The sequence below is a fragment of the Drosophila willistoni genome, assembly GCF_018902025.1.
Source record: "Drosophila willistoni isolate 14030-0811.24 chromosome 2L unlocalized genomic scaffold, UCI_dwil_1.1 Seg168, whole genome shotgun sequence".
NCBI lineage: Eukaryota > Metazoa > Arthropoda > Insecta > Diptera > Drosophilidae > Drosophila > Drosophila willistoni.
The window spans coordinates 10,106,096-10,177,035 of record NW_025814047.1 but is presented as its reverse complement, the minus strand read 5'-3'; the positions used below and the strand labels follow the sequence as shown (position 1 = coordinate 10,177,035).

The following is a 70,940-nucleotide window of genomic DNA, read 5'->3' as shown; positions in this document are numbered from 1 at the left end:
CTAGTGCTAAGCTAATGTAATATGTAGTGCTAAGAATGCTAGTTTATCGTTTATTATTATTTTAATTTGTTTAGTTTTACTAATGAAATTTACTTTCAAAATAGGATGGTCGATGTCGGAGGACAGAGATCGGAGAGAAGGAAGTGGATTCACTGTTTTGAGAATGTGACCTCAATTATATTTTTGGTAGCGCTATCTGAATATGATCAAATCCTATTTGAATCTGATAATGAGGTTAGTAGAAAAAAAACTACACAACGCTTATTTTAAAGATCACTTTATGTATTTTATTCTCCTATTTCAGAACCGAATGGAAGAGTCAAAAGCTTTATTTAGAACTATTATTACTTATCCTTGGTTCCAAAACTCATCGGTTATTCTTTTCCTAAACAAGAAGGATTTGCTGGAGGAGAAGATTATGTATTCGCATTTGGTTGACTATTTTCCTGAATATGATGGTAAGTGGCCATTCCTAAGCTTATGAAAGTTAAATGGCAGTGATTCTAGTATTATTAATACTGATTCTTTTTGGTGATCCTTGCTTAGGACCCAAGCAAGATCATGCAGCTGCCAAGCAATTTGTTTTAAAAAAATATTTGGCCTGCAATCCTGATCCTGAGAGGCAATGTTACTCACATTTTACCACGGCCACAGGTTGATTTTATTTTTTTGATGTAATTTTTATTCATTTTCATATTCATTGGCCAAATGCAACATCAAATGCTATATTATATACTATTTTATTTTATAGAGTATATTTGCTAAATTGCTAACAAAACGAACACAAAACACATATTCTCCCCTCAATAACAGGTCCTCAGCGAGATGCAATAGCAGCCCGTGAATTCATATTGCGAATGTTTGTAGACTTAAATCCTGATTCCGAAAAAATTATCTATTCTCATTTCACCTGTGCTACAGGTAAGTAATTTGTTTGTTGGTGTGTAAGGGAAGTCCTTTCAAATTTTACAGCCCAAATTCTTAAAACATTTGTTTCGCAACCCTGTTATTTACGATGAAGGTACAGTCACTCTGATTACAGTCTTTGCTTCTATCATTCAAATGCTTTCCATGTGTTGCTAGTCAATTCAAGATATTTAAGTTTACAAATTTTAATAATCGATGCATTGTTCAATTATGCTGCCAATCTTATGGAAAACTAGATACCGAAAATATTAAACTTGTGTTCTGCGCAGTCAAAGACACAATTATGCAAAATGCACTTAAAGAATTTAATTTGGGTTAAGAATGTGTCCACGATGGAATGTGTCAACATTATGAAGTATATTGCAGAACTAACATAAAATGAATTTTATCCGATTAGTTTTGTTTTGGCATACGTAATACATATATTGAATTGACCAATCGGAAATAAAATAAAAATGTAACGAGATTCTAAAAAATAAAATGAAGCCCGTTTTAATACTTTTCATAGATAAAATGTTAATTTATTTTTATTATAATTCGAATATAATGAAAGTGTACTAATAGGGCAAACATATCTCTTAATTTCTCCCTATTCTAGATACTGAAAACATAAGGTTTGTGTTTGCTGCTGTAAAGGACACAATTCTGCAATCAAACCTTAAGGAATACAATTTGGTCTAAACTGGATTTAGATCGGATAACTATTTTTGTGATTTTTACTATATATATATATTTAACTACGTATATATATATATTATATAATATATATATATATATATATATATATATATTATATTTATATATGTATATATACATGTACATATATATATATATGTGTGTGTATATGTGCACACAAAATGTATATGTATACATTCGTAATTCCTTTTTTGCATTATAATGAAAACAACAACTATGTGGCATAAATATTGACTCACAAAAGATTCTTAACCAAAAAAAAAAAAAAAATGATCAGGAATCAGAAATTGTAGATTATATAACAACTAAAACTGAACAACTTAAAAAACAATGACATTTTCAAATGAGTCACGAAAAAAATGGGTAATTACATATTAAAAAAAATTCAATCCAACAAATAACAAAACGCAACATAAAGGAAAATGAGAAAGTACTAATTATACATATATATACGTATATAATTAAATTTCATTACCATAGAAATTTTGTAATAAAAACGAAAGAAATTAAAAAAAAAAATTAATTGTAATCAAAAAAAACATATATATATATATATATATACATATATATATAAATAAATAAAAGAAACTGTTAAGAGACGAAGAGATAAAGCTTAAAACGGAAATGGAAATAATTTTGCCGTACTGAAGTCGTAGAAAATAATTTGATCGATATGACTACAACAAACACATTACAAGCTTTTTATGACAACAACATCAGCAACAACAAATTAAATCTACTGTTAAGGAAAACTGTAAAACTGTCGACAAAAAGTCGAGAAAAAGAACCAGAAAGAAGCGGATTATTGTATTTTTTTAAGTTAAAAGTAACCACAAATAAATATTGGAATCCCAAACTATTGTTTACACAAATTGTTTATAAACAGCAGCGCAGAACAACAAAATGGACGATCTTTATACGCCCGCACCCGTAAAAAATTTACATAAATTCCAACAACAAAGTACTCACTGTAAATTAGAATACCACATTAGGGCAGAAAATATTACTAAAAGAATAGGAACGTTAAATTGTAATAAATAAAAAAATTAGAAAAAGGATCAGAACCGCACCTTATCTGAATTCTGTTAGCTCCCTTTAATGTATTTGGCCAATCAAATATAATTTATCAATACACCACCAAGAAGTCAAAGTATTTACATTCTAACCCATCAAACAAATCATTAAGTTATCCAGGTTATCCAGCCTGGACTATCCCGTTCAGACTTTTTGTGAATTAGGTCGGTACGCATTTTGATTATTAAAACTCAACTGATATTAGGACAAAGAAGAAGAAACTTGTGTGAAAATGACGTTGAGCCAGGTAGGTAAAAAGGGCTCTGGTCGGTATAACGAATTAATAAATTAATACATTTTAAAGAGTATTAGAACACCAAATTAGGAATGGAATTTGAAAAAAAAGTTATTAAAATTGTTCTATTCTATTAAATTAAAGGATAAATTGTCTTTTCCTACGTGGTATAATGATTTTTTATTAATAAATGGCTTTCGGAATATACAATTTTTGTTTTAAGTTAAGACGAATCAAAAAATGTTCAATGCGTAAACTTATTGAATGATTTATTTTTTGTTCTTATTATCCAAATCCGGCTCGATTTCAATAATAAAAGACCATTGTTTTGGCCATCTCTTCGTTTTATGTAAATTTACATCAACTAAAACGTACTATTGATTGGAGTTTTTCTAATAAAAATACAAAGTTTTACTCCTTTATACATATGAACGCAGGGTGTACAGTGTACATACAGTGTGTCCAACAATTCTATGTGAAAATTAAAAAGTTTTCATTTGTTTTTTACATAATAATATTAATTTTAATAATACACCAAAAAATTATCGAAAAAATCAAAATTTAGTCCGAAAAAAAAATGCTGTCTTGGATTTTGCAACCAAGTCTTTGAAACTACGACTAATTAAAAAACGTCGTTATATTTAATCAAAAATATTTGGCATTGCTCTTTTAATTTCTCCTTTACTCCGGATAGCCTAAAGCGATTTTTTTTTTAATTGTGTTTAACTTGTTTATTGGTTACACATGTGCAAAAATTTCTACTACTCAAGGCAAATAATAAAACCCAACTATGTGGTTCGATTATGTGTAGTAATAAGAATTGTTTGCATTTTTAAAAGGATTTTCTGTTTGGCACAGGATTGATAAACATATTGTATGTATGCATGTGTATGTAAAAGAAATAAAAAAGAATATTTTCACTTTATGTCGTTTGAGCAAAAAAAATTGACTTCGAGCCGGATAAATATCAGCGCATGTTGAAACTGCAAAAAATGGTTCAAAACTTTTCACTTAAATTTTAAAACGTCTACCTTCAACGTTCATTCATTCTATAATCCAGCCCTTCCTCCCCATTTTATTTTTAGCGTAAGGACGGAAGAATCAACAGTGTGTTGTATAAAGCTTTAATTCACGGAATAAAAGGAAACAACAAAAGAATAAAACCCTAATGAGAAAATAAGAAATATTTTGTATTATTAAGACTAACTTATTGATTAGCATTAGCTTTTAAAGCTTTATCAAGTCAATGTATGAGTTGGCGTATTTTAATTATAATGATGATAAAACCATAAAATCAACAAATAAATACATACATACATATGCATACATATATGAACCGACAGGAGGTAAAATATAGGGCGATAAATAATTTGGTTGCGGTTTTAATTTTTCATTTTTGTTCCTTTTTAATAGCGCCATTTCGGGATACATGCATAAACAAATTATATATTTTCCGTCCAGTGTAGGCAGAGAAGAACAACATGGACAAATGGAATGGGTTGTCCAACTTTTGCTTTTGGTTCTGTTAAAATTGCAATAATTATGGCCAAAGATCAAATAAACAGTTTTTCTTATTTTATACAGTCTACTTTAAAAAATTTAACATCGTAAAAAAAACACTTGCATTCCAAGTATACATTTTTGGATTATATTTGTTGCGAACCTGTTGAAGAATCAAGTTGTAGGATGATTCATGTGACTTGCTTGTTTGTTTTCAATTCCTTTTTATATACTATGTAAATATTCAATACTCAATAAACAGTACTCTAATGGGTAAAATTACATAATTAATCTATGTATTTTGTATTTTTATATACAAATTTTGGTTAAATGTAAAATTTTTACCAAAATCAAAAAGCGACTAGTTATGTATTTCCAAATAAAAAATAACATCAAATAATGTAGCATAACATTTACAAACCTAAAAATCGAATGCTATAGGAATTTCAAAATACTAGGAGATAATTTTACAAATCTGAAACGAACACTGCAGAACTGCAAGCAAAAAGAAGTTATTTATGTTCTTGTCTAACCAGAAGAAAAAAATATGAAAACAAACGCAAGCAAGAACAAGAATATTAATTTGTACACCTTTTTCTTAACTCTGAAAGTAGTAATTGACGAAATTCTGCTTGACAGCACAAATGCTTAAAAAGGAAAGAACTTAATGTAAAACTTTTCCATTACTTTAAACAATTGAAATAATACTTCAAACAAGGATACAAATAATGAATATGATGATACTAATAAACCCTTAAATATAATTAAATAAGTTAAGGTTATATTCGACATAAACTACAACATCATCAAAGCAAACCACAAACGAAAAAAATTTCCTCATATATAATCATGAATACATATATACTTAGGCAGTTCATAATCGGTCCTTGAGTCTAACCAGATTGCAACTTATTGCATTTGAATTGAATGATTGACTAAAAATAACGATTTTTGTGAAAATTTACACAACTCATGACAAACAATTTATGGGTTAAACTCCTGGATACTTGTGTGAGCTTAAGCTTGTGGGATGTCAGTGTGACTATACATAAATATCTATGTATATACATTTGTCATATAATTTGTAAGAAAGGTGACAATTGTAACTAAATAAAATTTTTTAGATAATTAAAAAAAAGTATCTATGTACACATACACACTCTAATAAAAATGAAAAGAAAACAATATGATACGAATAAAATATATTAAAATAAATAGTTAGTATATCGACTTTTCTTGCATACAAACATTTTTATTCTTATAAATTTTAATTTGAGACACATTTACAATGCTTATTTTGCTTACCATTAGTTTTACACAAATTTTTTATTTTAATAATTATTTGCAGTTTAGACACATATTATTCGGTTTTAAATTATTCTCTTAACTACAGCTTGTCCCAGAAGAATCAAATATTGCAAAAATTAACCAAATCACTGTAAAAACAGACCAAATATTTTTCAATTAAAATTACAAAAACCAACCCATGACACCTTATATTTAAATAACTATAAAATCACTTAAATTGCCTTCAGGTTGAACCATACTAGAAGGCATAAATCGAACTAACTTATTAAAAAGGCAAGCTCGTTTCGATTTTGAATCAGAGTGCGAATGGCATTCAGTGTGTAGCTGTTTCACTGACGATGTGGTCTCAGACCTAAAAAGTTTGTCCGATATACCCATTGTGCTAATACTTTCATTAGATTCCAGAGAAACGTTTTCAATTGGGGTAATATTGCTTGATTCACCAACTAGAAAGAAAAATTAATAAAAACATAACAGAGCGACAAAATCTTAAATCGTACTTTTTTTCTGTTGAAAAACTAATATATACATAATATAAAATGATTTTGGAAATTTCGCAAGCTAACAGGCCAGTCCGATATATAACAAAATTATGAAATGAGTTCCATTTTTTGACTTGATCTAAGCATGATAAAACTAAAAGTGTATCTAATAAATTTATTCATCGAGTTTCATTTACCACCTCAGGCAGAGGTGGCCTGATCGACTCGACTATTGATTTCGAACATTAGTTTATTATGGCCGTTGCCAACATTTAAAATGCGGTTATAATAAAGCGACCCGGGTATAAAGCAACAAAAAAAAAAATATTTTTAAACCTTGAACTTCTTGGGTCGAATTAGCACCATCCATGATTAAATGAAGGTCACTATCTTGACTTTCACCACCAGAATCAATATCACGACTAGTTTGGAAGAGTAACGATGCCAGTTTGTGAAACTAAAAGCAAATAAAAGAACGAAAATAAAAGTGACAAATTTTAATGATTTACTTACTTTTTTTAGTTGCTCAGGATCACTATGATCAACAACGGCTGCTATATTCTGCCTTAAATACAGCATGGCTTTCAGAGGGTACTGCCGGGCCATTTCTTCGTATTTTAATTTGCGTAGCATATAGCGACAATGTGTTAGGATCGCTTCGCGTTTAGGCCTAGATAGATAAATAAATGGATATAGGGAAAATAAATCCCAGCACTGAGTTACATATATTTGCTATGGGCATTTACTTTTCCAAAAAAAGCAGCCACAGGTCATCCAACCGAAGCTGTTGATGCTGATTAATGCCTGGATTACCACCGAACAGATAATGCATCTTTTCGACATCATCGTAGACCAGCTGATGAGCGTATCGTGGGCATGGCTCGTGTTCTGCTAGTTCACCACAAACGCCAGGGCCCTTGTAGTTACCGCCTAAAATATTTGGTCCGTAGTAGCGACAATAATAAATTCTTGACCATTTGTGAGAGACTAGAGAATAGACCCAAAATGAATTAGAGGCATCTACGTGTAGAAAGTCTCGACGATCTTTCACTTTGCTAAGACTCTGTTAGTAATTTGATTAATTAAGATGGCAGTCTTGATTTCAACAATTCTATTAACTTGCCGAAAATACATATATTTCATCCCGATCGCAGTCAATGGTAGCGCGTAAGGTGTATCCCGATGAGGGCTCCATTTTAGCATCATTAGAATTTGCTGACATGCCCTGATGTGTGTGTTCTTTGCCCAGCACTGATATAGCCTGCGTATCAACATCGTAGCAAAGAAACTCATCCAGATCCTCTTTGCCTCGTTGTCCTCCATAAATGTAGAGTTTTCTGTGTTTCTACAATTTAAATATATTTATTTGGTGATGATTAAATATTTTAACGGAACTTACATTATGAAACACCATACAATGAGTTATTCTTGATTTGATGGACATAACATCTGCTTGCGACGCGCTGTGATGATGACAATCAACCAGAATTTGTGTCCATGTATTTGTGGCTATATGATAAGAATATAGACCAGAATATTCTGGTTCTATAGAGGCTGTAGCATTAACATTACGAGAAGTTAAAATTTTGCCACCAAAAACGTAAATAAAGCGCTTGTCGGCATCAATGCACATTTGATGGTCATATACTAGCTGTGGTCCACCGACTTGACTGGTGTCATCGCAGATTTGCATCCAGGTACGTGCTCTTGTGTCGTATAAATAGAAATCGCTCTTGATGTACTCTGAAGTCCGGATGGAGTTATCGAGATAACGACCTAACATGAATATATTTTCACTGATAGGATCAAAGATCATTTTATGGCACGATCGCGGTGTGGGTCCATTTAACAATTCGGATCTCTCACATAGTAGAGTCCATTCATCTAAATCATATAACCACAAGTCGCTAAGATCTTGATAGCCATCCCAGCCACCGTACAGGTATATGAATCGATTTTTTGAGTCCACCAGCAATTGATGGCCACCACGATTGCCTAAAATATGTATTGTATATCATGAAATATTCTCCTCCATTTATTAAGGCTAACCTGGTTTAGTTGCACTATCGTTTCGGTTTAGGTGCCAAGTGTGTTTGTAGTCCTGTTTAGTCAAATATTCATCCATGAGGCCTCCTTCAATACAATCTTCAATAAAGCATTCAGCCTTTTCGAAATCACCCCCAACAACCTAAAACAAGAAAATAGCACATACATAAGTTATAGCTCAGTTAAAAAATAAAAAAGAACTTGTGTAAAAAAAGGTTCTGATGAACTACCAGATGTTTGTGCAATTGACTGATCAGCGGATGCTCAAGTCGCACGTTTGTCTGATTTTGCAAGGCTCCGAAAGCACTCATATAGCCTTCTTGACGAAAATGCTTTAGACACAATTTTATTATCTCAATCTCTCGCAGCGTATTGTAATTCTTCATACGAGCGCATGTGTAAATAGGATCATCTTGACCATGAAGTTCGATGTACCAGATGCTGAAATTAAACGAAGGCCCCCATGACAATATGGGCACGATTTTGATATAAAGTATGGGAAAATGTTCTGCCCGGTCTTCGTTCAAGCAACGTATACTGAATGTTTCAGCTATGTTATCGTTCTTTAGACCGCTGAAAATAGATACACGAAATTAACAATAAGCTTATAAACGCAATAAATTAACACACACTTACCCTTCTAACAACAAGACCATGTGCTCTTCATCTAAGCCACCAAATACTTTAAATTTTTTTATGTTGCATACATGCGATTTTTCAAACTTGCCAAATTTTATATTTTTCACAATGGCGGGACGTCTTAGCTTTAGGGTTAGAAATTGTGGAGGAGTATTTGTGTAAGCCGACCAACGAGATGTTTGATCATTTGGGCAGTCTACTAAAACATTTCTATAGAGAAATCGATGGAATAAAAAATATAACGGTAAATCGACCAATTTTGATAATTTTAAAAAAGGCATATGTACATATGTATGTACATATGTGTGTATGCAATATTTTCTGTAGCTACATATAGAAAAAAAAATTAAGATAAAATTTTGAATTTTGGATCATTTTATCATTTTAGTTACTATATTATTTTCGATATTGAGTACGATATTTTATACCTCCGAAATATAATCATTAAAATTATAATACAATTAAGGCACAGACAGTTTATCAATCATTCGCGAACCTCTCCGTTTTCAATATGAGCATATGTAATTACATATTAAAACTATGTCGGGGGCCTTGCAAACAAATATGTAAACATATAAGGAGACAAGGCACTTCGTCATTGTCCAACTTTGTCAACCTTCTTGACTTTATCACTTTACTGTACTCAGGCGTAAGTCTTTCTAACATTACTGTACTTACTCAGGCGTGTAGTTTTGTGCATAACTGGAGTAACGGTAAATCTCAAAGTTAAGTCGCTCCGAAACTATAATATTTTGTTGGCTTCTTTTATTTTGATTTATGGGCACGAGTGAAATCGAGACATTCGCATTATTGTCCGTTATGGTTGGGCTTGAAGACATGGAGAAAGACATCTTTTTTAAAACTGTGCCAGTCGTTTTAAACGAGTACAAAGTGTTAATGGGCATCAACAAACCGACACTCCCATGCACACCCTACTTACAGCAATAACTGTGTAATAACAGCTGTTGATATAGTACATATATCGATTAAATCGATAGTTCCTAATTTGAGTGTATAGCGGCAATAAAAAAAGTGTTTTCCATCACTATTTAAGTGTGAAATAACCAAGTTAATTTAAATATCGTGTTCAATAAACAATTAATGGTAATTATTTATGTACAGTAAAACTTCAATATAATAACCTTCGTTTTAGTGAAAAACTCAACCTAACGAATTAGTAACGAACGAATTATAACGCTAAGTCCCAGAAAAAACCTCGCTTTTATGAAGTTTTTAATACAAAAATGATTTTTAGCTATAACGAAGAATTTCTAAGTCTGAAAGCCTCAATTTAGTAATATTTCGAACACCAATATACAATGAAATTAAAATAATAATTTAAAATCTCAATTGGCAAAATTTGAGAAAATGTTTGCGAAATAACAACGCTGCGAAAAATGACTAAAAGACCGGGAAGTTGTAGAAGAAACAGACGTTCTGATAGCTGGATTGATTGATTGGCAACCGAATAGGGAGTAATTATTCTCTATCGATATCCACGAGACTGTGATAATATAATGTTTTATATTGAAAAAACTCATGAAACCGGAAAAAATATTAATTATAGTAACCAAAAATATTTAATTGAGATGAAAACGATGAATACCGCAATTATTTTTGCGTTTTTCGCGCCCCAAAACAAGTCATGTGTCCAGAAATTTTTACGAATGCTCTTGATTATATGGGCAGATTTCACGTTTATGTTTGGGGGCACCTTGATTCAACGGGTTTATGCCCACGGAAAGCAATTTGGAAATTTAAAGAGCTCATAAAAAGCCATTATTTAAGAATCGGCCAAATTGGACAACCAAATGCTCCAAAACTTGATTAGTTTAATGGCATCTCGTATATTGAAATCGGTAATAAACAGAGGAAATCTATTCAATATACTCTTATAGTTTAACTACTTTCAGTTGGTTTTTGTTATACCCTTGTATTTTTATACCATACACCCATAGGGTGAAATAGTATATTAAAGTCGCCAAAATGTATGTAACAGGCAGAAGGAAGCATCTCCGACCCCACAAAGTATATATATTCTTGATCAGGATCAACAACCGAGTCGATCTAGCCATGTCCGTCCGTCCGTCTGTATGAACACGCAGATCTCGGAGATTATAAGAGCTAGAGCCACCAAATTTGGTATGTAGACTCGTGTGGTATGTAAATATATAGAGTTAATTGGAATTTTGACCACGCCCCCTTACGCCCGCAGAGTTTACATAAAACTGTTTTTCTTAAAAAGTATAGCAGATAGAGACATCAAATTTGGTTTATATACTCGTTTAGTTGGCGCGCAGAAAAAAATTGTTCCAACTTTTTGCCACGCCCCCAGAATTTACAAAAAACAGATTTTCTTAAAAACTATGAAAGCTACCGACATTAAATTTGGTATGTAAGATATTGACTATCTAAAAATTTTGCCACGCCCATTTCCGCCCCCGAAAATTAAACAAAACTGATTTTCTCGAAAACTAACAAAGCTAAAGTCACCAAATTTAGTATGCATATTGGCTTAGTATGCGCGCAGAATACAATATGTTGCCACGCCCACTTCCGCCTCCATAATTTAGAAAAAACCGATTGGGTCTTGCAATTTTTTGACCATCGCGATTAAATTTGGCAGACTAATAAATCTTACCTATTTCTATCAAACTACCAAATTGAAATCGGACTAGAAACATACAAAATATACGTATGAACGTATTTTGCTACGCGATCCATAAGGGCAGAATTGGCCGTTGCCTAGTGGCGGCGCTAGAGTGCTCGTGTGTTTATAGAGTGAACGAGATAGCATATGGTATGAGGGCATGTTGAAACAATTTAATAGACATATGTATGTACATTCGAAATTTTAAATATTTGTTTCACCTGGTGTATGGTATACCCAAGTCGGCGAGACGACTTACTTACTTCATTTGTAATAAAATTGGTCAGATGTTTGTAACACACAGAAGGAGACGTTTGCGACACCATTAAGTAGGTATGTATATATATACTTGGTCAGCATGAGAAGCTTAATCGATATAGCCATGGCCGTCGGTCCGTATGCTTTTTACTCAGCCATTTTAAAAGCTATCGGGCTGAAATTTCTTCTGTGCTTTTTAAGTATGTGAAGCAGTTAGAGTATCGCTTTGAAATTTATCAGGCCCGGACTGGGCCCACCATACAAGTTGAAGGGGCCTCTATGCTATATGCTTGAAAAATTATTTCCGAGGAAAATAAAAGGTTCACATTTTTGGGTTTTACATCAAGTATGATCGCTTATGTGAATAAAATAAAAACGACTTTTTAAAAACAAACATTTTTATTTGTCTATCTTTTTTCAACAATGCGCTTCTACGTAAGGCGTAATTTTACTAGATTTTAACACTTATCAAACAGTCAAAAGTTTTTTAAGTAAATTGCTCTGTAAGGATAAGGCGTTAATAATTCGTTCATTTTCAATTCGATTCAAGTTTTTATTTTCAACTACCATAAACTAGAAAGTTTCCAAATGTTTTTGCGTCAAACAGCTTCTCAATCTATTTTTGAAATGAGTAGCGTTATAAAAAAAATAACAACAACCCGCACAATTGCATATCTTACAAGTTTTAGTAACATTAGAGCACAGAGCTGAAACTGACTTCTTCATTTCATCTTGTTCTGCAGGCAGTTCAGTGTGGGAGTTCTCTTCGTGTAGATCTCTATCATCGTCACAGTTTTGAGTCGCTTCTACTTCATATTCGTCCGCGAGACTTTGAGGCAAAGTCCTTCAACTCATGGAAGGTGGTGGAACTTCTCCGAATTTTTGTATTTTTTTGAATTTTTGTAGAAACAAGAGCTGCTGAGAATTTTTGGGAAGACCATCCGCTACGATATCAGGAAAATTTTTCGGGTCGGTGCATGAGAAATCTGCTGCGTAAACCGTGATTTGATTGGTGGTTTTATCAATAATGACATGGTGAACTTCTACCATAAATTTTTGTTGTTCATAACGGGTTTTCTCCCCCGGTAACCTTTTCTTTTTGTGCGGCGTTCGTTTCATGAAATCTTGGTTTATAATGATTTCTGATTCTTTGTCAACTAACAAATCCTGATGCCCACGTAATGAAACCATTTGCAGTTGTTACCACCTGTAAAATGAATTAATCTTTTGTACTTTGTAAAACTCATTTTAAACACTCTAATTCGGGAATGAGAGAAAAAGAAGAAAAAATTGTAGTAAAAAGAGTAATAATTTAATGGTTTTGTTTATGTATTGCTGAATTGAGTTTCAGGAAAATAATTTTGAACACAGATCTACAGGGGGTAAAAAAGGGTTATTCCCACCGCATGTATGTATTTACAAATTTTAGAGGTTCGAAGATAATTTTGTTTCCCCCGGGCCCGCAGTTTTCAGAAGGGCTCGCTATACATCACAGTCGAAAATAGCGGATTTATTTGAAGGGAAGTAGGTAATTTCGGGGCCCCAACCCCCTGGCCCTGATTTTCTCTCTGCGGCCCTGATACCGGATGACTATATCATATAGCTCCCATAGGAACGATCGGTGGAAAACAGTGACTTTGTTATTTGCTAAGCTGAGATTGTAGGCCTTCGCGGCCTACGGTCGAAGTTAGCCACGTACCTCTGGTTCTTTTACACTATTTTGTTTTATGAAATCAAGGCTGCCAGAACATACTGAAGTAAAAAATTCTTTTATTAATTCGAGAATATTGTGTTGTCGATTAAACCGCACTACGCAAAACTTAAAAGGAATTTAAGACCATTAGTATAGGAAAACAAAATGACCATAAACCAATTCTTAATTTTAATCTGACTTAAAAGAATTAAAGTGTTTTTTTTGGTTTCAAAATTTTTTTGTCGATTTTTTTAAAGCTTAGAGTATTGAAAATGTCATTCTAAAAGGGTTTTAACTTTTTTTTTTTTTAGGAAATATGACGTTTTTGGTGAGGCAATTTTTTTGATCATGTGAGGTAAACTTAAAACTTCAAAAGGGTTTATCTCAAAACCACCTTTTTTCTACTGGCGGGAATTCCGAACCGATTTTAATTAAACAAAGTGGAATCAAAGCAGAATGGCCACATTAAATGTTTTAAAAAAAACAGGCAAATAACTGGATTTCTTTTTTAAATAAATCCACCAAGCAGATGGGCCTTTACGATGAGGCCGTCTCTGTGGGTTTCCCTGGTTTCGGAATCAGGACCAGTTTTTGCCGTTTCCAGATCCTTGGGAAAACTCCTTCATATAGACATTTATTGTATGCCTCCAAAAATGAGTCTGGGCGCAGCGCCATTGCCAGTTTTAGGGCCCGGTTGGAGTTGGCATCTGGTCCTGGTGCCTTACTCGGCTTTAGTGCACTTGTTGCAGGCACAATTTCCTGTATTGTCGCGGGGTCAATAACATAACTTCCTGCTGCTGGTGTGACGGGACGTCTACTGTCGAGCGAGTCTTCTTTGCGCGGGAATAATTCCCTTATTATAGAGGTGATTTGCTCCGCCTCTAGAGGTGTGTGCTGCCTGTTCGCATAGTTTTAAAAAAATTTGGTAGCGTCTCCTCGCTGCAAGACATTTTTTCCGCAAGTCGCTAGTATTTTGGTTCCACCAATACACAGACTTTTGGTGCCTTATGTATGCACCACATTGCTGCCTGCTCGCGTCGCATGCTCCCTTGACGATATGGGAGAGATGGTGAGCCATAACCTCTGCTTCGTCCTGTTGCCAGCCGCAGCCATTGGGTGCCGCTGTAAATTCCTGCAAGTTAAGCGTATTTACCTTATATTATTTTGAAGGTAAATTGGGAGCCGCTGTTTAATAGGACAACGTCTACGGCAGCAAACGCCTCTAACAGTGCCCGCCCTCTAGTATTGGTAACGGGCTGCCCACTCTACCGCCCACGAGTTGAAGTCCCCGCCAACAATAACGCGGTTGTGGTTTCGTATATCCGTAATCAACTCGTCCCATGACCTACTATAGCTTTCCAGAGAGATGCTTAGTGGGAAATAGCAGCTCTAGACCCAAGTCATTTATAGGAGCACGCACAAAGTGCTCAGCTGCCCACACAGAATTCTGCGAGCAACGCTACGCCCGCTCATTGCACGTCCAGATAGCCGTCTTTGCTGAGAGACTCCTGGTTCACTTTCTGTCTACGATGCACTTATAAGGTTCGCTGATTAATACGGCATCTGTGTTTAACTTAAGCACCGTTTGAGCTAGCAATGCTTGCGCCGCCTCACAATGGTTTAGATTTATTTGTAGAAATCGAATCTTTTTTGTGGTGGGACACCGTCTTGGGACTCTGCTTGGTCCATGCAGGGCATTTTTGACCCCCGGAAACGTGGTCCAACTGCTCAAGTCCCCTTTCTAGGCATAAAAAGCATTAAGCCTTGTTATGACAGTCTTTTATCATGTGGTCGTTGTGCCCCCAAGGCGGTGTACTCGGCCCATTCCTCTACCTGTTGTACACTGCAGACTTACCAACAAGTTAAGCACTTATAACGTCCACTTTTGACGATGTCACGGCAATCCTTAATTGATCCAAATGCCCAATACAAGCCTCTGCAAAATTAGAGGAACACTTTAAGGTGGTAGAGGAATGGCTAGCAACCTGTTACATTTACGCTTAACAGAAGAAACTGTCCAGCTGTAATGCTGAACAACGTATCAGTTCCTCAAGCCGATGATGTCACTTACCTTGGCATTTTTTTTAAATGAAATAAAATCACAAAATTCAAAGTGAGCTCGGGTTAAATTTAAATTTCTGCCGATTCCTTTTTCCTTTTTTCTTCTCTTTTTTTCTCACTTTAATTTTCAATTTGAAAAAATTTTCAAATGAACTCGTCTCGCCAACTACCATACCATGCACCAAGTAAAAAAAAAATATTTTAAATTTATCATAACATTTAAATTAATTAAATTAACCCCATGGCACTGAAATATGACAATAAGTATTATCACACGAATATATAAATTTCTGTAAATCGTTTTTCGTAAAATTTAAAAAAAAACAAATTTGGCTACAATTATTTAAATTTTCCGCAATAAGTTGTTTTTCTGAAAATGTGGTATCTGGCAACGCTATTTGCTGTGCTTTCCAACACTGTCCTGAAATTTGGTTACACTACTTTAGCCAAAAACAGCTATAGTCCCGCTAAAAATAAAAATGAAATCTTATTATTTACACAAAAACTACAAAATAAATCACCATGGCTGTGCTGTGTTTCCCTTTCGTTTGATATCAAATTTGTGTACTTTAAGGCTGTTTTGGGCCCGAGTAGCTTAAGTAAATATTTACCTCATAGTTTATCGTTTTACGAATATAAATGGCATTTCATTATTTGTGACAAATAACAGATATGTTGCCCATCTCTAAAATGTATCGACGCTACTTTTAAAATTTGTCTCAAAAAAAAAATATTCATAGGTTAATTTGAAACATTATATTTTTAAGGATTATTGTCTTGCGTCTATTTTTTTTTGTAAGATCCCTCTTATCATGTTATTCAATGACAATTCGGGATTTAAACTCGGAGAAGAGCTGTTATTTAAATTAACAAGTGAGTCGCCTGAGATACGGATGCGCACTCTAGAGCAGGTTGAGCGAGGGTTTATTCGATGCATTCGACTTAAAGAAACTTTAAATTTTAAGCCCCAGCTGCTGTTTAAACAACTAATACGTTGGTTTGGATACACTCCTTTAATAGCTGTGGATAGAGTTTTGACATTATTGTTGGAATTATTGCGCTCTGAGTATGGTAACGTGGTGGTCAAAAAGATCACATACGAAAGATTGTGCATTGAGCTGGAGAAGGTAATGAAGATTTTATATTCAATCGGCGCTAAACAAGGCATAGATTTAATGAAGGAGCTACAAAATCTGGTGATAAAAATTTACAACAGCCAGCTTTGTTTCACCGATACTGAAACAACGGAATCGACGAAAACAATGTCCAATAGTGATAGTGTTAATGACGCCAATTTGGAGTTTGATTTTTATGATCAGATTTCTGATGTAGACTACGAATGTGCGTGGACGCGTGCTAGTCTGGATGATCTTGCAACTATGAAAATTTTATTGGAATCTTTGAAAATCGAAAATATAACTGAAACAGAGTTGGAGCTCCATCTCATCCAAGTGCAGGTAAAAATTCAAGATTATCCTGCGGAGTTCTTTCTGCAAAGTCCCCAACTCTTTCTGGAACTGCTGCAGGTTCAGAAAAAAGCCTGGAAAAATAATACCAGTCTCCTGCAGGCGAATAGGGCTTTGCTCGCGTTTGTAAAACAATTGCGAAATCGAATCTTGATTCGTCAAAACATTCTATGCTATGTACCTATTCTAGATTCACCAAATACTAAACCTAGGCAGCTGCGTGTACCAATTGCATTGGGTTTGTTACTGAACAGCTGCCTTGAAATATTGTCATCGATGCTATTCACGCCCTCCAATCACAATTGGCTACTTCTTGAGCTTTTATTGGAGGTAATTCAAATATTTAATATCCTTAATACTCCCGTAGCTCTAGCCTGCACTGAAATCCTTAGCTTAATGGCCAAGCGGCTTATTGCCTATTGCCACGGCCTAGAGAATAGTGACATGTCTCAGTTGGTAGATAATCTAACGATGCCCCGCCTTCAGTCTCTTATATTGAATGGACTTTTGCAGGATGCGGTAGCACTCAATATCACACATGGCAATGGGATCGATCGGACAAATGCTAGATATCTTATTCAACCCATTTTAATGGACAGTTCGTATCTGTCTTGCGTCCCTAATCGGAGAAAAACGTTGAGTAATCTAATTTCTGCTCTAGGTAGCGAATTTAATTTGGAGCAGGAACAGTTGTTGCAACTTAAACAGGCCTACAGTTTGGCTCTCTCACAATTACAGGACCAACCAAAGTTAACAGGATCGCAGCTGCTGCAGGTTCAAAGTCAATTATGTCTTGTCATTACACAAATGGGGAGTGAAGCGCTCGTGAAGCAGCTATTTCAATCAATTATTGACTCTACACCACTCTTCGAGTCAAACAAATTGTTGCGTAAGGAGGCGGAATCACTACTTTCCACACTGCTTGACTTGCATGACGATCACTTAAAAAGCACTGTGTTTAGTCTAGTGGCTCATTCAGCGGTGCAGCATTTCCATGCTATTGTAAATAAATCGAAATACTTACCTGGATGTAACAATTTGGATCTGATACGCCAGCATATTCTCGGACTTCCTTTAAACTCGGTGTTGTTACGCAAACTCCTGTTTTACAGTTGGACACCTACGTCATCGGATAAGATAAAGCAGTGGTGCACCGATTACCTGACCATGTTGCTGAAGCTATGTAATGTTATTAATAAGCAGGACTTTGAAATAGTGTGTCACCTAACGACTCCGGAGTTGCCACTGATGGTCTGCCGGTCCACTAACCAAACTCAGCTACATAACGTATTATGGCATATATTTGAACCAGATTCCACATACCTGGAACCATTGCAGATGTTGAGGGGCAATCTGTGCTACATGTTTAATCCCAATCTACAACTGAGAAAAGAGGCCACAATTAGAATTATGTATACTTTGCGATGCCAAGATTACGTGCATGACGCGTTATTTATTAATAATTTGTCGCCAGACTTTTTTGGCCCGGATTTATGTGTGGTCCAGCAGCCTATGGCTTATGACAATATTTTTACAGAGTCGTTGGCGGATCCCTTGCAAGGAAAGTGTAGTGTTAAAGCTTTGGTACGCCTTCTTCAGACTGCGGACCTACGTGCATCCATTAGACGCTCGACATTTGTTCAGTTAAATGTCTTACTGCAAAACTGGGAGGCGGTCGATGAATTTGTCAATCATGACGAATCATATCGGCCCGTTTTGGATGCGCTTCGTAGCCCCCTAAAGAGAGACAACCATAATAATTGCTTAGAAATCGTGTTACCAGCGGTAAGCATTTTTATGAAATTACTCTGTCATAGTGCTGATTTTCGTAGTGAGATGTCTAAAATTTGTGAGGTATATGTCTGCCTGTTGCGTGTGCTTTTATTATCACATAGCTCCGGATCTGAGCTGCCCAGAGAGGTCAGTGCATGTTTGTTCCTACTATTGTTTCACGTACACATCACCACTAACCGGTCTACTATGGTACTGAACGCCGATTTGGGTGACATGCTTATACCAATAATGTGTGAATTAAATGCTGCAATGCCTTTATCAACAGCTGATGAGGGCTTATGTTTGGAAAAAAAACTGATTGATAGACGTTTTGCCGGTAACGCGGATCTAGCTGCACAACATTGGCGTTTACACATTGCCCACAACGTTTGCCAAACCCCAGCAAACATCACCCTGACGCTTGTTGAAAATCTTAATATCCGGGACACGCTAAAGCTTAAAATGGAAGATCTAGCTTTGGTTCAGGCTACTCAAACTGATGTGCAGCTACAACGGCAGCTTTTAAAAGCTAGCAATTGCAGCGACGGTCATTCGCTAGAACAAATTGTTGACAATCTTCAGACAATGCTCGTTTTATTGCGCACATCGACTTTTAATGATAAGACTAAAAATTTTTGGGTGCTGATACATAAGTACATAGGATTAGTTCCGGGAACTTCGGTAGATCGCCGTCTGTACATATCATTTTTGCAACTTTGTCTGAGTTGTTTGGATCAGAGAAATAAAGAGGTTTTAAATGGTATAACCGAAGCCATCTGCAACAATCCCCATCACACACTCACGATGTTATTGCAGGATCGTGGAGTTGGATTAGACATGATGTATTTGATTTGTCAGTGTTTGGTCAATGTGATAGAGGCAAAATGTATCATTGACAATTCTAAAACAGTCTCAAATCACAATGCCCAGCAATTGTATTGCCAATATTTTAGACAGTTGAGCGCCCTGGCCAGACAGCACTTTGAGTTGCGTCAACTGGAGCATGTACGCTGCCTATTGGGGGTGTTGCGAACTTTGAGTGACAACACTTTGAGCCTGAGTGTGACTGAAGTGAAGGTATGTAAAAAAGACATTCAGACAATTTAAAGTGTATATGAAATTAAGTTTAATTCAGGCCGCGCCGATATTGTTATACTCTTGCAGTATCCTGCTTAAAATATTTAGTCTATTTTCAATGCCCAATTTTTTATATTTACATTTATGCATCAACATCAAATCAATTCTGAAACCAAAATAGTTAAGTAACTAGTCTGACCAGATTTCGGTATTTGATAAAGGGGGGCAACGACCATATGTAATGAGTTTTCTATGGACTATAATCTAGGGACAGTTACATCTTTCATTTTAAAATTGAATAATAATTAATGTTTGAATATTATTTTATTAATTACATTTAACTTTTCTAAAAAAATTAAAAATTACAATTATTATTTAATTTAAATATTTTAAATTTAAAATTAAAACAATTACGGTCAATGGTACTCTGGCTCTGATTTTTATACTCTTGCAAAAAGGGTATATTAATTTTAATCAGAAGTGTGCAACGCATAGAAGGTAGCATCTCCGACCACATATTCTTGATCAGGACGACGAGATGAGTTAAAATAGCCATGTCCGTCTAAATTAGCGCAAACTTCTCCTAGACCGTTGGGGCTACAGTGTTGAACTTTTGCATGTAGGCTTGTATATACTGCACAGGTTGTATATCACTACATCATATAGCTTCCATACAAACGATACCTCGAAAACAGTGGCTTTGTATATATTTTCTGTAATTTCCTAACTTACATTTGCGGACGTTGGCGTACAATGTGCAGTCCTTACAAGTGGCCCCTCCCCACAAAGGTATATCGCACAGCACAAATCGATTGGACAAATACACATGGGAAAAACCAGACCAACAGATAATAATACAGTAGAGTCCGATTAAAACGACGCTCAAGAGACCGTTAGATGTTTGTAATGCAGAGAAGGTGACATTTCCGACCCCATTTAGTCCTTCTGTGTGTATTCACTTTGAAAGCTATTGGGATAAAACTTGGTATATGAGCTATTTATAACCTGCAAGAGATCAAGTATGAAAATCTTTTGGATAGGCCACTATATCTTTTGAGGGCTATCTGAAAAATCGGAGAAGGAATTTCCTAGTGATATAGTTTTAAACGTATCCCCAAATTTCAATAAGATCGGATAATTAAAACACAAGTTATACACAATACACATAGTCTTTGCTCAAAAGCTGCCAACAGCATACCACATGCGTGTATGCGTGAAACTGATATACACTCATGGACAAAAAAATAGGTGTGAGCCTCAGGATTTGGCAAATGTCCATATAGCAAGCTCTACGTAGCAAGTTCTACGATCGGAAAACTGATTCTCAAAGATTCGGTCGGCGATTTTAGTCGGTTAACCCAAAAGCAGCCTAGCCATAATAATAGGTGTGTTTTAGACATCATGAAAAAATTGAATAAAAGGGGATAATATTGAAATAAAAACCATATTTAGTTAGTACTTTTTTTGTATAAAATGATGGATTAGGCTGCTACCTGGGGGGAACAAGCAAGACAATTTCCTAGTCAGATTTAATGTTTGTATGCCTGTATTTCATAACTAATGTTATTGGTAAAAAACAATCTTGGAGAAAGATGAGAACGGTTTTTGTCTCTCAACAGTTGATTATATTTATATATGTACTAGCTGGCCCGGCAAGCGTTGCACGCGTTTCCGTGAGAAAAGCTCGGCTCTTCTAAATTTAACCCACACACTTGAAGAGTTTGTCCTTGCGCTTTATTTATCGTCATTGCAAATGATAAACGCACTGGGAATTGAAGACGTTTCAATTCGAATGGCATGTCAGTTGATATCAATGGAATCCTTGGTATTAATATAACTTCTCCTCTTTCTTTGCCAGTTAGAATTTTTGCTTCGATTAAATTAGGCATTAATTTTTTTATACAAAGTCTTGTTCCATTGCAAAGTTTTGGTGCATTGATATTTCTTAATAGTATGATTGAGGAACCCACTTTCAATTTTAAAATATGTGGTGGCATACCGGGTAGCTCCAAAGAATCTAGAAATTCCACAGGATAATTTACTGCGTCTTCTTCTGTTGTAGCAGTATCGATTGATTTGTATGATATTAAGTCACCTGGTAATTTCTGTTGAATTTGATCATTTATTTCATTTACATTTGAGTTCGTTGGTGCTAAAATTGCGCGTTCTCTCAGCCAATCCTGATTTGTATAGTTTTGAACTATGTTTGGAAACACGTGATCAATTAGTTCTTCTTTTGATGGCAACATTATGCAAAAGTTGTTTGGTAACGTGATAAAGCCATTTAAATCCCGTTCAATGTCGCCATCGCCAATGTCAAGAAGTTGCTCCGAAAACTCACCTGCTGCTGGATTGTTTTGAAGACGCACACGCATATTTATGTTAAGCGATAACTTTTGAACATTTCTCCAAAGAAATGAACTTTTCAAACATGCATTAATTTCATCAGCTGGAGTTTGTCGAAAATCACCAGATAGCAATATTAATGCACCTCCAAATAATTCTTGATTGCCCCGTAGATCCTGTAATGTTTGATTCAATGCTTGCAAAGATTTTATATGGGCCATCGGACATTCATCCCATAAAATAATTGCTGCTTGTTGCAAGACTTTTGCCATTCCTAAATTTCTTGAAATATTACACGTTGGAGTCTCAACTGTTAGCATGTTTAATGGCAATTTTAAAGCGGAATGTGCAGTTCGGCCCCATCCAATAATGTAGCTGCAATTCCAGAAGAAGCAAGTGCCAATGCAATTTTGCGTTCGAATCTAATTGTTGCTAAGATTAATGATATGAGAAATGTCTTTCCAGTGCCACCAGGAGCGTCCAAAAAATATAAACCATGATTGTTGTTTATGACAGCTTGCATAATTCTATCGTATGCATTTTTTTGTTGAACATTCAATTGTGGAATGTGTGTTTGCACAAACGCTCGCAATTCATCACATTGGAAATGTTGTTCGCGTTGCAATTCTCGTTCAAATAAATCTTGCATTGGACGATTAGGTGCGCCTAAATGCTGTAATGCTTTATTTGCAATCATGAGGCAAATATCTTCTATTAATATCAAAGCCTCGTTGTACATTTCTAATGTATAATCCAATTCTGAATCGATCGAACGAAGTCGAATCAAAATATCTTTAGTCATGAAATCTTTATATTTATTCCACAATTCAAGTGGGTTCGATGGATTGCATGTTGATATTATTATTGCAAATAACATACGTATTTGATTTGGATGAGGTGAAACTGATGCCTCATTAAGCGTAGTATCCCAATGCGAATCATCTTCAAGTAAATGCAACCGTTGACATGCATCACGGTATGTTGCACATAAATCACCATCAACAGTTCTTAAATTCTGAAATGACTGTGGCCCACGTACGTTTACCAACAACAATCCTAAAAAAAAGCATTCAAAATTTTTTGGACTTATTGTATAAATACGGCCTAAAGTATCCATTGAAAAAACACCTTGGTAGCCATCCACAGGATTTCCTCTTCTTCGTCGTTGAAATTTTGTTGTTGTTGCATTTCAAGTAAAATATCGTGGTACTTCCGCATATAATAGGGTTCTTGCAAATTCATCCGTTTCACATAATTTGAAAAAAGCTGTTAGTGTAGTTGCTAGAGGCTCTTTGTGCAGCATTTCCATCATTAAAATAAACACGTTGGCCATTTTCAAGATGTACTGCTAAATGTATAACAACAGGGTGTCTATCATGTATTGGGAATGATAAAATTCGCCAAATAGCTTCGTTCGTACTAATATATCTTCCCATTTGGTACTGCAAAATTTCATCATTTGTATTTTCAGCAGCCACTCCGAAAACAGCCATTTCGCTTCCTTTATTTATATATTTGCAAACGTACTTTATCGATTTTACTGAATTGCAGCATTCGACATTTATGTGGGCATTGAAAGTTTTTGATAACGGCGGTGAATACGGCACTATCCAACGATTATCAACTTCAAAATCTTCATTTCTGATTTTAATAGTAGTTGTTTTACCATTATCTTGTGCTGATCGTCGGCATAAATCCATCTCTTATAATATTTGTAGCCCCAAAAGATGTCATTTGAAAGCACGAATTGTACTTTTGAATATTTTTCAAAAACTCCTTTGACGCTTGTGAATTGCCATAAATTAATGAGTGCAAAGGGTCTGGTGGAGTTCTAATGCAGGCAATTGAACTTTTCCAGAAGCACAGCACATGGTAGGCGTTTCGTTCATAAATTTCAATGCTCTGCAATGCACACATTCTTTATTCATTTGTCCAATATTGGAATATATGCTATAATCAATTGTGCTATCATAATTATAAGCCGCCAATTCCATGTTGTTGTCAACCGTGTTCGCATTACGTCTACGAAATTCTCTAACACCTGTGGCGTTTCGTGTTCGTCTACCAGTATTTGAACGTCGTGGAAGTGGCATTTTGAATGTGGTTTATATACAATTCACTTAATTTTTTAAATTCTAAGCTCACTTCTCTTATTGAACGCAAAAAATTGACGTACACCTCTAACGTATAGTGTTGTATAAAACTGGTTTTATTCATTCATTTTAAAACGCCTTTAGTTAATTGGTTAAACTGAAAATTAACTTTCTTTTGGAAAAAAACCCTTCTTTGGGCCACAACCAACATTTACAAAAAAAAATGGGCAAAATTGGTTGATTCCTGAATGACTTATTACAAAAAATTATTGAACTTACAAAAAAACGGCTTACAATTTTATATATAGAGATTTACTGCAGTCCTCCGTAGATGAGTTGTCGAAGTGGCCCAGTCAGTCCCAACGAGGATCCGGGTTCGAATCTCAGGCTTGTGTATGGATGTAGTTTTCGTCTAAGCCGAAGGCCTTCGTTGCCAGTGCTTCTAAAATATAGTGAGGTTGATAGTTTACAACTATATCCTACACTTTAATAATAATAATAGCAATCATAATAATAATAATATAATTTACTGACGGTCATTTCAAAAAAAAAAATCTTGGCAAGTTACTCGTTTTCTTACAATACGCGCACACAAACTCTTAACTTAATTAACATCTTTTAAAATATTGGTACAAGATCATATCTTTCAAAATATTGATCAACGTTGTCAACAATTAAAATGTGACGAACTCCGAAATATAGATACCACGCATCCAATCTTCTAATTGGTACCTTAGTGGCGTGTAATCCTTTGACACTATCGGAGAAGATTTTAACTGGGAAACATAATTTACCAGCTTTCCATAGAGGTTACGGCCTGGTCTAAGATTAACACCCTGACACCTTGCTTTTGCCCTTGAGTGGAAATGTTAATCTTCGGAACTTAAAAAACAACACCCGTGTAGAGTCTTGCAGGTAAACAAAGTACTTCGTGCCCACGAATAATTGTGAATATTCACAATACTAAATGTATTTAGTAAAACTTAATAAAATATTGGACCGTAGTTACATATTTCTCAAATTATGACCAGATTTGTTGAATACACCTATTATTTTGGCCAACTGAAAAAGTGGGTATTTTAAGAATTATGGTCAAAAAATTAGTTAAGGCTGTTAATTATTACACGGAATAACTTATTTTACTTCTTGATACTTATCATTGGAAATAGGTTTTCTAATATTAGATCCTTCCACATAATTTTAAAATAAGCAGTTCTTGAATTCTGCATCCATTTATTTATTTGTGCATGAGTGTATTAATACATAGACGTAGTGGTACAATGCTCAGTACGAACAAGTGGCCCATATGACATCAGGCCCGGGCCTGTTACGAATGGTCATTTTCAAATTTCGCATACTTAACGAAAATTGTTTTTGGGAGCCAGGGTAACAGCGGCAGAGGCTGTGCAGGGAAAAAGGTAATTTTTTTGCGGTTGAAGCACACAAAAATTTGTCAAAAAAAATGAGTCATTTACGACCTTTTTTTGGGTCGATCGAGTGATCGTCGACCGTTTGTAGGTAGAGGAACAGTAATATCTGTTAGTTAATGAATGTACAAAATCTTATGAAGATTGGATGACTATATCATGTAGCTCCTATAGGAGCGATAGGTCAACAACAGTGACTTTTATGAATAACTTCGTTACTTTAAACGCGATTGTTATACAAACTTACGGTTATCAGTCCAGTATTCTTATTAATGACTGCGCCAAATCGATTTTTTATATACCTATAATTTGAAAGCTAAAGGTAAGAGTAACAAAAAAACTTGCAAACTTCGTCGCGGCAGAAGCCGCTAGCTAAAATTAGTTTTGCGTACACAAAAAGTTGTAAATGACCCCATTGCACGGTTAGTACGGATTCCTCGAGCTCCTTAGTCTCTACTGTTTCTATTAAGAGCTAATAAGCGAATCGACGCAGCACAGCTTTCAGGCTTGTAGTCTCTAGCCCTAACTCACTTAATTTAAAGTTAGCGTTTTTTCCACACTAATCACACGCAGGGTTACTTTGTCCAGTATTTTCCATTTCAACGTTTTGAAAAAGTTTCGCCCTTTTTTTGACGAACAAAAACATGAATAAACCCAACTGTTTAAAAGTTACAAACTTTGAAGTATGTTTTTTAATAATATTTCAACATATTTTTCGAACAAAATCTGAAATTTGGACCAGTGTGCACAGCTCATTGTTCCGTAGTCGTCCTGCTCATGTTTGAGTAGCTTTCTGTGCCAACTCTGTGTGTGCAATCGTGCAATCGAGGCGAGATTGCGCATAAATGTCAAATATCTATTCATAAAGAAGTGAGTCGACTTATAATTTTATTTTTCACATAAGCCAGTTTGGTTTCTTTTGCAATTAACGCCAATTCATACAACCATACAATAAAATTGCAGGAAGTTTGCTTGACACTTATAGTCGGAGTAAAATTAACGCAAAGTCTGGTAGGGGTATGCAAACATCGGGGCGGACGAAGTTCGATATAAATACTTTTATAGTAAAATAATGCGAAAATTAACTTTTTTTCAAATTCTCATTTTCAGTCCTATGCTCAGCACTTCATCCAGTTGTCCAGCGATTTGCGTACATCTACTCAAACGGGATCCCAATGGCAGCGGGATTGCCTGTACATACTCGCTAAAATTCAGACTCGCGATTTGCCCCTGGAAAAAGTTTTGCGGTATTTGCTTAGTCTGTGCGGGCACAGCGATGGGGAAGTGCGTGCCTTAGCATGGGTTTCGTTGGCTAATTGTCTGTCAAATGTATCTAACCAGGAAATAGCAGACATATTGAACCGTTTGGACTTTCTTCCCGGAGGCCTACCTGCATGCTGCCTTACCACTTTGTTGGATGTCCACGAATTGATGTTGGTTCGCGCCTTAGCTGGTCGTGTCTTTATAGAATTAATTCCACTTAATGGACCAGATGCGACGATTGAATTGATGCATAGACACGATTTCATTAGTGATACTCTATCAGCTTTGAAAAATATGTATATTAATTCTACTGTGACTGTTAATGACAATTTGGTAGGGCAACAAAATTCCTGTGAAGTTATCAGCTGCTACATAGACATTTGCTTGCGTCTAGTTAAACTTCTACCCTTTTGGGCTGCCAATTTATGTAAACATGGGTTTGTCAATGCTCTAAGTGAAGTTCTGAAGATGCAAAATTCAACCAAGACTTTGTCAAAGGCTTATATTGAACTATGTTCCGTACAAATTTGTGAGTTTTATGCATTGATGTATGTGGATAACTTTAGACATCTTCAAAAAACCGTGTGTCAAGATCCCGTGTTCATGGAATTTTACATACGCTTGTACAACAAAGTGCTGAATTTGGAATGTCCTGATCGTATGTTAGTACACTTAATGAAACTATTTTTGGTCATGTGTAAGGATGATAATGCCTATTTGTTTTTATTCGAGCAGTTGAAAAAACAACAACAACTGAGACTTGATATATTTCTCTATGGATTGCATTTGTCATATTGTACGCACCCAGTACAACGTTACACACTGACAGTGATTTCAATGGTATTCTCAAAAGTTCAAAGTGGGTCACAGCAGATTAATTTCGTGACTGAATTGGAGAACTATGTTCTGCCTCTGACTGAATTATTGCCCAGCGATGATCAAAAGATAGAGCTTGAATTTGTTCGAGTTGAAAATACGCAGAATAGTGTTCATAGTTTGAATCGCCAACAGCAACAAAAGCAGCCAGAGCCCGAGCAAGAGACTCACATATCTGGAGTAAACTGCACCAATGGTGCGGTGTTACTCTACTATCGCCTGGATCGTCTGTTCGAGCATTTTTTTCCAGTGAAAACGTACAACTTCTTACATCCGCCAAGTATGGGGCACGTGCAAGTCTGCGATGCTATTGGTGGACTTTTAAAGCTGTCTCCCTGGGCAGTGCGTGCAGCTAAACAATTGAAACTTTTAGATCGCGTGTTTCAATTGTTTGAATCCTTCCTCAATGATAGCAATATTGGAAACGCCAGTATCTATGTAAGACGTGTAGGTGCTCACAAGTGCAGGGATATTCTAAGCAATCTACTAGTGGTACTCAATATGATGGCCAAATGGCATAGTTCGTTGTATGCGGTGATCACAGAACCTACCGTGGCTAATAACGCTGTACGCTTACTGATTAGAATTTGGCCATGGCTTTCACACTCAGCACTTCTTAAGCAAATGACTGTTCAATTGGCCATGTTCTTCACGGAGCACTCCTTAGAAATGTGCAAGCAAACATCGTTAGTGTTGCCTGGGCAGTCGCATTCCCTACTTCAACTAATTGTGCGAGTGGCTCACTATGAAACTACACGCAATAACGCACCTGAAAAGGAGGACAATACAACACCTAACCCGAATTTACTGCAACCATTGCGAGTCATGATGAATTGCTGCTCCTGTACGGAAGGACGCCTTGCTTTGTCTAAAATGCATGTACTGGATATGTTCGATACGATTTTGCCAGCTACCTACACTCCAAATTTAAGGAAAATCCGGCCTCATGTTGTGACATCCTGGCTAGACTTTTGGGAGTGTTATTCTCGTTATGAAATTGGAGCCAAGCCGTGTCATTTGCACGGACTACTCAATACTGTGCGTCATTTACCTCCGATGCATCCACAAAGATTGCTCTGCTTGAGAATTTTCCGTAATATGTGCTTTTTAAGCGGCAATCAAGCTCATTTCGTCAACTTTGCTGAATTTCTGAATCTGCTTCGTGACATTATAGCGCAATGCGCAGAAATCAATGTGGTTGTAGATGCCAATACTTACGGTTCTTTTGAGGAAGAACGACTGGTTGTGCTAATGTTGTGGAAACTATTTTGTTTTGGAGCAAAATACAAAGCCATGCTAAGGGGGACTAAGCTATTAAAGCAACTCATACATCTTAGAAATCATTTGGATAAAACGAGAATAGATTTTCCGGACAAAGTGCAAAACATTCCCTACGCTGAAAGTCTTAGATACCTTTTAGAAAATCTGTTTGAGTCCCTTTAACAATAGGCAAAGCAAACGATATTTTCACGTACATATGTAAAATTTAAAACAATCAAAGTAAATGATTATATTTTTTATTTTATTAATTATACAAATGCAACAAAATTTAAGTCTTACAATTAGTTCTACATTGTTTTCCATTTTGTGTTTAGATTTATGTTTTAAGTCAAAAATGGCGTATTCGTTTCTTAGTTTAACGCTCATAAGGTGAAATGGTAAGTATATATATTCTTGTATGAACACGCAGATCTCGAAGACGTTGAAACCTACAGCCACGGTTGATAATGATCAAGAATATATATACTCTATGGGGACGGAAAAACTTCTTTCTGCCTGTTAACTATTGGCGGCTTTTTCACCCTATGGGTGTATGGTATAAGAAGTGCTTTTCTCAAAGACTATTCTGGCTATAGACACCAAATTTAGTATGTATATTTGCTTAGTAAATGCGCACATTTTGTATGTGTAACGATTTTTCCACGCCCCTTTCCGCCCCCGTAATTTGAAAAAACTCGATTATCTCCCGTAATGCAACCAAATTTGGCATACTTAAGTTTAATATTAATATCCAGCAAAATACCAAATTTGATCCAAATCGGACAAAAAATAGCTAAGTTATACATATAAAAGTTTTTCTATAAGGCCGGAGATGGCCGTTGGCTGGTGGAGGCGCTAGTGTACTCATATACTTGGGTGAGCGAGATATTGAAAAATGCTTGTAAAATGAATGTGAACAGAATTGTTTTAAAATATGTAAATGAATTTGTTATTATAAATTTTATATACGTATGCGAGATGGGATAAGGTAGTTGCAGCGTGGTGGCAACGCAGCAGCAGTCGTGAGGTATCGTGTGAAGTCAGCAGTCGATGTTCAGCAGTCAGCAGTCAGAACTATCAGCAGTCGTAAGCAACAGTAAGAAGTCGGTAAAATATCAGTACACAGAACTTAAAATTTAAGTTCCATATTGTAATCATTATTCGCCCGTCCACGATTTATAATACTATTAATATTATATAATATTATTAATATTATATAATACATTTGGGGACTCATTTGAGGACTTCATCTTACATGTATATGTTTTACTGGTGTATGGTATACCTAAGTCGACGAGACGACTTACTTACTTCATTATACCATGCACCCATATGGTAAAATGGTATATTAAAGTCGCAAAAATGTATGTAACAGCCAGAAGGAAGCTTCTTCGACACCATAAGGTATATATATTCTTTCGATCTAAGAGCTAGAGCCACTAAATTTGGTTTGTAGACTCGTGTAGAATGCAAATGTATAAAGTTAATTAGAATTTACATAAAACTGTTTTCTTAAAAACTAGCTGTTTTAGTTCTAGAAACATAAATTTTGGTATATATACTTGTTTAAAATAGCGCGCAGAAACTAGTTGTTCAAACTTTTTGTGAGGCTCACTTCCGCCTCCGAAAATTAAATAAAACTGATTTTCTCGAAAACTAACAAAGTTAAGTCACCAAATTTAGTATGTATACTTGCTTAGTATGCGCGCAGAGTATACAGGGGTGGTCTAAGCTTAGAATGTGGAAGGATGTTTTCTTGTTGTAATTTAATTACAACAACAACAAAATAACTTTAAAAATAAAAGTTGCAAAAAAGTTCATTGTGTAAATACTTTTGACAACCTCTGTATATATTTTAATATTTTGCCACGCCCACTTCCACCTCCATTAGGGCATTAAGGCATGTAAAAACAATTTAATAGACATACATTTGGTTTTCGAGATTTGCAATATTTATTTAACCTGGTGCACGGTATACCCAAGTTGGCGAGACGAATTACTTAATTTTAATATGAACTTATAATACCTGTGACCTTATGACTCAGTAATAATTAGAAATTTTTAAATTGGTAGCTGGTAGTTTTTATTTAAGAACTTTGTCATACAAAACGATATCACGTAATTTAGATATAATTGTTTTTCGATGGGCATCCAAATTATCTTTATGAATCTCAAAGTACAAATCAGTGTAGATAAAAAAACACCATGTGCCTAGCTAAAAACTTGTTGAATATAGCCAAAGAGCCTCAGTTGCGCTACCATTGTTCAACGACTCAGTTGGTATTTTGAATTCAAAATGAAGGGAAAAAACACTACAACTCAACTGGACACAAATATCTTCCAAGTGCTATTAAAACCAAAAAGTGTTACTTTGGGAGTGCCGTGGTATTATGCACTTCCCTTTTTGCTTGCGTGGGTCGTTCTTTTCTTTGGTGTGGTGATCCCGCTCTTTAATGTTTTGCCTAATGGCATTACCATGTCTGAGGAGTCATTAAAGCCAGGTGAATTTGTGGCAGAACGAGCCCAACATTTGCTATATTCATTTGATCGTATCGGCCCCAAAGTGGTGGGCAGCATAGCCAACGAGGTGACTACAGTCGCATTCCTGATCGATACAGTTGAACATGTTCGCAGCGAAATGCGCAGTGACCTCTACGACATTGAAGTCGATGTTCAGCAGACATCTGGTTCCTATATGCATTGGCAAATGGTTAATATGTACCAAAGTGTACAAAACGTGGTCGTTAAGCTAAGCACGAGGAGCTCGAATAGTTCATCTTATTTATTACTTAACAGCCACTTTGATTCGAAACCCAGTAGTTCAGGATCGGGTGATGATGGCACTATGGTTGTGGTAATGCTTGAGGTTCTGCGACAAATGGCCATCTCGTCTACTGTCTTCGAACATCCTATTGTATTTCTTTTTAACGGAGCTGAAGAAAATCCATTACAAGCATCGCATGGTTTTATCACTGAACATAAATGGGCGCCGAATTGCAAGTAATTAGACCCATAACGTGATGAGTTTTCATTTATAAATATTTTATCTTTAGAGCCCTAATCAATCTCGAAGTGGCTGGCAGTGGTGGGCGTGACCTTCTGTTTCAAAGTGGCCCAAACCATCCTTGGCTTATGAAAGTATGTTTTAATATTTGTATATCTGTGACCTTATTATTATTTCTATTTCATAGTATTATAACCGGCATGCCAAGCATCCATTTGCTACAACCATGGCTGAAGAAATTTTTCAGTCTGGCATAGTACCTTCCGATACAGACTTTCGTAACTTCAGAGACTATGGGCAATTGCCTGGTAAGATACATACATATACTTAAAAATACGTAAGGCTGTTTGATTTTCTATAAGCAATATTTTCCTAGGTCTGGATATAGCACAGATCAGCAATGGATATGTTTATCATACTCCATTTGATAATTTCAAGGCAGTTCCTCGCAACTCGTTGCAGAGTACAGGCGAAAATGTATTAGCTTTAGTGCGCGCTTTCAGCAATGCCACTGAATTGTACAACACAGAGGTGTGTTAGAATAATCAAAATCATTGATTTTCACTCATATGTATGTATATGTTTATTTTTCTTTTATAGGAGTATAGTGAAGGTCATTCCGTTTTCTACGATTTCCTCGGTCTCTTCCTAATTTATTATACTGAAACCACTGGAATTATATTAAACTGTTGTGTGGCTGTAATTAGTTTAGTGCTGGTGTCTATTTCTCTTTGGCGCATTGCTTCCAATTGTTTAGAGACACAAGGCCAACTATTTATTTGGTTTTTAATCATTTTAGCACTTCAGGTTACTGGACTTGCACTTAGCGTTGCTCTGCCATTACTCATGGCTGTGTTGTTTGATGCTGGCAATAATTCAATGTCGTATTTTACTAACAATTGGCTTGTGATTGGACTTTACATATGTCCAGCAGTAATTGGACAGGTGCTACCTTTGACGCTTTATTATACACTGAAACGAAATGCAAGTGGGAATGCCATTAATTATGTATCATGACAAATTTTATATTTAAATCATATAATTCGTTTTTCAGGAGAAAGTTAGTCGCGTTTACTTTTTACACATGAGTTTACATGCGCATTGCGTTATATTGGCTGTGATTGCAATTATCCTGACTGCCATTAGTCTTCGTACACCATACCTTTGCATGGCTTCAATGATTTTTTACGCGACTGCGTTGTTTATAAATCTAATCAGCACTCTACATGACCGTGGTATGTTCTGGTCTATTTTACTTTAATCAGTTCTTAGTTTTTCATTTATTTACAGGACTAAATTGGGTTTTACTGGTCGAAGCTTTCCAGATAATGCCCTTTTTATACTTTTGCTATCTTTTCCATACCTTCCTTGTTGTTTTCTTTCCAATGATGGGTAGAAATGGCAATTCTATTAATCCTGATCTGCTTATAGCTATTCTATGTGCTATAGGCACTTTTTTTGCCTTTGGCTTTGTGGTGAGTTTTGCAACATAATTTCGAATAATGTCGTGTTTAATCTTTTGAATTATAGGGTCCACTAATAAACATGTTTCGATGGCCAAAACTAATATTGCTGGGTCTCGGCGTGGTCACTTTTATATTCTCCATGATTGCCGTGTCAGATGTGGGTTTCCCTTATCGTTCAAAAACCAATCCTATGAGGGTTAACTTTTTGGTAATTAAATTTATTACTCAATATAAAATTATGTTGATTGTTCGATTCCCTCTTGCAGCACACTCGTCGACTCTTCTATGAGTATAATGGGTCAATTAGCCTCAATGACTCTGGCTACTACTTTGACTTCCAGGACAGACGTTTATATTATCCGCTGGAGAACTCTGCTTTGGATTTAAATGGCTTGGTTAATATAAAACCTGAATGCGAAAATAAATTGATGTGCGGGGTGCCATGTTTTAATCATCGCTGGTGCAAAGCACTAAAAAGCAGTTATTGGTTGCCAAGAGAGGAAAATGTGGTTATACCAGGCTCCCTTTCCGTTCAGTTGTTGGAAAAAACCATTTTGGAAACTGGTCAATCTGTTCGATATGAATTCGAAGTCTCCGGGCCCCCGCATATGAGTTTGTATATACAACCACTTGAGGGGTTTGAGATAGAAAATTGGTCTTTTATTCGTAATATGTTAGATAATCCAGAGGAATACTCAAGTCCATATCACATATTCATTTCTTACGGCAAGGATAATACCCCGTTAAGATTTTACATAGACTATAAAGGAGTCAACGGAGATGGAAACTTTAATGAACCTATCTTTGAGCTAGGAGTTGCAGCCCATTTTATCAGTGATGAGTATGAACGCGATTCATTTGGTTTGCAGTTTATATCTGACTTTCCAGATTTTGTTTCAGTGATGGAATGGCCAGCTTTGTATAAACGATTTGTGTTTTAGATTAACAACATATATATAGAATATGGTGTTATATATTTTAAGTAAGAGATAATATAACCTATCGAAAAAAAATAAGAATTCTATTCTAATTAGTAACAATCTTTCAAATTCATATCTAAACAGTCTTTACATAAATGCAATCGTCTATACAACTACCTTAAGAAGCAGTAAGCTATAACGAATATAAATAATAATACAAAATTAAGTGCTGTGGTTTTCTTTTGATTATACCGCGGTGATTTTCGATTTTTGGAGGTCGAGTTTAAAAAATGGCTCCTATGTTGATGCAAAGCAGTCCAACTATCTGGATATCTAACTAATTTTAGCCAATCCTCATGGACACTACCGCACTCAACGTGGAATTCTCTATTCCCTACCGTAGGTAGATTGAAATGACACCAAGCTGAAATTGACAAAAATATATATATAGCAATTAAAAACACTGCAAAGCCACCACCGGACCATTTTTTTCTGAAGGTTACCTATTGAATAACCAAATTCCATTTGGGCTTTCCAACGTTGGCTCGTTTTTATACAATGCACCCATAGGGAAAAATGGTATATTAAAGTTGCTAAAGTGTTTGTAACAGGCAGAAAGAAGCTTTTCTAACCCCATAAAGTATATATATTCTTGATCAGTTGTCAGTTGAACAGTGATGCGATCTAGCCATGTCCGTCCGTTCGTATGAACACCTATGTATGTATATCTTAGAGACTATTAGAGCTAGATCCACCAAATGGTATGTAATGTACATATGTGCCACGCCGCCTCCCGTCACCACAATTTAAACAAAACTGATTTTCCTAAAGACCATAATAGCTAGAGACGTAAAACTTGGCACGTATTCACTTTGCAAGTGCACAGATTTTTTTGTATAAAAAGTTTACACGCACCCTTTAACCGAAATGGTGCATGTGACTAAATTCGCTCTATCATTTTATATTTCTCTATCATTTTATATTTAATTAAGTTTCATTATTTTCGCCCTTCCTACTTGTTTTTTGCAATCCCCTTTGCAAGGATCGGCAAAAGAACTGCGTCTGCATTTGTGTGTGATCTGCTTTCGAGCAATCACGTATTAAGCTGCGAGGAAAGCTGTCGGTTGCGTTTTTTGACAAAGCCTTCACCGATTTTTTGAATAGAACTAAATAATATAGTGGTCCGATACGGAAGAACACACAGTTTAAAATAGCTTAAATACCAAGTTACATCTTATTTGCTTTCAAATTGAAGTAGTAATGTTCATACGCAGCGACGGACAGATTGACATGACTATATCGAGTTAGCTTCTTAATATGATCAATAATATATATACACTGAAAGCTCTAGTCGCGGACATCTACCCCAAGCATGCAAAAATACTGGAACCGTGGCTGTCCGCCCACAGAAGCATTCACTGTATACGCATACTCCCAGCAAGGGTTAATAATATACGTTAAGCACTAATAAAAATATCTGTAAATTCAGATATTCGAAGTTCTTTAAAAGAACTGGTTTGCACGCTTGTAAACTCTTTTGATTTGGCCTTGATTTGTGAATCAAACTGTACTGCAGGCTTTTAGTGCTAATTTAATGAAATCCAACCTTTGGATACATTTTTCGCACTTGCCCATAAAACATTTTTGTAATAAAATTATCCCATAAAACATTTTTAACCTAAAAGCAATTAGAACTTTTCCTCATTTAGGAACTTTTATCTATTTATGACGAGAGTCGTGAAAAATCCAAAGGTGAAGATATTTGGCTTACATAATAAAAATAAATCAATAAATGTAGCTTATAAAATTATATTGCATTTTGTTTCTGAAATTGAGTTCTAATCATTTTGTGATATTTGATTAGAAATTCTCCAAAAAGAAACATGTATATACAGATAAAGCAAACTGAGATACTAGATGCCATAAAAGCGACAAGATGTTTTAAATTGAGAAGTTTTCTGAGCGTTTGGGTTAGTTGAAAAAAATCCTCCAAATTGGAATGGGTGCGCAAGTAGATCAAAGTGCAATAGTGGAGGACAATTCTTCACAACTCTCAACTATAATTAACTTAAAAGAAAACAAAAAGCAATGTTTTAAATGGCCACTACCTTGGTATTACACGCCCACCTTTTTCGCATTCTGGTTGGCACTTTTCTTTGCCTTAGTTTTTCCACTCTTCAATAATTTGCCCTCTGCAGTAAAGATTTATGAGGAATCCGAGAAACCCGGACAATTTGTAGCAGAGAGAGCTGAAAGTAATTTGCTTCAGTTGGACCTAATGGGTCCTAAATTAGCTGGATATGAAACGAATGAAGTGGTTGTGGTGCAATTTCTAATCAATGAGATTGAAAAAATTCGTCTAGATATGCGCAGTGATATCTATGAAATGGAATTAGATGTCCAACAGGCGTATGGATCATATTTACACTGGCAAATGGTGAATATGTATCAGGGTGTCCAGAATGTTATAGTCAAATTGAGTTCCAGACATTCAAACAGTTCGAATTACCTGCTCATAAACAGCCACTATGATTCAAAGCCTAGTAGTGTCGGTTCTGGAGATGCTGAGTTCATGATTACCACAATGCTAGAGGTATTGCGTCAGATGAGCATATCCGAGGAGACTTTTGTCCATCCCATTGTATTCCTCTTCAATGGAGCTGAGGAACAACCATTGCAAGGATCGCATGGATTTATTTCCAGTCACAAATGGTCAGCTAACTGCAAAGCTGTACTCAATCTCGACTCTTGCGGCGCTGGAGGACGGGAGTTACTCTTTCAAAGCGGACCCAATCATCCCTGGTTGATGCGGGTATGTTTAAAGCTAGTCACACATACACACTATTTTTGATACAAACGATTTTATTGAAATTACTAAAATGTGAGTAACAAAAAAAAAAGGGATCATAACAGAATGAGATGTTATCAGGATTTAAAGAAACAAACACACCTTTGAAAACAATTTTGTAAGATTCGAATTATTTGCTAGTGCGGTGATATGTACTATAATGAAGAAGAACCAAAACGCGCTGGGCTAACCTCAAAATTATTTTTCGGTCCAATCATAAAGGTTCCCTCACAAGATATAGTCGCCCGATGTTGATAAAATTTTGCGCAGTCATACGGTCACGAATTTAAGACGTTTTTTTTTTTTTTTTTAGTTCTAATTTTTTCGGCTCCTAAATAACTTAATCGAATAATTTTGTCTGTAATTTGTTGGTTATTGTGTTCAGATTATGAACCGTAAAAATGGTCTTCATAGTTTAATCCGTTTTTTTCACAGTTGCATTTGAACAAAGAGAAGTCTTTTAAATATTGAAGATAGACGTTTGAAATCTTCGAAGAAGTTGAAGATAAAAAAACTAGCAAAACTAAGATAAACTGCATACCACTAATTTTGGATTTAGCCCCAACTTTCAATTTCGGTCCAATTGAAAATCTGAATTTTGTATGAAAATTTTTGGTCCTTTGGGCGAGTCCATTTTACGACACTAATTCATACTAAAGTACTTTTTTTCTTGAACTACGAAAGAAAGTAAATTGAATTTCCCGTCGAATATTTTTCATTAAAATCGAATAAAAATTAGATATTTTTTTTTTTGCCTATCAATATGAGACATTTTATGCAAAACTGCCCTTCTATTCTCCGTCTCTTTCTATATATTTTAATGAAAAATATGTCTATTATTCGATTAAGTTATTTAGGAACCGAGAAAATGAGAACCAAAAAAAAAAAAACGTCTTAAATTCGTGACCGCCACTGTATGATACAACAAATCCATTTTTAAAGTATAAGAAAATTCTAGAACTTGCTAAGAATCGCTAACAAAATGAATATTATTATTATTATTATTATTATTATTATTATTATTATTATTATTATTATTATTATTATTATTATTATTATTATTATTATTATTATTATTATTATTATTATTATTATTATTATTATTATTATTATTATTATTATTATTATTATTATTATTATTATTATTATTATATTATTATTATTATTATTATTATTATTATTATTATTATTATTATTATATTATTATTATTATTATTATTATTTTATTATTATTATTATTATTATTATTATTATTATTATTATTATTATTATTATTATTATTATTATTATTATTATTATTATTATTATTATTATTATTATTATTATTATTATTATTATTATTATTATTATTATTATTATTATTATTATTATTATTATTATTATTATTATTATTATTTCATCACTAAAATTCAAAGAAATATTTCTGCTTGCAGCATTACAAAAAGAGTGTCAAACATCCATTCGCGACAACATTGGCTGAGGAAATATTTCAGGCCGACCTTATTCCATCCGATACTGATTTTAGAATTTTCCGGGACTTTGGACCCGTGCCCGGTATGTAATAAATGTATAGTAATGTGTAGTTTTTAAAAAAGAATAATTCGAAATACCCAACTTATTATACAGGTCTGGACATGGCTGGTGTCAGCAATGGCTTTGTCTATCATACCAAATATGATAGATTCACTGCAATATCCAACAGAGCCCTGCAAAATACAGGGGATAATTTGCTTGCTTTAGTGCGTAGTATTTCTAACGCAGAAGAAATGTATGACACAGAGGTTAGTTAGTTTGTATAAATTACAAATTTGTAATTTCACTGAAATTACCTTTCATAGGCATATTCCGAAGGCCATTCCGTGTTCTTTGATTTTCTGGGTCTTTTCTTTATCTACTATTACGAGTCTACTGGTGTAGCTTTGAATATGTCGTTTTCTCTCGGCGGAATACTTGTCGTGTGTGTCTCATTATGGCGCATGTCGAGAGTATCGTGTGAGAATGTTAGCACATTGGCATGCGAATTCGGCATATTTCTTCTATTGGCCGTTTTTGGATTTCTGTTGGCTTTCGGGTTTCCCTTGTTAATCTCTGTTCTCTACGATGCTGGCGACCGCACAATGACCTATTTCAGCAACAGCTGGCTGCTCATTGGCATCTTCATTTGTCCCTCATTAATTGGCTTGGTATTGCCAACGACGCTATATTTGACTCTAAGAACAAAGGTATGTGAATTATAATTATTAAAACTATACTGCAATTTACTCATATATTGATTTGTAGGAGAAGATCTGCCATGCATATCGTTTACAAATAGCTCAACACGCCCACTGTGTATTTCTATCTGCTCTTTGCATTATTCTAACAGCTGCAAGTTTTCGCAGTGCTTATCTGTGTATGATTTCTCTTTTTTTTTATTTTGGCTCTCAAGTCATAAATCTGCTAAGCTCACTCCACGATCGAGGTATGATGAAACGTTCTCTTCTCCAAGGATGAAGTCTAATCTATCTAATTCTTAATACTAAATAAAAAAGTCTTTTTATTGCAGGCTACTTTTGGGCCCTAATTGTTGGTGCTTGTCAAATAATACCCTTTTTATATTTCGCTTATCTGTTTCATGCTTTACTTATTATTATCATTCCCATGACAAGTCGCAATGGCATGAGCATTAATCCCGACCTATTAGTATCTTTGGTTTGTGCCTTGGGGACTGTATTTGCCATGGGCTTTTTAGCACAGCTGGTAAACATATTTAGGCGTCCCAAATGCTCGATAGGTTTTTTGTCTCTTATTATGTTTATATTTTGTATGATTACTGTTTCCGATGTTGGTTTTCCGTATAGGCCCAAAACGAACGTGATGCGTCTTCACTTTTTGGTAGGTCTGTTAACTGTTTAGCAAATTTTAATATATTCTTGTAAGTATTATAAATTTTCAGGAAGTGCACAGGTGGTTTTACGAATATGACGGCTCACTCAGCTTAGAAGACAGCGGCTATTACTTTGATTTGCAAGACAGGCGCCTGGAATCACCATTACGGGATAGCATGGATCTAACAGGGTTTACTCGTCTTGACCAAGATGACTGCAAGACCAAAATGAAGTGTGGAATGCCTTGTTTCAATCATCGCTGGTGTGCCACTGTTGAGAATGCTCGTTGGTTGCCCCGAATAGAGCCTGTTCAGCTTCCTGGGTTGCCAACGCTGGAGTTGTTAAACAAAACTGTCCTTGCTAACGGTTTTGAAGTGCGTTATGAGTTTCGATTACAAGGTCCGCCACGAATGAGTCTATTTGTAGGACCTTTAGCTGGCGTGAAAATGTTAAATTGGTCTTTCTTAAAAGGAATGTTGGATAATCCAGCAATGTACAAACCGCCATATCACGTATTTATAGCATTTGGAATTGATCATTCGCCTGTCAATTTCTTCTTTCAATTAAATGTACGTTTTTACACATAGTTCATAAACATACATTTTCCCTAACTTTTATTTGTTTGCAGAAGGAAAATGGCAATTTCGCTGAACCTGTTTTTGAATTGGGAGTCTCTGCCCACTATATGGATGATAGTCATAAAAGAGATGACGTGACTAAAGCGTTTTTAGGCAGTTTACCAGAGTTTGCCCATCCAATGGAATGGCCAACGTCGTATGAACGATATATATTTTAGTACCTTTTTAAACCAATTTTTATGACTATATTTGTTGAGTCTTATCAAAAAATCTATCTATATTTGTGTCTATAAATCGATATTTTTCGATAACGTAGTTGTTCGTCATGATTTTGGCTGTGTACAATACTAATAAAATTCAAGGACTGTCATAATTATGAGTTTTATTTTAAAACTGGAGAAATAAAAATTATTTGTAATTTTATTCAATTTGTTCACGCCACCGGGTGAACAGCAGTGAGTGGGGGGTAGGGTTTTTTCCCAAAACGGAATGCGGTCATACTGAGGAGAATGACGAGGAGTTCTCCTTTAAATCGCCATAGTTAATCTAGTACGAGATTTTCCTCCGAGTACCCGCACTTTTTTTCCACTTGTTATTAAAATCTAGTTTAATTTTAATCGAACCTTTGCGTGTGTGCGATTGTTCTATAAATAAAAAGCATAGTTTTAAATGAAGTTCCCGCGCGTTTTTAATTATTTACCAGCTCACCAGACCAGAAGAAATTGGTACCCGCCAACTATGTGTATTTTTATTTGGATCCTCCACGAACACAATTGATTTTCAGAAAAAAAATAAATTCGCAACATAAAAAAATAAAAATAAAAAAATAATGATTGTTTCTTGAGTTTTTTTAGCATAATTTTCTGGCTTTTAGAGAGAGAGTTTAGCAGTGGCGTAGTAACGGGGGACGTTTTGGGGAATTTTGCTCAATATCTTTGATCCTAAAACATATTAACCCCCCCGAAAATTTTTCTTTCTACGCCACTGGACAGGCCCGGAGAAGTTCAATTTGAAGGGCCCCCTATACTACATGCTTGAAAAATTATGTCGAGGAAAATGAAAGGTTCACATTTTTAGGTTTTACATCAAGTATGATCGCTTATGTGAATAAAACAAAAACGACTTCTTACAAACAAACAAACAATTTTATTTGCCTATCTTTTTTCAACAATGCACATCTACGTAAGGCGTAATTTTACTAGATTTTAAATCATCAAACAGTCAAAAGTTTTTGAAGTAAATTGCTCTGTAAGTATAAGGCTTTAATAATGCGTTCATTTTCAATTTCATTCTAGTTTTTTTTTCAACTGCCATAAGCAAGAAAGTTTCTAAAATTTTGAAAACAATGTCTAAAGTTTCAGTAGCTTACACGGCTTCTGAATTCCAGGGGCCCCAGCGTCCATCAGTTTTTTACGTTTAAAAAATGATTCGCACTGAGAACCTCGTTTGAAGGGCCCCTATTGGCTAACTGGTATATTGCTACATTCAACTTCGGTTTTTTAAGAAAATTTTTCTATACTTCATTCGTTTTAAAGGGCCCCAGTCTTCTCCAGTCTCGATTTATTATGGTAAAAAATGATTCTTACTGGGAACCTCGTACGAAGGGCCCTAGTGACTAAAAACTGCTACTCTACTACATGAAATTTCATCATTTGCCCGGTGGGCCAGTCCGGGCCTGCCACTGGAGTTTAGACAAACCCGATATATGTATATCATTTCACCTACATATTTAACACATGATTGGGTATGTATATTAAAACACAAAAAATTAATAATTAATCAATTAAAAATCGCAGATTTTTAAATCATAGTGAAAAATCATAATTTATGCATAGACGATTTGGTCTATTTTTGGCTATCCTAACGTAATTACATATGCCCTTGCAGTCATTGGTAATAATAATTTCAAAAATTTCAAAATTTGTTTTCTGCAACTCAATTCATCAATATACAAACAAAACAATTTTACTCTCTATTTTACAATTTGTTATTCTTCTTCCCTCATTCCCAAAGCAAAGCAACGCACGCATACACATACAGTTTATGTAGCGTTGCGTCTGTGTGTGTATGCATGTACTCTGTTGATGACGAAAGACGTGGTAGACAGCAAGCAGCGCTGCCGGCAGAGCTGGGAGCAGAGCCGATTATTATATTGACTGTAACTTGTGTTATATTTATCCGATCACATTCAAATTTTGGGATCTGGGGTTTTATATCCAATATTATCACATATGTAAATTTCATAGCATACTCCAATTTTTATGAAAGTGTTTCTTCTAGTTCTTCTAGAGCTATATGATATAGTGGTCCGATCCTGATGGCTTTCATACTTTATTTTTCCCGGGTAATAAAAAACCCCAAAAAAAAATTTCATCCAGAAAGCTCTTCTGAGTAAAACGCATACACACAGACTGACGGACGGACAGACGGACATGGCTATATCAACTCAGCTTCTCATGCTGGGTCGGAACCGTCTCCTTCTGTGCGTTAAAAACATCTAATCAATTTTATAATACCCTCTGCAAGGGTATAAAAAAAGAAAGTGATAATTTTTTACCGTCCCTGATAAAATTTTAATAAAACAGTCGAAACAGCATACTTGCATACACCCTGCTTTTTTACCCTCTGGCCACAAATATTTAGTCTAGAAAAACTAGATTTATTGTTTTTGATTGAAATTTCAAAATCATTGTCAAAATCAGTTTAAAGCCAAACTAACAGGAGAAAACAAAAAACAAAATATCAGTTGTGCTACAGAAGTTTACTGACAGTTTTAATTCCGCGCGGAATCCAAATCCCTTAAAAAAACTGGTTGTAAAACTGGTAGGGCTGTCATTATTTTTATACCATACACCCATAGGGTGAAATGGTATATTAAAGTCGCCAAAATGTATGTAACAGGCAGAAGGAAGCATCTCCGACCCCACAAAGTATATATATTCTTGATCAGGATCAAAAACTGAGTCGATCTAGCCATGTCCGTCTGTCCGTCCGTCCGTCCGTCCGTCCGTATGAACACCTAGATCTCGGAGACTATAAGAGCTAGAGCCACCAAATTTGGTATGCAGTCTCGTGTAGTATGTACGCTTATCGAGTTTGTTTCAAATTTTTGCCACGCCCCCTTCCGCCCCCAGAATTTAGATAAAACTGTTTTTCTTAAAAAGTATGGCAGATAGAGACATCAAATTTGGGTTATATACTTGTTTAGTTAGCGCGCAGAAAATAATTGTTCCAACTTTTTGCCACGCCCCCTTCCGCCCCCGGAATTTACATAACTCTGATTTTCTTAAAAACTATGAAAGCTACCGACATTAAATTTGGTATGTAAGCTAGCTTAATAGACGCGCAGATATTGACTATTTAAAAATTTTGCCACGCCCATTTCCGCCCCCGAAAATTAAACAAAACTGATTTTCTCGAAAACTAACAAAGCTAAAGTCACCAAATTTAGTATGTATATTGGCTTAGTATGCGCGCAGAATACATATATTTTAATATGTTGCCACGCCCACTTCCGCCTCCATAATTTAGAAAAAACCGATTGGCTCTTGCAATTTTTTGACCATCGCGATCAAATTTGGCAGACTAATAAATCTTATCTATTTCTATCAAACTACCAAATTTGATTGAAATCGGACAAGAAACATACAAAATATAAGTATAAACGTATTTTGCTACGCGATCCATAAGGGCAGAATTGGTCGTTGGCTAGTGGCGGCGCTAGAGTGCTCGTGTGTTTGTAGAGCGAGATAGCACATGGTATGAGGCATGTTAAATCAATTTAATAGACATACATTTGGTTTTCGAAATTTTAAATATTTGTTTCACCTGGTGTATGGTATACCCAAGTCGGCGAGACGACTTACTTACTTCATTTAAATTAATAATGACAGCCCTGTTTATTTTTTATAACAATAATCACAACCCTACCACAACCAATTTATATATTTTTTTGGGACATGGAATGATTTAAAATTGATTCAAAAAATTTTTTTTTGTATTGAATTACCAAAAGTTTAATTAAAAACTTTCATAATTTTTATTGTTTTAAAAAAACAAAATTGAATTTGAAATAGCGGGCTTATATTTGGGGCATGCAACAATATCAAATGTTTGACGTTTACAGGTGAACGATGCCATTTCAGAGAAATAGTTGTTTTTCTTGCAATGTATTAAAAAACTAAAAGCGTCACTTAATTAACAATACTTTTTTTTATGTTTTAAAACTATAAATAAAACAATAATTTTGATTTCACTTTTCGAACTGTACTATGTGGCAACCATGTTGTTGTCAGTGGATTTATGCCTAATAAAATATCTGGTGATTTGTTATAGCGTGAAATTACAAAAATTAATGTATCAAACCTTTCATTATTTTAGTGCAGAATCATCAGTAACTAAACCAGTTGTCTTCCAACATAAATTTTTTTAATAAAAACGTTGTAAGTATCCTGTAATAGACCATTTGGCCAGCACTGTTTTGACCGACACACTCCATTATTTTTATACCCTTGCAAAAAGGGTATATTAATTTTGGTCAGAAGTGTGCAACGCATAGAAGGAAGCATCTCCGACCATATAAAGTATATATATTCTTGATCAGCACGACGAGACGAGTTCAAATAGCCATGTCCGTCCGTCCGTCCGTCCGTCCGTCTGGATCAACGCAAACTCCTCCTAGACCGTAAGAGCTACAGAGCTGAAATTTTGCATGTAGGCTTGTATATACTGCAGGCGTTGTATATCTCGGATTCAGCCGGATCGGATCACTATATCATATAGCTCCCATACAAATGACAAAGTCACGAACAGTGACTTTTCTTAATAATTTCGGTATTTTCTGAGCTATTATCGTGAAATTTAATATTGGTCAGTTAATTACACATATAAACGACTATGCCAAATTTTATCAAGATCGGGTGACTATATCATATAGCTCCCATAGGAACGATCTTTCGAAAACAGTGACTTTTGTCAATAACTTCGTTACTTTTGACGCAATTGTCATAAAAATTTATATTTCTCAGTTTAGCATATCTATTAATGACTGTGCCAAATTTGATTAAGATCGGGCGACTATATCATATAGCTCCCATAGGAACAATCGGTGGTGAACAGTGACTTTGATCAATAACTTCGTTATTTTCTAAGCCGTTCTTTCGCAAGCATTAGACCTTTTACACAAAAAACTTGCAAGGGTATACAAACTTTGACGGGGTCAAAGTTAGCCCCGGCCCTCTGGTTGTATTTTCATTTGTTTTGAAAAGTAGAAGCATTTTGAAGTACTTTATAAAGAAGTTAAGCAATTTGGAAATTAAAATTAACTGTCACTGTCAGTGTTGGAAGTTTACAATTTTTGGAACTTTTTCAATTTAAATTAAAATAATTAATATAGTAATAGGTAGGTAGTCTTGCGAAAAACTGTTTCTCATGCACGCATAAGGTGAAATGGTATATGAAAGTCGCCAAATGTATATAACGGGCAGAAGAAAGTGTGCTCGTGTGTTTGTACAGTGAGCGAGATGTTATATGCCATAAGGCATGTAAAAACAATTTAATTCACCTGGTGCATGGTATACCAAAGTCATGGAGACGAATTACTTATTTATGTGGTCTTGGAAATTTAAAATATTTGGTGCATGGTATACCTTTAACGTTTAATCTAGGCTTGTCGTATGTTTTTAAAATATCTTATCGATAAAATTTAAGTTTTGAAAAAATATCACTATCACTATGATATGCAACTTTTGGTATGCAACTTTAAAAATATCAATATATCAATATTTTTGGATTTATTTTTATTTTTTTTCACAATAAATTTTTAATCCGTTAGAAAAACAAGAATAATAAGGATAAAGATAAGGACGCTTTTCTAAATAGTTTTTTACTTTATTACATGCCTCTTGGGTTGAACTTTATTTAACACTCAAGAGAACGTAAGCTGTAGTATACAAAAACGGAGCCATTTGCATAAGGAAGGATTTCAGCGAAACTAGAGATAATCTTAACGAACAAAAAATTTTAAGGATTCTTGAATGGTATTTTGAAAATATTTTTGTTTCATATACAGAACTTTTATATTTTTATATTTTCCATGCGGGGTAATACAGATAATAAGTATTGTCATATTATCAAATATATTCAGGTTTTTATACCATACACCCATAGGGTGAAATGGTATATTAAAGTCGCCAAAATGTATGTAACAGGCAGAAGGAAGCATCTCCGACCCCACAACATATATATATTCTTGATCAGGATCAACAACCGAGTCGATCTAGCCATGTCCGTCTGTCCGTCCGTCCGTCTGTCCGTCTGTCCGTCTGTCCGTATGAACACCTAGATCTCGGAGACTGTAAGAGCTAGAGCCACCAAATTTGGTATGTAGACTCGTGTAGTATGTAAATCTATAGAGTTAATTGGAATTTCGACCACGCCCCCTTACGCCTCTGGAATTTACATAAAACAGATTTTTTTAAAAACTATGAAAGTAAAATTTTAATACATACAAAATGTGTGCATTTACTAAGCAAATATACATACCAAATATGGTGTCTATAGCCAGAATAGTCTTTGAGAAAAGCACTTATACTTATACCATACACCCATAGGGTGAAATGGTATATTCAAGTTGCCAAAATGTATATAACAGGCAGAAGAAAGCTTTTCCGACCCCATAAAGTATATATATTCTTGATCAGCATTAACAGCCGAGACGATCTAGTCATGTCCGTCCGTCCGTATGAACACCCAGATTTTGGAGACTATAAGAGCTACCAAATTTGGTTTGTAGTCTCATGTAGTATGTACAGTTATCGAGTTTGTTTCAAATTTTTGCCCCCTACCGCTCCTGCAAATTAAATAAAACCGATTTTTTCAAACACTATACTAACTAGATACACCAAATTTGGTATGTATATTTGCTAAGTAAATGCGCAAATGTTGTATGTGTAAAGATTTTGCAACGCCCATTTTCGCCCCCGTAATTTGAAAAAACTCGATTATCTCCCGTAGTTTTTTACCTTGTTCAATCAAATTTGGCACACTTAAATTTGATATTAATATCCAGCAAAATACCAAATCGGACAAAAAACAGCCAAGTTATGAACATAAAGGTTTCTCCATAAGGCCGGAGATGGTTATTGGCTGGTGGCGGCGCTAGTGTGCTCATGTGCTTGGTTGAGCGGGATACTGAAATATGCTTGTAAAAAGCATGTGAACAGAATTTTTCAAAAAAGCGTAAATGCATTTGTTAGTATGAATTTGAAATATTTGTTTTACTGGTGTATGGTATACCTAATTCGGCGAGACAACTTACTTACTTCATTAAAATTAATTTTATTTTTCAATTATATTATTCCAGATACTAAGATTCGTTAAGGAAATATTTTAGTTGGTTAAAAAGCAAATACTTTACAATAGCGAATGAAAAAAATGTTCGCATCGGTTCAAAAGTTTTCGGATCAAACCCGTTTGAATTTAAAATATCAAAGAATATTTTATGTCCCTGGCCATAATATGTTAACATGTTCCAAACTCTTTTTCCGCGACTCAATTTATCACTGCACAGAGAAGACCTTCCATTTCCATTTCTTTTTCTTGTAATAAAGAATAAAAAATTGCAAAGTAATAACGAATTACTTGCGATCAAGGACTCAGGTGTAGAATTTTGGAAAAAAGTTTCAAGTGATAAATACCCCACGTTAAAAAGATCAATGCTTCAACTAGAATCTTGTTTTGCAAGTACGTATATACATACTTGTGTAAAGCAGCATTTTCCCATATCAATCATATCAAAAATTTGTATAGGTCCAAACTTACGAGTATATCTTTATGGGACTTTTTGCGTTAAATAATGAATAATTTAATAATGCTAAATTGATAGATGATGCAGTGGAGAAATAAAATAAAAAATAAACTTTTTTGTCAGTGTACACAAGCATTACATCTCGCATCGACAAAAAAACAACCCCATTTTTCATACCAGCTCCTCCCTCCCTCTACCAACAAGCTGCGAGCTCGAGATCGCAACCATTTTTCTCCCTCCCCGCCAAAATTCGGGACTTGGCCGTCCCTCTGTCGACAAGCTGCGAGCTCGAGATCGCGACCCTATTTAATGTTATTTATAATGCATAATATCTTACACTTGGCATGGTTCCAAAATGAGTAAAATTTGAACCGCAAAGTATGCTATAGGGATTCAAAGAATTTGCATCTTTTTAATTTTAAAGAATCATCAATCTTATGCAGCTCACAAATTGTTTAATTGTAATTTTTGCAAACAAGAGCTATATTTCTTGAACAGGAAATTCTAAAATCGGTTAAAAATGAACATTTTTAAACTTTCTATAGTATACTTTTGGGTGCCTAAGTTCCATATCCTGATTTCACGAAATCTGGATGTGATGGGCAAAAGCCGAGTATGTAGTCAGAATCAGTGTACCTGAATTAGTTAAAAACACCTCTCAAGTTAACGTCACCAAAAATCATGTCGGCCCGTGTAATTATATAGTAAAATATCATTTTATAAAAATTGAATGCCACCAGTCGCAGGTGGCCAGAGCGAAAAATGTGACAGTCTCGGCGACTATAGGGACAAAAGCGACACAATACTCGATTGTCCCGCGTTCAGCAAGACATTTGTACATTTCTCTTAGCGAGTGGAGCGACAATTGTCGCTAGGTTGTCGTTCTGGTCTTGAATGCTAGGACACGCAATGTTATTTTTTTGGACAATCTCGAAGAATATGGATCAAGAAAACGAACTGGGCAAAAACAGTTGCTAAGTGCGCGGAATAAACGCAAATGGATTAACAAAGCCAGCAACAGATCAACCTCTTGTAGAGCTTCGGCCTCACATGTGGGCGGATCTGTGTCAGCGATGACTGGTCTAAGCTGACCAAAGCACCCATGTTGCTAAGTCGCCACAAGGTTGCTCGACTCGACTTTGCCGAAAGACATACTGTGATTGATTGGACAGCAGTGCGTTTGAATCATCCTCTTCTGGCTTACAGAATATTTATAACTTTTTACCCTAACAGGTCATATTTTCTGATGAGAAGAAGTTTAACCTGGATGGTCCTGATGGCTTTTCTTATTGACATGATTTGAGAAAAGATCCAATGTTTTTTTGCAAGTAGAAACTTTTTAATTGGCTTTGTCATGATCAGTGACAAGTATATTCAGGCTCTGTATAGTAGTCTCATTTTATTTTTAAGGGAATTTCATGAAAAAACAATGGTATTCCAACAGGATAACGTCAGAATCCATTTGAGCAGACTTACAAGGGAGTATTGGAGGAATGTCATGTTGATGTCCTTGACTGGCCAGCATGTTCTCCAGATCTCAATCCGATAGAAAATGTCGGGGGTATTCTTGCAAAATGGTTGTATGCCAATAATCGCCTATTTGAGACAGTTGGAGATCTTAAAACGCAAATTCTAAATAAATGGCAAATTCTCAAAAAAGGACCTTTTATTAAATTTAGTGGCTTCAATGAGGAAGAGGATTTTTGAGTTAACTAAGGTAAATGGAGGCCGCACTAAATATGAATATTCGTTTTTCTATCATTCCGCAACGGTTTCGGAAAAGTGTGCAACGCATAGAACGAAGCATTTCCGACCATATAAGCTATGTATATATATTCTTGATCAGCATGACGAGACGAGTTCATATAGCCATGTCCGTGCGTCTGGATCAACGCAAACTCCTCCTAGACCGTAAGGGCTACAGAGCTGAATTTTGCATGTAGGTTTGTATATACTGCAGGAGTATATATATCTCGGATTCAGCCGGATCGGACCACTATATCATATGGCTCCCATACAAACGACAAAGTCACGAACAGTGACTTTTCTCAATAACTTCGTTATTTTCTGAGCTATTGTCGTGAAATTTAATAATGGTGAGCTTATTACACCTATAAATGACTGTGCCAAATTTCCTATGTTAAGATTGTAGGCCGTTCTTTCACAAATATTAACCTTTTTAGATAAAACGTTTTTCCACTTTGATGGCTATATACCAAATGAAGTAAGTAAGTCGTCGCGCCGACTTAGGTATACCATACACCAGTAAAGCAAATATTTCAACTTTATTAAACAAATGCATTTTCACATGCTTTTTACAAGCATAGCTAAGTATCTCGCTCACTGAATCATACGAGCACCCTAGCGCCCCCACCAGCCAACGGCCAACTCCGGCCTTATGGAAAAACGTTTATATGCATAACTCGACTGTTTTTTGTCCGATTTTGATCAAATTTTCTATTTTGCTAGATATTAGTATTAAATTTAAGTGTGCCAAATTTGATTGCATAAGGTAAAAAAATACGGGAGATATTCAAGTTTTTCAAATTACGGGGGCGGAAAAGGGCGTGGCAAAATTTTTATACATACAAAATGTGTGCATTTACTAAGCGAATATACATACCAAATATGGTGTCTCTAGCTGGAATAGTTTTTGAGATAAACGCTTTTTTTAAATTGCGGGGGCGGAAAGGGGCGTGGCAAAAATTTGAAACAAACTCGATAAGCGTACATATTACACGAGACTGCATACCAAATTTGGTGGCTCTAGCTCTTATAGTCTCCGAGATCTAGGTGTTCATACGGACGGACGGACGGACAGACGGACATGGCTAGATCGACTCGGTTTTTGATCCTGATCAAGAATATATATACTTTGTGGGGTCGGAGATGCTTCCTTCTGCCTGTTACATACATTTTGGCGACTTTAATATACCATTTCACCCTATGGGTGTATGGTATAAAAAGTTGGTAAAAAGGGTATACAAACTTTGACGCGGTTGAAGTTAGCCCCGGCACTCTGGTTTTTGTATAAGTCTTTCTCAAATTATTGTTGTAAAGGCCTATAAACAAAAAGTTGACAAAGATAGCCCTACAATGTCCCGCAACATACGTCAACATAATACATATATATGTACATATGTATGTATGTATGTACATACTTATGTAGTTAAAAGTAACATACCCTCTTGGCAAGAGTAGAAACATCAACAAAAAATACGGTATTCTACCATAAAAGTTAATTATCTTAGTGCTAGAGTAAAAAGATAACAAATTTATGCTAAAGCAAAAAGCTATAAAACTTGGTTAACAATCATATGGGAAATTTTAGGTTAGTCTGCGCGAGCAAATTTAGTTGCACGTCGCGAGTCTTTGTGGAAACAATCATTTCAAAAATGCGGCATAAGGATAAAAATAGTGTAAAATATCAAAGAAACTAACGTCGGCTATGCCGAAGTTTATATACCCTTGCAGTCCTTGGCAACAATATATTTACTTTTTGAAATTTCTTTCCCTGCAACTCAATTCATCAATACACAAACAAAACATTATTTCTCTTTTTACTACAATTTTTTCTTCTTCTTCCATCATTCCCCAAGCAAAGCACGGCACGCATACACATACAGTTCATTTAGCGTTGCGTCTGTGTGTGTATGTGTGTGCTCTGTTGATTTAATGATGACGTAGTAGGCAGCGCTTGAGCCGATTTATATTGACTGTAACTTGTGTTCTATTTATCCGATCAGATTCAAATTTTGGGATCTGAGTTTTTATATCCAATACCATTATCCAGTAGTAAATTTCATGGGGATACTCCAATTTTTATGAAAATATTTCTTCCAGAGCTACATATATGATATAGTGGTCCGATCCTGACAATTTTCATACTTTATTTTTCCTTGGTAATAAAAAGCCCCAAGAACATATATACTTTATGGGGTCGGAAACGTCCCCTTCTGTGCGTTACAAACATCTGACCAATTTTTTAATACGCTCTGCAAGGGTATAAAAAGTACTATGGAAAACATTAAGCACCAATACTAATTTTGGTCACTTTTTCAAAGGTATTGGGGACCTCAAATGAGGGAGTAACAGAGCAGGATATCGACACTGTCGAGGTCGAGATGAGTATTGAAGCTAAACGGAGTTGTAAACAGTTGCCTTGGTACTTTGGCGCTGGATTTCTGATGGCTTGGATGGCTCTGTTTTATGCGATTGTGATACCGTTATCTAATTCCTTACCAAATGGGCTGAAGGTAGCAGAGGAAATAGAAAAACCTGGAGAATTTGTAGCGGAACGAGCAGAAATCTTGCTCCTTGAAATCGACAGAATGGGACCACGTGTGGCCGGAGATGTAGCCAACGAAGTTGTAATTTACGATTTTCTGCTCAATGAAATTGAAAAAATTCGTTCAGAAATGGTCACAGATTTATTTGAATTGGAGGTGGATGTTCAGCATGTGTCGGGTTCCTATATGAGAGACCAATTGATGAATGTTTATCGGGGTGTACAAAATGTGATAGTAAAACTAAGTGCTAAAAATTCCAATAGCACATCGTATTTGCTGTTGAATAGTCACACCGATACCAAGCCGGGAGCGTGGGGTGAGATAGAAGCTATAACCAAAATTCCATGCATATTGTTAATCTTTTCAAACAGGTGCGGGGGATGATGCCTTTATGGTAGTGGTCATGTTGGAAGTCTTACGCCAGATGTCCATATCTGAAAAGACGTTTCTTCATCCAATTGTTTTTTTATTTAATGGAGCTGAGGAGCAATCATTGCTAGCCGCTCACGGGTTTATTACACAGCACAAGTGGGCCACAAGTTGCAAAACCGTAATTAACCTTGAAGGCGCTGGCTCGGGTGGCCGTGAAATACTTTTCCAAAGCGGACCTAATCATCCATGGCTAATGAGGGTATGAGCATGAATGATTAGTTATTAGTTAAAAATATCGACGAAGCTGAATAATTCCTAAAATCATGCCTATGCCTCTGACTTTATTATCCAAATAGTTTTCTTACCAGTTTTACGAACACCTCACTAATTATACCCTTGCAGAGGGTATTATAAAATTAGTCGAATGTTTGTAACGCACAGAAGGAGACGTTTCCGACCCCATAAAGTATATATATTTTTGATCAGCATGAGAGGCTGAGTCTATATAGCCATGTCTGTCTGTCCGCCCGTCCGTCCGTCGGTGCGTATGCGTTTTACTCAGTCATCTTAAAAGCTATCGGGCTGAAATTTTTTGTTCTTTTTATTATCTGGATCAGATAAAGTATAAAAATTATCAGGATCGGACCACTATATTATATAGCTTTAGAAGAAACATTTTCATAAAAATGTATAAAAATTCGAGTGCATACACACACAGACGCAACGCTACATAAACTGTATGTGTATGCGTGCGTTGCTTAGCTTTGGGAATGAGGGAAAAGAAGAACAAATTGCAGTATAAAAAGTAAAATTGTTTTGTTTGTATATTGATGAATTGAGTTGCGAAAAACAAATTTTGAATATGTAAAATTATTATTACCAAGGACTGCAAGGGTATATAAACTTCGGCATAGCCGAAGTTAGCTTCTTTGAAATTTTTTTTTTATACCATTCTTAATTATTACCCCTAGCATTACAGAAATAGTGTGAAACATCCATTTGCGACTACACTTGCAGAGGAAATATTTCAAGCCGGACTTATTCCTTCCGATACTGATTTTAGAATTTTCCGTGATTATGGACCCGTGCCAGGTGACTTTTTAAATAGCTACTTTTCCCAAATAGTAAAGAACAAAATCTTTCATTCTTCAGGGCTGGATATGGCCACGGTAAAAAATGGATTTGTTTACCATACAAAGTTTGACCGATGGGCACTCATATCTCAGGACTCACTCCAAAACTCAGGCGACAACATCTTAGCTTTAACACGTAGTATTTCTAACGCAGAAGAAATGTATGACATAGAGGTTAGTTAGTTTGTATAAATTACAAATTTTTAATTTCACTGAAATTACCTTTCATAGGCATATTCCGAAGGCCATTCCGTGTTCTTTGATTTTCTGGGTCTTTTCTTTATCTACTATTACGAGTCAACTGGTGTAGCTTTGAATATGTCATTTTCTCTCGGCGGAATACTTGTCGTGTGTGTCTCATTATGGCGCATGTCGAGAGTATCGTGTGAGAATGTTAGCACATTGGCATGCGAATTCGGCATATTTCTTCTATTGGCCGTTTTTGGATTTCTGTTGGCTTTCGGGTTTCCCTTGTTAATGTCTGTTCTCTACGATGCTGGCGACCGCACAATGACCTATTTCAGCAACAGCTGGCTGCTCATTGGCATCTTCATTTGTCCCTCATTAATTGGCTTGGTATTGCCAACGACTCTATATTTAACTCTAAGAACAAAGGTATGTGAATTATAATTATTAAAACTATACTGCAATTTACTCATATATTGATTTGTAGGAGAAGATCTGTCATGCATATCGTTTACAAATAGCTCAACACGCCCACTGTGTATTTCTATCTGTCATTTGTATTATTCTAACGATTGCAAGTTTCCGTAGTACGTATCTGTGTATGATTTCTCTACTTTTTTATTTCGGCTCTCAAGTCATAAATCTGCTAAGCACACTCCACAATCGAGGTAAGATAAATGTGCCCTTATCTAAGGCAATAACTTTAACACTTTTTATGATTGCAGGCTACTTTTGGGCACTTATAATTAGTGCTGGTCAGATAATACCCTTTTTATATTTAAGTTATAGATTTTATAGTATCATATCGATTGTCATTCCAATGACAGGTCGAAACGGCCTCTCTCCTAATCCGGACATGTTAGTTGCCTTGTTGTGTGCCTTGGGTTCTATCTTGTCGTTTGGTTTTCTGGTAGGATTTCTAAATCTTTTAAGGTCGTTGTTATTGTATTCTCTATATTTAGGCACCCCTCATCAATGCATTCCGTCGCCCAAACTGTATAATCGGCGGATTGGTCCTAACAATGTTTATATTCTGCATGATAACTCTCTCACACATCGGTTTTCCATATCGATCGAAAACTAACGTAATGCGTGTTGATTCAATGGTATGGTTCAATGGTTTAATCTTTGATTCCTTGTGTTGTTAGTCAACTTAGAACACTTTTAAATTTCTAGCAAGTGAATCGCAGGTTCTATGATTATGATGGCAGTTTGAGTCTTGAAGATTCTGGTTACTACCTTCATTTGTTGGATCGGCATAGGGAGCAGCCACTTCATCAGACTATGAATTTGACTAATTTGCAACGACTGGGAGACACTTGTGGCGACGAGCTGATGTGCGGCATTCCGTGTTATCGATGGTGTGCCTCTAGAAATGAGGCTCGATGGTTACCTAGACGGGAACCTGTAGAATTACCCTATCCCACAGTGTTGGAACTTATCAACAGAACCGTCCTAGATAATGGCTATCAAGTACGATACTTCTTTCGACTGAGTGGGCCCCCAAATCTTGGTTTGTTTGTTAAGCCTAAATTGGGCGTGAAACTATTAAAATGGTCCTTCGATCAAAAGATGCTCGACTATGCGGGTACGTACAAACCGCCTCTTCAAATTTTAATCACATCTGGAAAAGACAATTCGCCTATTGATTTTTATTTTGAGCTTTTGGTAAGTTGATAATATAAAGGATACAGATAAAACATTTTTTTTAAATTGAATGCGCTGTTTTTTGTTTTTTTTTTGTTTTAGAAAAGTGACGACAATTCGGATATGCCAGTATTTGAGCTTGGAGTTTCGGGACACTATGCGAGTCCCACAGCTAGGCGAGATAACTCAAGTTTGGAGTTTCTTAAAACTCTTCCGGATTTTGCCTACTCAATGGAATGGCCAAGCAGCTATGAAAGACATATATTTTAAAGAAATTTGTTCTATTCGATTAGAAATCGCCAAGAATTACATTTTTTTTTGGCTCTAGAATTGTTTTTTGCGCACCATTAATCCTTGATGTACAAATATTTTTACAAACCATTTTGTCTATCTTGGGTACTGGAATTTTATAATATGCCTAATTATTTTTATTGAATTTAGCTTTTTACATTTAATTGTTAAATGCAAGATATATTACAACATAAAATCAATATGCCAATTCAATATTGGTAAAACTCGTTTATACGTATATTTTCCATGTTTCTAGATTTTAATATAATTTGCTAGGTTGTAGATATTAATACGGCTAATTAGTGTGCTGAAACTGGGTTCGATAGTCCGAAAATTCCCACAGGTAATCGGTTATGAAGGCGAAAGTGGGAGATCTACGTGTTCATACGGACAGACGGACGGACATGGCTAAATCGACTCGGCTGTTAATCCTGATCAAGAGTATAATCGATTTTATTTATACATTTGTAATACATATGTATTATGTATATACGTATTTTGTATTGTATTATGTATATATGTATTTTTTCTACCTTAAACCCCATAACGTTGTCCGTCCGTCTGTTCGTATAAACAATCAGATTTCGGAGACTATGAAAGCTACAGTCACCAAATTTGATGTATAGACACCTGTAGTATGCAAAGTAGTCGAGTTTATATGAAATTTTTGCCATGCCCGTTTCCGCCTCCACAATTGAAAAAAAAGTTTATTTCAAAGACTATTCTAGCTAGACAATCATTGCTTTGAAAATGCGCACTATTTGTATGTATAAAAATTTTGCCACGCCCCTTTTCGCCCCCGTAAAGGGAGATCCCTTAGTTTTTTACCTTGTCCAATCAAATTTGGCACACTTAAATTTGATATTAATATCCAACAAAAAAGCAGCCAAGTTATAAATATAAACGTTTTTCCATAAGGCCGGTGATGGCCGTTGGCTGGTGGCGGCGCTAGTGTGCTCATATGCTTGGGTGAGCGAGATACTATAATATGCTTGTAAAAAGCATATGAACTGAATTTTAAAATACGTAATTCATTTTAAAAATACATAAATGCGTTTGTTATGATAAATTTGAAATATATGTTTTACTGGTGTATGGTAGGTATACCTAAGTCGTCGAGGCGACTAACTTACTTCATTTTTAGTGCATCTGATTTGGAATACGGCTTTACAGCCTATAGGAACGATCGGACGAAAATATTGATTTTTCCTGCTGTTCCTGATTTCAGTTTATTTGTCATATTATAATACACTTGCAAAAGGGTATATTTAGTTTGGTCAGAACTGTTCAACGTATAAAAGGAAGAATCTCTGACCTTATAAAGTATGTATATATATTCTTGATTAGCATGACGAGACGAGTTCAAATAGCCATGTCCGTCGGTCCGGATCGTCGTGATATCTTCCTAGAGCGTAGGAGCTACAGGGCTGAAATTTCGCATGTAGGCTTGTATATAATGCACAGTTTGTATAGTTTCAGCCGGATCGGAACACTATCAAATAGCTCCCATACAAACGGCAAAGTCACGGACAGTGACTTTTCTCAATAACTTTGTTATTTTCTGAGCTATTGTCGTGAAATTAAATATTGGTGAGCTTATTACACATATAAACGACTGTGCCAATTCAAGATCGGGTGACTATATCATGTAACAAAAATCTTGCAAGGATATACAACCTTTAAATGACTATGAAAAATTCATTAAGATCGGATCACTGTATCATATAGCCCCGATAGCAAGGATCAGTCGACAAAAATAATATTCGTCAGTACAACTTATGAGCTTTATATCGCAGCATATCGAGTATATACATATTTATTGAGCTGACAAATATTATTTTTTATGACACATGCTTAGAAAATAACGAAGTTATTAAGAAACCAGAGGGCCGGGGCTAACTTCGACCGCGTTAAAGTTTGTGTACCCTTGCAACTTTTTTGGTGACTCTTTGCTTATCTATAGCCATCAAAGGTAAAAAACGTTTTATCTAAAAGGGCTAATGTTTGCTAAAGAACGGCCTACAATCTTAGCATAGGAAATAACGAAGATATTGATCAAAGTCACTGTTTTCCACCGATCGTTCCTTTGGGAGCTATATGATATAGTCACCCGATCTTGATCAAATTTGTCACAGTTTATAGGTGTAATTAACCAATACTAAATTTCACGACTATAGCTCAAAAAATAATGAAGTAATTGAGGAAAGTCACTGTTCGTGAGTTTGCCGTTTTATCCGATCCGGCTGAATCCGATATATACAACCTGTGCAGTAAGTACAAGCCTACATGCGAATTTCTGTAGCTCTTACGGTCTAGGAGGAGTTTGCGTTGATCCAGACGGACGGACGGACGGACGGACATGGCTATTTGAACTCGTCGCGCTGATCAAGAATATATATACTTTATATGGTCGAAGATGCTTCCTTCTATGCGTTGCACACTTTTGACCAAAATTAATATACCCTTTTTGCAAGGGTATAACAACAACAAGCTTTGCTTTTGTGTTTTAATAGAGTTCAGAAAGCTGCCTAACTGCTGTGCTAAGCTTCCTACAGGCGCGAGTTCTGAAATAATTTCTGGTGACAACGACACTTGTTGTTGGGTATGTCCTACCCAGCCCAGGTAATGCCGTGACTTATTAATTATGAATGATGTAGAACTAGACAACATGGCAAAAGACACCACAATTAATGTATCGTCTTTTCAAATGCTCTCTAACGCCTGGCAAACTGTAGGCAAAACTCAATCTACACTTGAAAACATATATTGGTCCTACCACGAAATTCCTTTACTCTTAAAAACAATAGGGGCACTGTTTGAGTGTACGCTAAAAGCAGTGAGGAATTTAGAAAATTAGTTGCTCACTTTAGTAAGCTAGACAATTTCGAATTTTACCATTTAGGGTGTGCAAATAGACCCTGCACTTTTGACCAATTGAAAAAAGGAACTTACGAACAGGAACCACAAAGTTCTCAAAATTCATAACCCAATAGGCAGGATTTCGAAAAACCCTCTACACATTTTTTTTGTGGACATGACCCAACAGGTCAACAATATTCAGATATACGAAATTCGCGTCTTAAGCCACCAACGTTGCACTAATGAAGCTCCAAGAAAATTTAATGACCTTACTCATTGTCGTAAATGTCAAAATTCCGGCCACTTCAAATACGACTGCCACAAAACAGCTGGTTATGGAAATTTTGGTTATTTGCAAACTGACTGACCCGAAAGAGCAGAATCACTCAAAACCAGTGCTCTCTGCAATAAAAGCCCCTTGGCTCACTACAAAGGATGCTCCGTTTACCTAAAGTTCCTAAATCGCAACAGGAATAACAAAAGATTCCCAATTTTCAATCCCAGCGCTGTCCAAGGAAACAATCAAACTGAAACCCTCTTCAGCAGACCAGGAATGGCAACCAGAGGCATACCATCTAGCGAACCGCCCAGCCCAAAAGTGCAGCTTGTACGCATTGCAGTAAGCTCCAACATTGGGTCAACTGAAATTGGCGCCATCTATCTTCACCCAAACATAAACATTTCGCAACGGTTTCTTGAGGGCATACTTAACGACAGATCACCTAAAACCTTAGTTGGAGGTGATTGGAATGCCAGAAACTCTTTCTGGGGTAATTTACAAAATATCGCCCGTGGTAAGCAGTTATATGATGCTACAATTAATATTAGATTCAACGTATTGGCTTCTGGGGGTCCAACTTTATTTGCGCTTGACACTACCAGAAACCCTTCTGCTGTTGATTTCGCACTTTATCGTGGTATTCCAGATGAACTCCAATTCTTCCGCGAACTGCATGACCTCGACTCAGGTCACTTACCCCTTGTAATCGGTTGATTCGGTTTAAATTGCATGTAAGTACATATTTATATGGGCATTTCCTGGGTGTAGCTACGGACTTTCGCACACATTCAAAGTTTAAAACAGATTGACGGAGCTAACTTCGACCGCATCGAAGTTTGTATACCCTTGCAACGTTTCTGGTAACTCTTTCTTACCTATAGTCATCAAAGTGGAAAAACGTTTTATCTAAACTTCTAACAGAAGTCACTGTTTTCGATCGATCGTTTCTATGGGAGCTATATGAAATAGTCACCCGATCTTGGCACAGTCGTTAGTAAACTCACCAATATAAAATTTCACGACAATAGCTCAGAAAATAACGAATTTATTGAGAAAAGTCATAGAAGGAAGCATCTCCGACAATGTAAAGTAGTTCAAAAATCCATGTCCGTCCGTCTGGATCAACGCAAACTCTTCCTAGACCGTTGGAGCTACAGAGCTGAAATTTTGCATGTAGGCTTGTATATACTGTAGGGGTTGAATATCTCGGATTCGGATCGGAACACTATATCATAGCTCCTATACAAACGGTAAAGTCACGAACAGTGACTTTTCTCAAGCTATTTACTGAGCTATTGTCGTGAAATTTAGTATTGGTTAGTTTATTACACCTATAAACTTCTGTGCCGAATTTGTTCAGGATCGGGTGACTATATCATATAGCTCCCATAGGAACGATCAGTGGAAAACAGTGACTTTGATCAACATCTTCATTATTTCAAATATAAAGTATCATCCCGATAGCTCTTAAGATGGCGGCGTGAAGTTGATTTGCACAGACGGGCGGACAGACGGACATGGCTATATCGACTCAGCTTCTCATGCTGATCAAGAATATATTTACTTTATGGGGTCGGAAACGTCTCCTTCTGTGCGTTACAAACATCTGACCAATTTTATAATACCCTCTGCAAGGGTATAATATGTAATTCGACGGGAAATTCAATTCACTTTCTTTTGTAGAAAAGTACTTTTCATATTTCATTAAGTTACTTAAGAGCCGAGAAAATCAGAAATAAAATCCAAAATAAACGTCATAAATTCGTGGCCGCCACCATACATGATAAATGAATGTATTATAGGACTAGTGACGGGTCACAATACATGACATGTCATTTCTTTGATCTTTTAAATTTTTTTTTGTTACGCCCATGGAGGGCATATTAAAATAATCCAACATGAAATTAACTGTAGTTCTTATTTGACAGACAATGCTCACGATCTACGCCTCTGTCTTTCTGGCTACCAACTTGGCATAGCAGCATCAACCGCATCGTCGCACAGTGGGGCCTTCTGGCATTTAGCATTGCAAAAATCATAGCGTCTAAACCAATAAAGCGATTTCAAAAATTTAAAAAGCATATGATAAAGAATACCTTAAGCTTCTAAATGAATGTTTGTCAAAAGTGCTGGGTGTTCATGGTGCTGTAATATTCAAGGTCAAAGTCAGAAAATATTTCCAAGCATGTTTTTCCTTTAAAACCATATCGAAACCCGGTTTTTTTCAATCACAAATGGAATTTTTCATTGTTTTAGACGACTATGTAACATTTTTTAATGTTTTAATTTGGTTTTTTAACATAATTACAAAAAGAAAATAAACATTTTTTTTAAATTTTTTTATACCCTTGCAAAAAGGGTATATTAATTTTGGTCAAAAGTGTGCAACGCATAGAAGGAAGCATCTCCGACCATATAAAGTATATATATTCTTGATCAGCACGACGAGACGAGTTCAAATAGCCATGTCCGTCCGTCCGTCTAGATCAACGCAAACTCCTCCTAGACCGAAAGAGCTACAGAGCTGAAATTTTGCACGTAGGCTTGTATATACTGCAGGCGTTGTATATCTCGGACTCAGCCGGATCGGATCACTATATCATATAGCTCCCATACAAATGGCAAAGTCACGAACAGTGACTTTTCTTAATAACTTCGTTATTTTCTGAGCTATTATCATAAAATTTAATATTGTTAAGTTAATTACACATATAAACGACTGTGCCAAATTCAAGATCGGGTGACTATATCATATAGCTCCCATAGGAACGATCTTTCGAAAACAATGACTTTTGTCAATAACTTCGTTACTTTTGACGCGATTGCTTTTAACATTTTAAACATTTGTTGGTTTAATATATCTGTTAATGACTGTGCCAAATTTGATAAGGATCGGGTAGCTATATCATATAGCTCCCATAGGAACAATCGGTGGAAAACAGTGACTTTGATCAATATCTTCGTTATTTCTTATGCTAAGATTGTAGGCCGTTCTTTCGTTTACGTAACGGTTTTCCACTTTGATGGCTATAGGTAAGGAAAAAGTTACCAAAAAAGTTGCAAGGGTATACAAACTTTGACGCGGTCGAAGTTAGCCCCGGCCCTCTGGTTTTAGGTTAATTTTGAAAATTTGCTATTGATGGCTGATTTTCTTCAAAATAATTTTCAATATTTACATCAGTATCTAATAAACTCAACATTTCGAGACTATAATTGCTATTTTCCAAATCCTTTCGTGATCGCACGTGTCTCAGTGATGCAATAAGTGGGTCCGAAGAGGCTGCTAGCATGTTAAAAAGGTCTTCATTTTGTCTAACACGATAAGTTTTTAATGTATTAGTGTATCTGAACCTTTTGTAGTCCTTGTTTTTACATTCCTGTGCTTCTTCGGATAGCTCTTCAAGTGGTAAACACTGATATTCAATTAAATCCTTTCCGTGAGCCAAAATCCTATGTACCGTTGGGGTAAGTTTTTTTTGCGGATACAATTCAGTCAAAAGATGAGCAGTCTTTGAAGTATATTCGGCAATTTATAACATTCAAGATAACAGCCAACCTTTTAATGATCTCTTGACTAACACCTGTTATAAAAGATGTCCCTTCATCATTTTCAAAAAATCTCCTTGAAGTATTTCCATCATTCGTGTTTCCGTATCCGTACTTTGGACAGTAAACTTTCAGTCCCAGCTTTATATTGTGTATATTTGATTTTCAACTTAAGCTCCGTTCTAGCGTTTTCGAATGAAACGCTCATCTCCTTTAGCAATCCCATTTCAAAATTATTTAAGTTTTCACACTCTTTGAAAACTTTCAAAATCCTTTCATTCTTTAACAACATTTTTGCACAATTAAATAAAACTGTCTTGAATTATATTGACAAATACTAGTCAGTCCAGATCTAAGGTGTTTCCACTTATGGAGTTAAAAATAAACTGTCGCAAACGAGAGGAACAATTAGCTCTTTATGTTCTATTTTTTGAATTAACTAGGTAGAACGCAAAATCGGTATTACCCTCTTTGTATTAATTAGGTAAAAAACTTAATATTTGCATACAATTAGGTAAACGGAAATAAAAACGACCAACCTGCAACTAGGACCAATTTTTTATCAACTTAAATAACATTTACCTGACTTGTCAGTTTTTCCAAAGCAGGTAATTAGCAATCTAACATTGTAGAAAGGCATATATATCAACAGGTAGAATTTGCAAAACAGCATTACGCAATGTTATCAATTAATAGCAAACAAGCCACAGGCCAATACGCATGCGCTCTTCTTCTTCCTTATACCTGCAGCGCATTTTTTAGGCTAGGTTGCCTTAGTTTTTTGGCTTACGCATCGCTGTCACAGGTCTCCGCATATTGGGACTATATACATCTGATAGGTAAATATTTCACATACCTAGTGTATGTAGTCCGGTATTGATACTCGTTGAGTCATTCTAGTTTTATTCCATCAAAGTTCAAAAATGCCAATATTTAGTACATTTTTTAAACGCTTCTATAAGCAATGAACCATTAAATCCAAGATCGATTGTTGAAATCGCCCAATATTCAGTTTTAAAGTTGCGATTTTTTTTAAAAATTATAATTTTTCCTTTTCACTAAAAATGTCTCAACTTTGGGCGCCTCTAGCACCCATGAATCTCAACCGATTTCAAAAATTTTTCGGATTCATAATCTCTGAAGTATTTCCTATCGATTGCATATATAATTTTTGCCAAACGCGATCATGAAAAAACGTATTTTTGCAACGCTATCCGAGCAGAGGCCCAAGTGTGCGTCGCATGCCGTCGCAAAATAGAAAAGCAAAGAACTGGTAAGCGGAAGAGAGAGATGGAGATAGTGACGCGTGCCAAAGCGCGAAGCGCATCGTATGTTTTCCACGTTAGGATGGGAAGTAGGCAGAATGAGCGTGAGTTTTAGGTAGAGAGAATAGTAATACAACTTCAGAAAATCACCTAATAAGTGACCACCGAACTGTGTAGAAGTGAAACAAAGAAAAGTAGAACCCATCAGCAAGGATTTTTCCAACACAGGATCGATCAGAGGGGAACTTATTCTCAGGTCCTTTTTTTTACTTCGAGTGCGGTAGGGACACATTGCCATACATAAAAAATGAAGTAAGTAAGTCGACTCGCCGACTTGGGTATACCATACACCAGGTGAAACAAATATTTAAAATTTAAAAAACCAAATGTACATCTATTAATTTGTTTCAACATGCCTCATACCACATGCTATGTCGCTCACTCTACAAACACACGAGCACTCTAGCGCCGCCACTAGCCAACGACCAATTCATACGCATATTTTGCATGTTTCTAGTCCGATTTCAATCAAATTTGGTAGTTTGATAGAAATAGATAAGATTTATTAGTCTGCCAATTTTGATTGCGATTGTCAAAAAATTGCAAGAGACAATCGGTTTTTTCTAAATTATGGATGCGGAAATGGGCGTGGCAACATATTAAAATACATATATTCTGCGCGCATACTAACCCAGTATACATACTAAATTTGGTGACTATAGCTTTGTTAGTTTTCGGAAATGGGCGTGTCAAAATTTTTAAATAGTCAATATCTGCGCGTCTATTAAGCTAGTTTACATACCAAATTTAATGTCGGTAGCTTTCATAGTTTTTAAAAAAATCTGTTTTATGTAAATTCCAGAGGCGTAAGGGGGCGTGGTCGAAATTCCAATTAACTCTATAGATTTACATACCACACGAGTCTACATACCAAATTTGGTGGCTTTAGCTCTTATACATAGTCTCCGAGATCTGCGTGTTCATACAGACGGACAGACGGACATGGCTAGATCGACTGTTGTTCGGTTGTTGATCCTGATCAAGAATATCTATACTTTATGGGGTCGGAGAGGCTTCCTGTTATATATGTACATTTTGGAGATTTTAATATACCATTTCACCCTATGGGTGTATGGTATAAAAACTATTGTGTAAGATTACGTGAATTATTAATAAATCAAAATGTATGAATTGTACGTCTTCTTATTATGTTCTGCTGATCATGAACACACGTCGCTGCATTAACCTTCATATACCCTACCCTTTACCATTGTCCCGTAGTCCTTCGGTGTGGAGCCGAAGGATCGGTGGATTTCTGAAGCATGAGATATTCTCCTGCAGTCGAAATCTGTCACCGATCCTAAGGTTCAGTCGCTCCAGGTGAAAAGGCAACGGGTGTATAGTAAAAGGTGGCGCAAAAGAAGTCATACGGGCCAAAAGAAGTCACCCGATGTTGTTTGGCTCTAATTTTTTTTTATACATGCTAAAAAACTCAATCGAATCAAGGATTTATTTTTGTGAAAATGCGAGGATATTCCATCGACAATGTCGCCGTTACGTCCCTCGGACATTTGGTCGACATGTCGCCGCAAAGTCAGTTGAACATGCGAGCAATATTTTTGCTCGGACATTCCGGACACGACCAACTTTCTTATTCGGCTTCCAAAGAAATGCCGTCGAAATGTCAAGAGAATGTCCAAGGCGCTAGGACATGCAATGTTAAATGTAGCCGCAAATTTGTATGGCGTGTCCCCTGAAATTCCGAGGCGAAATCTGACAAGTCGCCGCGGATTGTACGTCGAATTTCCGGTACTGAAGGGTGCTGATCTGCTGATTTCGCTTGGAGTCATTTCAATAAACGGAAATTCAGCTTATATATTCAAGAGCCGTCATGAACATATCTGGACACATTGACTTGTTTTGCGGCGCGCAAATATTAGCGGTACCATTCGTGTTCATCTAAATGAAACATTTTTGGTTACTTAAAACAATATTTTTCCACTGAGTACAAACTGAAAGTACAAACTTTGTTTTTGTTGGCAAACTGTAAACGTGCAACCTAGGCAGTAGCTCCGGTTTCAGGAGACTTTTTCAATATGAAGCATTGTATGATCACTGCAGGAATTATGTGCACGCCTCGTAAATATCAAGAGGAAAAATTATGGGGATGCGCTCATATTTTATTTGATCGCTTAATGTCATATTCGGTTGCCAATCAATATTGGGCTATCAGAGCGGGAATTCCTTCCATAATTTTTCGCGTCTTTAAATAATTTTTTACACTGTTTTTATTTTCGCCAATGAGTTTTACAATTTCGATAATTGACATCTCCACATACGCATTTTTTAATAAAAAATATCAAAGAAGCTAACATCGGCTATGCCGAAGTTTATATACCCTTGCAGTCCTTGGTAATAATAATTTTACATGTTCAAAATTTGTTTTCTGCAACTCAATTCATCAATATACAAACAAAACAATTTTACTCTCTATTTTACAATTTGTTCTTCTTCTTCCCGCATTCCCAAAGCAAAGCAACGCACGCATACACATACAGTTTATGTAGCGTTGCATCTGTGTGTGTATGCATGTACTCTGTTGATGACGAAAGATGTAATAGACAGCAAGCAGCGCTGCCGGCAGAGCTGGGAGGAGAGCCGATTATTTTATTGTTATATTTATCCGATCACATTCAAATTTTGGGATCTGGGGTTTTATATCCAATATGTAAATTGCGTAGCATACTCCAATTTTTATGAAAATGTTTCTTCTAGTTCTTCTAGAGCTATATGATATAGTGGTCCGGGTAATAAAAAACCCCGACAAAACATTTCAGCCCGATAGCTCTTAAGACGGCTGAGTAAAACGCATACACACAGACGGACGGACGGACGGACAGACGAACATGGCTATATCAACTCAGCTTCTCATGCTGATCAAGAATATATATACTTTATGGGTCGGAAACGTCTCCTTCTGTGCGTTACAAACATCTGACCAATTTTATAATACCCTCTGCAAGGGTATAAAAATTAAATACGATAGGAACTAATGTGGATAATACTTGGAGTGATGCTTTGAAGGTATTGTCTGTTCATTGATGAACTGAGTTCCAAAAAATAGAATATTATGGCCAAGTACTGCAATTGCCCCTAGTTAGAACTGCACATCCTGAAAGGCTTCTGTCTCCACCACCCTAAAAAAGGTTGAAGCTGATCTCCAAAAACAAAAAAAAAACCAGAGGGCCGGGGCTAACTTCGACCGCGTCAAAGTTTGTATACCCTTGCAACTTTTTTGGTAACTTTTTCCTTACCTATAACCATCAGAGTGGAAAAACGTTTAAGCTAAAAGGGCTAATGTGTCCGAAAGAACGGCCTACAACCTTAGCATAGGAAATAACGAAGATATTGATCAAAGTCACTGTTTTCCACCGATCGTTCCTATGGGTGCTATATGATATAGTAACACGATCTTTATCAAAATCGGCACAGTCCATAACAGATATATTAAACTAACAAATGTTTAATTTGAAAGCAATCGCGTCAAAAGTAACGAAGTTATTGACAAAAGTCACTGTTTTCGAAAGATCGTTCCTATGGGACTTTATATACTTTATATGGTCGGAAATGCTTAGTTCTATGCGTTGCACACTTCTGACCAAAATTAATATACACTTTTTGCAAGGGTATAACAATTGCCACTTCCTGCATAGTTTAGTATTATATCTTTAAACATACATTTTATGAGTGATTAAGTACATCCGAAGACATTGATAATTAAAATTTACGCACCAAATAATGTCATTTATACATGGGCGTTAAAAAAAATCGTAAACACTTGAAAGCAAAAGTAGACGTGTTACAGAAATGTCGTTTGAAAGTTTCAAAATCTCGCTGCTTTTCCTGTATATTTCTCTTGGGTCTCTTGATTTTTGGCACAATGTATTATTTACAAATAATAAAGTTTGCATTATAGTCCCGGCTTTTTTTTAATTGATTGTAATGTGAGAAACATATTTTGATAAACTTTTTACCTTGTAAAAGCAAAAAAATATATATTTAATCAATTTGCACTCGATTTAATCATTACGGTAAACAAATATATGCTCAAAATATATAAAATTTATACATTTTCTGATAAGAATTTAAAAATACAGAGTTAAACATTCATCTGTTTAATATATCTGTTAATGACGGTGCCAAATTTGATAAAGATCGGCGGTAAACAGTGACTTTGATCAATAGCTTCGTTTTTTGCTATGCTAAGATTGTAGGCCGTTCTTTCGCAAACATTAGCCTTTTTTTGATAAAACTATTTTCGGCTTTCACGGCATTAGGTAAGGAAAGAGTAACAAAAAACTTGCAAGGGTATACAAACTTTGACGCAGTCGAAGTTAGCTCCGGCTCTCTTGTTTTTAGACAGTTTATCAAAGTTTGTACGTCATAAAACACAAATTTTATGATTGCAAGTTTTTTCATTTTACTTGTAAAAGTAATCTGCAAGTAGAATTGCAGCTATAAATCGAAACATTTTGAAGTTGTCCCTCATGATTTTGGTATAGTTCACAGCAAAAATTACGGCATCAATAAAAACCTAAAAAAAAAAAACCAAAAGCTAGCGACAGCAACGAAGTTTTTATACTCTTGAACATTTTTGGTTACATTTTCCCTACTGACCCGATTTTGATGAAACTTTAAAAAATTACAGTTTATTGTCTGTCTTATAGTTAGTGCAAGGATGCGTTTAAAAACAATCTTTAATCTTCTTGATAACAATCTTAAAAAAAAAGTTTTTCTGACTTCTAACATTGAATATTTATGTTTTGATCGACTGTTTTTATGGGGCTTAAATGACGTATAAATATAAAAACCAAGTTTTATGATAATATAATTCGAAAAATAATGAATGTGTAGGTCAAGAACTTTGATTTAAACCTTTAATTCCTATGGCAAATAAATTGTATACTAACTACATATCCCAGATATGTGTCTGTCATAAATTTCGAAAGTTTTTCCTGTATATCTTAATTTTCATCATATATACTTCTTATATTGTGTACTATGTACATATGTATTCCCAAAGAAACTTAATTTTCCACGGTACAATTACTCAATCCCACCACAAAAACGGAATATCTTTATGGTAGAGCAAAAATATATAATAATGGGTTAAGTCATAACCAGCATAAAGCAGAATTTTGAGTTAACTTGCTGGTTGGGCGTGCAAACGTAGATCCACGTCGCGAGTCTTTGTGGAAACAATCATTTTAAAAATGAGGCATAAGGATAAAAATAGTGTAAAAAATGTACTATGTAAAAACATTAAGCACCAATACTAATTTTGGTCACTTTTTCAAAGGTATTGGGGACCTCAAATGAGGGAGTAACAGAGCAGGATATCGACACTGTCGAGGTCGAGATGAGTATTGAAGCTAAACGGAGTTGTAAACAGTTGCCTTGGTACTTTGGCGCTGGATTTCTGATGGCTTGGATGGCTCTGTTTTATGCGATTGTGATACCGTTATCTAATTCCTTACCAAATGGGCTGAAGGTAGCAGAGGAAATAGAAAAACCTGGAGAATTTGTAGCGGAACGAGCAGAAATCTTGCTCCTTGAAATCGACAGAATGGGACCACGTGTGGCCGGAGATGTAGCCAACGAAGTTGTAATTTACGATTTTCTGCTCAATGAAATTGAAAAAATTCGTTCAGAAATGGTCACAGATTTATTTGAATTGGAGGTGGATGTTCAGCATGTGTCGGGTTCCTATATGAGAGACCAATTGATGAATGTTTATCGGGGTGTACAAAATGTGATAGTAAAACTAAGTGCTAAAAATTCCAATAGCACATCGTATTTGCTGTTGAATAGTCACACCGATACCAAGCCGGGAGCGTGGGGTGAGATAGAAGCTATAACCAAAATTCCATGCATATTGTTAATCTTTTCAAACAGGTGCGGGGGATGATGCCTTTATGGTAGTGGTCATGTTGGAAGTCTTACGCCAGATGTCCATATCTGAAAAGACGTTTCTTCATCCAATTGTTTTTTTATTTAATGGAGCTGAGGAGCAATCATTGCTAGCCGCTCACGGGTTTATTACACAGCACAAGTGGGCCACAAGTTGCAAAACCGTAATTAACCTTGAAGGCGCTGGCTCGGGTGGCCGTGAAATACTTTTCCAAAGCGGACCTAATCATCCATGGCTAATGAGGGTATGAGCATGAATGATTAGTTATTAGTTAAAAATATCGACGAAGCTGAATAATTCCTAAAATCATGCCTATGCCTCTGACTTTATTATCCAAATAGTTTTCTTACCAGTTTTACGAACACCTCACTAATTATACCCTTGCAGAGGGTATTATAAAATTGGTCGAATGTTTGTAACGCACAGAAGGAGACGTTTCCGACCCCATAAAGTATATATAT

At 35.8% G+C, this 70,940-nt stretch overlaps 7 protein-coding genes across 14 annotated transcripts in view; 6 read left to right on the top strand and 1 right to left on the bottom strand.

Annotated features, from left to right (window-relative positions):
- Positions 1-1,661, top strand: part of LOC6652381 (G protein alpha q subunit) — a 6,213-nt gene extending 4,552 nt beyond the window's left edge. For 2 of the 5 annotated variants that reach the window (XM_047009891.1, XM_023181073.2), the window contains 4 exons: positions 105-234; positions 305-458; positions 814-921; positions 1,526-1,660. In XM_047009891.1, coding sequence (XP_046865847.1) covers positions 105-234; positions 305-458; positions 814-921; positions 1,526-1,608 — 475 coding nt within the window. In that variant the 3' untranslated portion in view covers positions 1,609-1,660. Of the gene's footprint in view, positions 1-104; positions 235-304; positions 459-546; positions 655-813; positions 922-1,163; positions 1,325-1,525 lie in introns of those variants that run through there. The other 3 variants (XM_015176513.3, XM_023181072.2, XM_023181074.2) reach the window with 3 other exon arrangements.
- A 4,241-nt stretch (positions 1,662-5,902) lies between these two features.
- Positions 5,903-9,853, bottom strand: LOC6652380 (muskelin). 2 transcript variants are annotated; one of them, XM_002074552.4, is made up of 10 exons: positions 9,586-9,853; positions 8,905-9,117; positions 8,499-8,841; positions 8,272-8,410; positions 7,622-8,217; positions 7,346-7,567; positions 6,969-7,285; positions 6,736-6,892; positions 6,559-6,679; positions 5,903-6,186 (listed from the first exon to the last, which is right to left on the bottom strand). In XM_002074552.4, the coding sequence occupies exons 1-10, from the start codon at positions 9,810-9,812 to the stop codon at positions 5,933-5,935; spliced, it is 2,589 nt and encodes an 862-aa protein (XP_002074588.4). In that variant the 5' UTR covers positions 9,813-9,853; the 3' UTR covers positions 5,903-5,932. The 2 variants fall into 2 exon arrangements, with proteins under 2 accessions (XP_002074588.4, XP_046865846.1); XM_047009890.1 differs by lacking the exon at positions 9,586-9,853 and adding an exon at positions 9,336-9,531.
- A 6,483-nt stretch (positions 9,854-16,336) lies between these two features.
- On the top strand, positions 16,337-29,401 carry LOC6652456. The gene is made up of 2 exons (XM_047009889.1): positions 16,337-19,885; positions 26,862-29,401. Exons 1-2 carry the CDS (start codon positions 16,382-16,384, stop codon positions 29,331-29,333), a joined length of 5,976 nt encoding a protein of 1,991 aa, XP_046865845.1. The 5' UTR covers positions 16,337-16,381; the 3' UTR covers positions 29,334-29,401.
- Positions 29,402-30,937: 1,536 nt separating this feature from the next.
- LOC6652457 (endoplasmic reticulum metallopeptidase 1) lies at positions 30,938-34,596 on the top strand. 3 transcript variants are annotated; one of them, XM_002074555.4, is made up of 9 exons: positions 30,940-32,150; positions 32,204-32,288; positions 32,342-32,462; positions 32,531-32,685; positions 32,755-33,138; positions 33,209-33,389; positions 33,445-33,629; positions 33,685-33,828; positions 33,887-34,596. In XM_002074555.4, exons 1-9 carry the CDS (start codon positions 31,447-31,449, stop codon positions 34,559-34,561), a joined length of 2,634 nt encoding a protein of 877 aa, XP_002074591.2. In that variant the 5' UTR covers positions 30,940-31,446; the 3' UTR covers positions 34,562-34,596. The 3 variants fall into 3 exon arrangements, with proteins under 3 accessions (XP_046865844.1, XP_002074591.2, XP_046865843.1); XM_047009887.1 differs by having other exon boundaries at positions 32,079-32,146; XM_047009888.1 differs by lacking the exons at positions 33,445-33,629; positions 33,685-33,828; positions 33,887-34,596 and having other exon boundaries at positions 30,938-32,150; positions 32,755-33,142; positions 33,209-33,271.
- Positions 34,597-36,539: 1,943 nt separating this feature from the next.
- On the top strand, positions 36,540-41,206 carry LOC6652458 (endoplasmic reticulum metallopeptidase 1). Its single transcript, XM_002074556.3, has 8 exons — positions 36,540-37,352; positions 38,822-38,942; positions 39,015-39,169; positions 39,227-39,610; positions 39,669-39,849; positions 39,934-40,262; positions 40,324-40,824; positions 40,884-41,206. Exons 1-8 carry the CDS (start codon positions 36,540-36,542, stop codon positions 41,049-41,051), a joined length of 2,652 nt encoding a protein of 883 aa, XP_002074592.1. The 3' UTR covers positions 41,052-41,206.
- Positions 41,207-52,010: 10,804 nt separating this feature from the next.
- LOC124459857 (endoplasmic reticulum metallopeptidase 1-like) lies at positions 52,011-56,679 on the top strand. Its single transcript, XM_047009629.1, has 11 exons — positions 52,011-52,059; positions 52,705-53,245; positions 53,301-53,560; positions 54,273-54,393; positions 54,454-54,608; positions 54,666-55,049; positions 55,108-55,288; positions 55,346-55,530; positions 55,583-55,726; positions 55,797-56,288; positions 56,370-56,679. The coding sequence occupies exons 1-11, from the start codon at positions 52,036-52,038 to the stop codon at positions 56,535-56,537; spliced, it is 2,655 nt and encodes an 884-aa protein (XP_046865585.1). The 5' UTR covers positions 52,011-52,035; the 3' UTR covers positions 56,538-56,679.
- A 13,116-nt stretch (positions 56,680-69,795) lies between these two features.
- LOC124459856 (endoplasmic reticulum metallopeptidase 1-like) overlaps positions 69,796-70,940 on the top strand; it is a 3,976-nt gene continuing 2,831 nt past the window's right edge. The window contains exons 1-3 of the mRNA XM_047009628.1: positions 69,796-69,805; positions 69,868-70,408; positions 70,464-70,723. Coding sequence (XP_046865584.1) covers positions 69,928-70,408; positions 70,464-70,723 — 741 coding nt within the window. The 5' untranslated portion in view covers positions 69,796-69,805; positions 69,868-69,927. The remainder of the gene's footprint in view (positions 69,806-69,867; positions 70,409-70,463; positions 70,724-70,940) is intronic.

What these genes read in the sequence shown, in the direction of transcription:
- LOC6652458 (XM_002074556.3), top strand. Translation starts at nt 36,540, where the DNA reads ATGGGTGCGCAAGTAGATCAAAGTGCAATAGTGGAGGACAATTCTTCA. An exon ending in GGACTTTGGACCCGTGCCCG is followed by an intron (nt 38,943 to 39,014) that starts GTATGTAATAAA and finishes CTTATTATACAG; the next exon opens with GTCTGGACATGGCTGGTGTC. An exon ending in AAGCTCACTCCACGATCGAG is followed by an intron (nt 39,850 to 39,933) that starts GTATGATGAAAC and finishes TTTTTATTGCAG; the next exon opens with GCTACTTTTGGGCCCTAATT.
- LOC6652380 (XM_002074552.4), bottom strand. Translation starts at nt 9,812, where the DNA reads ATGCCCATTAACACTTTGTACTCGTTTAAAACGACTGGCACAGTTTTA. An exon ending in ATCCTGAGCAACTAAAAAAA is followed by an intron (nt 6,680 to 6,735) that starts GTAAGTAAATCA and finishes ATTTGCTTTTAG; the next exon opens with TTTCACAAACTGGCATCGTT. An exon ending in TTCGACCCAAGAAGTTCAAG is followed by an intron (nt 6,187 to 6,558) that starts GTTTAAAAATAT and finishes TTTTCTTTCTAG; the next exon opens with TTGGTGAATCAAGCAATATT.
- LOC6652456 (XM_047009889.1), top strand. Translation starts at nt 16,382, where the DNA reads ATGTTATTCAATGACAATTCGGGATTTAAACTCGGAGAAGAGCTGTTA. An exon ending in TGAGTGTGACTGAAGTGAAG is followed by an intron (nt 19,886 to 26,861) that starts GTATGTAAAAAA and finishes TCTCATTTTCAG; the next exon opens with TCCTATGCTCAGCACTTCAT.
- LOC6652457 (XM_002074555.4), top strand. Translation starts at nt 31,447, where the DNA reads ATGAAGGGAAAAAACACTACAACTCAACTGGACACAAATATCTTCCAA. An exon ending in ACCATCCTTGGCTTATGAAA is followed by an intron (nt 32,289 to 32,341) that starts GTATGTTTTAAT and finishes TCTATTTCATAG; the next exon opens with TATTATAACCGGCATGCCAA. An exon ending in CTGAATTGTACAACACAGAG is followed by an intron (nt 32,686 to 32,754) that starts GTGTGTTAGAAT and finishes TTTCTTTTATAG; the next exon opens with GAGTATAGTGAAGGTCATTC.
- LOC124459857 (XM_047009629.1), top strand. Translation starts at nt 52,036, where the DNA reads ATGCGGCATAAGGATAAAAATAGT. An exon ending in TGATTATGGACCCGTGCCAG is followed by an intron (nt 54,394 to 54,453) that starts GTGACTTTTTAA and finishes TTCATTCTTCAG; the next exon opens with GGCTGGATATGGCCACGGTA. An exon ending in ATTTAACTCTAAGAACAAAG is followed by an intron (nt 55,050 to 55,107) that starts GTATGTGAATTA and finishes ATTGATTTGTAG; the next exon opens with GAGAAGATCTGTCATGCATA.